Consider the following 72,089-nt stretch of genomic DNA (forward strand, 5'->3'; position numbering starts at 1 on the left):
TATTTCTTGCTAGGAGAAACATCGACACGGAAAGCTCCAGCCCAGCCCTTGAGACTACATCACATTTAAATGGCAGGGCATACGCAGCAACAGGTCAGGCTGGGACTGCACTGCACACAATGGCAGTGATCCAAGCCTGTCAAGCAGACCTGCTGAAAGACTTGGACCAGGGTCAGGGTCTTTTCCCTGATTCGGTTGCTGAGCTGCGGCGCACCACAGATTTGGCTCTGTGGGTGAGACATCTGTGGTGAACTTGGCGAGCATCGGGGAGAAAGAAAAGGTATTTCTTCTTGATGCCCCGGTTTCACCCTCTGAATTGTTCAGCACATCCGTCGAGGTGGTGGTCGGAAAATTGAGACAGGTGAAGGAGTGCTCCACTGCCTTTAAATCTTATATACCGTGCTGGACCGAGTCTGCGACCAGGGGGTCCTGGCCCGTCTCGGTTTGAGGACCGAAGACAAAAACTGCACACAAAGAAAAAGTGCTCACATCAGCTGTGGAATCAAAGAAAAGGAATGCCTGGAAATCTATTTGTAATTAAATCAATGCAAATGAACACACATCTACAAGAACAATACAACAACTTCAGGTAAGAACCTTCAGCTTTATTACCTTACTGTTTTGTGAAATCTTTGGGTTGTTACATTAAAGTAGTTATTCAATACATATGTTGTGGAAGAATATATATAAAAAAAATAAATAAAAAAAAATGCTGCTGACACTCGAAGAGAGCGGTTTAAGACTGGAGGAGGACCTGCAAATAAAGATACTAACCAGTTGGATGAATTACTGACAGGGATAATTGAGAGGCAGCAACTTTTGGAGAACATACAAGATATAATGACCATGATTTCCTGGAGGAAGACTAGAGCTACTCTAGGACTAAACTGAGGCTTAAATTAAACCTATAGGAGGCAGGTTTAACTTCGGATTAATGTTGTTTCAAAGAAGACACGTGTATATATAAAAATCATGGCATACACACACATATATGTATATTGACCTTCACTGGCATAGTCCAAGTAATCCATGTGTCTTCTTTGAAACACAACATTAATCTGAAGTTAAACCTGCCTCCTGGTAGGTTTATTGGTAACACTTTATTTTAAGGGTCCAGAATAATGCATTATTAAGCATCAATTAAAGATTAACTTGTTCACAATTAAGCATTAGTTAAGAATGAACACACTAGTAATTAATGATTAACTTTACATTTTAAGGGTCCTGAATTATGTATTAGTTAAACATAAATAAATTAGTAATTAATGATTTATTTGTTCACAATTATGCATTAGTTAAGCATGGACACAATGGTATTTATTGTTTAACTTAACATAGTAGGGTATATACATAGTAACATATTAGCATATTAGCCATTATTTAGAAATTATTAAACCACTGTTTCAGTGGTTTCACATGTATGCAGATATTTTTTGAGACGAGGAAAAAAAAGATCAGATAGGGAAAGCTTTGGCTTCGTGTGGATGTGGTCCCAATTCAGACGCTCCCTCCAGTGTACCAGAGTATGTCGATTTACCCTTATTAGCTAATAATTCTGATTATGTTCAAGATGGACACATTTCTAACATAGCTCTCCTCTGAGAAAACCTAGTGATCAGATGTTTTCAATCTCATCTGAAATGAGCAGTGTTGGGGGTAGCGCATTACAAGTAACATGCATAACTTAATCAGATTACTTTTTGATGTTACGAGTAAAGTAATGCATTACAAGTAACATGCATTACTTGATCAGTTTACTTTTTGATCTAACAAGTAATGCATTACAAGTAATGCGCATTACGTAATAAGATTACTTTTTAATGTTACGAGTAAAGTAATGGATTTAAAGTAATGTGCATTACGTAATCATATTACTTTTTGATGTAACGAGTAATGCATTACAAGTCACATACATTACATAATCACATTACTTTTTTGATAATGCAAATTACATTCTAATAACACAAATACATTTATTCACAGTCAAAAAAAGTTACTGCAGATGAAGTATTTTCAAAAACAACTGTCACAGTAATAGTATCTGTAGCAGTAATTGTAATTGTAGCAGAAAAATCGGTGCATGATGTCCACTACAGTGGACAGATGATTAATCAGAATTTTCTCCCAATCTAAAATCAATACTTGGAAAATTTAACTATAACATGACTCATTAGATATTGCTTTATGCTACGACAATTTTTTTTTTTTTTTTTTTTTTTACCTGCAAGAGTCTCCTAGGATAGAAGGAATGGATAGATATTCCAGAGCAACTTGGCATTTATGACTGGCCATCGGCCATCTTGGTTTGGAGGGGGAAAAATCGACAATACAATGGCTTGCCACTTGGTGGCAATGTATAGGATGATTCACTAGGGTCCACTGTAGAGGTTGATGTGCAACTATGGTTAAAGTTGCACAAATAACTGAAGAGAGTATGTTTTATGTCAGAGCAATAGCCTTGTGGGCAGCTTGATGACTCGTGCTGCAGTTTAGACAGCGCCGTCAGCGTTTTTTTACCTTTATAAATATCTTTATAAAATAAATGCTTTAAAGTGCCCCTATTATGGATTTTTGAAAATTACATTTCATGCAGTGTGTAAAGTAGCTGTATGTGAATGTAAACAGTCTGCAAAGTTGTAAAGTTAAAAAAAAGTTATTATCTCTCAAAAGAAAGAGTCAACTCTGAACCGCTTAAACAATTTGTTTGTAATTAAAATCCCATTTCCACAAAGTTCACATGTCACAGGTTAATACATTTGCATAACGCCGCCTACATTCTGCGTGGAAATCCCGCAAAAACTTCAACCTCTCTCAAACGTAGCTCATTAGTGTTGATAACATGTCAACAAGATGCTATGCTCTGCGCTGTGAAAGGAAATTCAGTTTATTTTCACTTCCAAAGGATGAGGCTGTGAAGAATCAGTGGTTAAAATGGGACAGTACCTGCTTAATTTGGACCAACTTGCTCCTCAGAATCACAACCTGTAAGTGTGATTAATTATTGATGTGTTTTATACAGAATGTTCAAAATACATAGTTTTGTGTATTAGCTATATTGTGTATGTCTCCGGAGCTGTAAGTGGTAGACCAGTTGCAACAGACTGGGCCATCTGGCCAATCAGAGCAGAAATTGTTTTTTGACCTTTGATGCATGTAAACCTGTTGTAGAAGACATCCTAAACAGGATCCTAAACCTTTCAAATAGCATAATAGGGGCACTATAAATGAAAAATTATCAATAGAGAATGATGGTAAAAACAAAGTGATACTTTTAAATATGAAACTAAAACTGCCAGTAGGTGGCGGTAAGTCACTGTCTTAATGAGTGATTCACCAAGTCATTCATTCATTCAGTAACGAAGCAAGTGGTGGTATTTACAAATGGGTCAATGAATAATTGACTGCCACAATTCATTCAAAGCCACAGATTCATTCATGAAACACCGCTGTGTGTTGCAGTTCTGCTGTGGCTTGTGTTGGCCCTTCTGGAGTGCAGGGCCAGAGCAGTAGGCACTTCAGTAAGTCTGGGTCATGCTCCAGATTCCATTACAAAAAAAAAACAAAAAAAAACTCCGCTCAACCTTCTAACATGGCTTTTCACAACGCTGCACCTCATAATGCAATGTCCACCTCCCCCAATGGTGGGCGCCGGCCTGTGTGAATGGCGACACGCATGCCAAGACACAGAGGACTACCCTCGCCCCACCAGTAAGACATCCACCTGACATCCCTGGGGTCCTCCTATCTTTCAGCCCTGTCAACAATACCTTCAATCGAAAAATGGACAGTAGTAGGATTGAGACAAGCACTGATTAATGCAGATATGCAGTTCTCGCTTAAGTTAAACAAGCCCAGCTGTACAACCTATACGTCTCCCTACAACAAACTATCCTCTCTCCTATTTCCACCTCTGACTCCAAAGCAGCTAAGAGAGCAAGCAAAGCCCACAAGGCCCCAAACTTTTATCTCTCAACATCACCACGGCGGAGCGGACGGGGCTGAAGTGTACAAGGCGTTGTTGAGGACCACCAACGGTCAGGGTTGGAGAGTAACGGAATACATGTAATGGCATTGCGTAATCAGGATACAAAAATCCAGTAACTGTAATTCGTTACAATTATGTAAAAAAAAAAACCGTAGTAATCAGATTACAGTTACTTTTTGAAAAAAGGGGGATACTATAGGGATTACAATCATTTCATTTAAAACTAAATAAATAATTATTTTTGCCATAATAACACATATTAAGCGCTGCTTGATTATACAGTATTTCCTGGTTCTGTTGCCAGTGATGACTCACGTGCATGCACAAATAACACCCATCTAGACATCTCCTCAGATGCAGATTGAATCACTGCTGCTAGTTGAAACGATGCTGTCCGCGGGGAAAAACACTTTCAATTCATGGAAATTTCGCTGCTATTTTGTTTTCAAAGAAGAAAATGCAAACGACATAGTTGTACAGTGCAAACTCTGCCTTCCAGCTAGGAAAACACTTTCTTTATCAAAGGACTAAAAGATAATCTGTAATACCATACTGTAGCCACTAGATATACAAGTAAGTCTGTATAGCCCTTTACATATATATATTCAGGGCTGTGTCAATGAGACATGATTGCTTAGTTTTAATAGGTTTTAAAAGTAACCAAAATGCTAAACATTAAAATTAAAGCGGAACAAACATAAACAGAAATGTTTGATTCAAGCTTGTTCAGTTTGTTTATGATCTGATGTGACTTTTATATTTTTAAGCTCTAAACAACAACAACAATAATAATATTGCAATGAGAAGAAATAATTAAAATTAAATTAAAAAATGCAATTTATTTAAAGTAAAGTTGACCCCCAAATTTCTCTTTCTTTCTTTCTTATATATATATATATATATATATATATATATATATATATATATATATATATATATGTGTGTGTGTGACTTTGAAGTAATCCAAAAGTAATCAGATTACATTACTTTCATATTGTGGTACTCGGATTATGTTACTGAATACTTTTTTTATGAAGTAATTTGTAACTGTAACGGAATACATTTTTAAAGTAACCCTCCCAAGCCTGCCAACGGTCCTCTCTGGAGTGGACTCGTGGACTGAGGTGGACTCTGGAGCGGACTCTTGGCTTGAAGTGGGCTCTGGAGCAAACTCATGGGCTGGAGAGGGCTCTGGAGTAGATTCATGGGCTGGATCTGGTTCTGGAGTGGACTCATGAACTGAAACGCAGTGAATGGCCCAAACACACCAAATGGCCATTGCCGTAACGATGACCAATTGTCAGGGGGACCACCTCTGGACCCCTTTGATGACACTGCAGAGATACCAGCTGCCCGCACCGACATCAGTGGTGTGTCTTCTAGACTTGAAGTCTAGAAGCACCAGTCTCAAACACCTAGGGGATGCCTTAATGGTTTCATGTGCAATGTTCATGATGACCAGGAACACTGACCTTGGCGTCCATGACGGCTGAAGGCTCTGGCGTAACACCTATGATGGCTGGAGACTTTGGCATATCATCCATGATGGCTGGAGGTTCTGGCATTGCGGCCATGTTGGCTGGAGGTTCTGGCGTGGCAGCCATGTTTGCTGGAGGTTCGGGTGTGGGGGACATGTTTAAGGGAAGCATCCTCCTCTACTTCCCCAACAGTGAAGGAGGACCCACTCCACAACAGTGCATAATCCAAAAATTAAATCAGCGACCCTCGAGGACCATCACGGATGAGCTTAGATTGATAATGTTAATTGAGTCCATAACAAAAGAAATCGATAAAAGCATAGTCTGGTTGGTTGGTTAAATATGCAATGTCCAGAAAATCTTGAATGTGGTCTTTGAGGGAGCGATTACCCTGGTGTAGATGAACTAAAGACACCGCTGGATCCATTGTGGCTTGGTATTCTGTAATCAACTGCAAAGGGACACGAAGGCTGAGGATCCAAATGCTGTGTTTAATGAAAGAGTAATCCACAAAAAAGGTCCAAAAACAGGCAAAGGTCAAATACCGCCAAGACAGTCCAAACAGCAAAAAGGTTTGCCTCCCAATCAAAGTCCTTTGATATCCAGCAGAGCACCCAGGTCCCTACATCCTCAGGTGCTAAGATACAAAAGAATGGCCAAAATGCCCCTGCTAGGGAGAGTAGGCAGTGTAAGGATAGAAGGGTGAGACAAAGGAAGGGCAGAAATCACCCCGAGAGCAACCACAAACAGGGTAAGCAAAATAGAACTAGAACATCTAGAAGAGAGGACAATGAAGATTTAGCAGAAATCTGAGACAGACTCCTTTGAAGCCTTCAAAGACTGCAAGTCAGAGGAGCACATCTCAACTGACACAGACCTCCTTAACATAACCAGGTCTGGCCCCTTCTTCTCCACCTAACATCTCAGAGGAGAACAGCCCAGGGAAAGGGGGGTATCCCATAACTGAACAGGGTCGTCAGAGTTAGCAGAAACTCAGTCCCTGTATTTTGTCAGGCTTCACCTTCATGCTGCTGATAATACAGCAGTCAGTTGACAATCTTGTCACCAAGTGAGCTGGTTTGGGACTCCTTTATTTGGTTTCCTGCAAAATTTGCTTTTGTTTCTGCTAAACATTTTCCAATGTTTACTCTGAACACTCTTTACAGAATCTAAACTAGCTTTTAGGCTATCTTTAGGACAATTTAATTTCCTTCCCCACATACACTATATTGCCAAAAGTTTTGGGACGCCTGCCTTTACGTGCACATGAACTTTAATGACATCCCATTCTTAATCTGTAGGGTTTAATATGGAGTTGGCCCACCCTTTGCAGCTATAACAGCCTAAACTCTTCTGGGAAGGCTTTCCACAAGGTTTAGTGTGTTTATGGGAATTTTTGACCATTCTTCTTGAAGCGCATTTGTGAAGTCAGGCACTGATGTTGGCGAGAAGGCCTGGCTCGCAGACTCTGCTCTGATTCATCCCAAATGTTTTCTATCAGGTTGAGGTCAGGACTCTGTGCAGGCCAGACAAGTTCCTCCACACCAAACTCGCTCATCCATGTCTTTATGGACCTTGCTTTGTGCATTGGTGCGCAGTCATGTTGGAACAGGAAGGGGCCATCCCCAAACTGTTCCCACAAAGTTGGGAGCATGAAATTGTCCAAAATGTCTTGGTATGCCGAAGCATTAAGAGTTCCTTTCACTCGAACTAAGGGGCCAAGCCCAACCCCTGAAAAACAACCCCACACCATAATCCCCCCTCCACCAAACTTTACACTTGGCACAATGCAGTCAGGCAAGTACCGTTCTCCTGGCAACCGCCAAACTCAGACTCGTCCATGGGATTGCAAGACAGAGAAGCATAATTCGTCACTCCAGAGAACATTGGAGGAACCCATTCTTTCACAAATGTTTGTAGAAGCAGTCTGCATGTCTAGGTGCTTGATTTTATACACCTGTGGCCATGGAAGTGATTGGAACACCTGAATTAAATGATTTGGAAGGGTGTCCCAATACGTTTGGAAATATAGTGTAGGTTCCTTCTCCAGATAGTTTCTAATCTGCTTAGAAATCATTCTAATAGTAGTTGAACATAGACCTACATAAACTATGTTCAGCCATATTTTACGTCCATGCCAATGGTCAAAAGGAGGGGGTGAGGTGTGTGTGTTTTCTTCCTGCTGTTTCTTCTAGTGCACTGTCCAGATCATCAATGTCCAGGTCTTTGATTTGCACAAGGAGGGGGGATGTAGTGATCAGCAGGCAGACATGAGGGCAGACTCCCCTCATCACATCAGTAGTCCCCTTTCATCTGCCATGATGGAAAGCACAGGACTCCAAAACTCATACCTCCAAAAGAAGTTACACAAACAAGGAACTAGGTGGACTAGGAGATAAGCCTGCAAAGACAATTGCCTTACCACTTGTGCAAGGGAAGAATGGTGACATTAGCATGTCATTGAACAGACTAATCCAATCACCATTTTCCTCATTGTTCACACCAGTCCCTCAGTCCTGAGACCTGAGGTGTTAACGGCCACTGACTCCACTCACCAGACAGGTTTTGCCATGTGGCTTGAAGCCACAAAAGATATATTTTTTATATAAATATGGAAAACAATGGACAAAATGGAGCAAATCTTGTATATACAGAACTGTATATACTTAAAGAGTGTTGTTTGTGTACATGCAAAATATACAAACTTACCTATTAAGGTACACATGAATGCATAGGTAAAAGTTCAACACAACCCAATGATGTTTGGACTTTTTTTTCAGCACAATGCCAAGGTTTGGAAAGTGAATTATGTATAGGAAAAACCTTAAAGACATTGTTCTAAACATGAACTTTAAACTATGCAAATGAACCTCATGCAAGAGAGGGGCCATCCAGTGGCCACCTCTGACAGCATCAGCCAGTCAAAACACTGGATCAAAAGAGTGTGAATTTGCCTTTCTCAAGATATTAAAAGGCTTGTCTCTGAGACAAAGAATGGTTCTAGTTTCTGGGTTGCTGCAGTTTCTCATTCTGGTTCCATGGTTCCTGCTCCAGTTCCGGTCCCAAGATGTGCTAAGCTAAGTCCAACTCTATGGAGTTGTGAAGTTGCTCTCTCAAGACTCTGAAGCTTTAAAGAGAGAAACAAGGAAGTTCTACAAGAAGTGAGTTTGGGAAGTTTGAAAACTGCAACGGAGACAACGACGACAAGCTTAGCCCCCATCTTCAAAATATCTTCTGCACCAACTTCAAAATCCTCTCATCAGATCCTCCATATCTGTGTGTTCCCCCGAAACTGCACTGACTTCAGTATCTAAAGATTGTTCTGTCTGCATGTCCCGAGAATAAGGCCGGTTTCACACTGCAAGCGTAAGCAGCACGTGAGCAGCGCATATTTTTTTCGGCGTGCATGCCAGTGTGATGCATTCACGGATGCATTCACACTGGCAGCAGGAGCAGCGTGTAAGCATCAAGCATGAGCGTCGCGTAAGCAGCAGTGAAGCGGGGGTTTCGGCTCAGAGTCTATTTTTGCTGCGCTGCTGACTCTCAATTAAAGTGAAAGCACACTTTTGATGGACAAAATAAATATAATTTCACACAAAAAGTGTTCAAAATGCACAGAATAAGCATGTCTAATGTGTTTTAACAAGAATTTGGGTATGACAGAAAAGAAAATTAAGAATCAAAAATATATAGAAGATTTACTCATTTAAACTTGTTTTTAATTATTCAGTTTGGGTTAAAGTAAAAAAACTAAAGTAAACTAGCCAGAAAATATGATATATAAACATTCTTTTAGTTATTACACAGACAGCTATATAGGCTCTAGCATACCCAAATCAAACCCGAGTTTGCTGGCTTTTTTCACCGAGTTTGCTGTCTTGTAAACATGTACGCGGCAGATGATGTAAAACACAAAGCTTACCTCATTCATGTGCAGCAATGGATGACACGGGGCTTTTATTTATTTATTTTTATTTATTTATTTACATTTATATGCGAATGTTGTACACCTCCCCATGTTAACAAACGTTCAAGACTATCAAGTTTATAAATGACCAGCTTATAAAAACAAATTTATAGCTGTCTTTGTAAAGAAATGCTCACTTTATATGTAGCTTCGAGCCGCTGCTGTGACGCTGTGCAAACGCTTCTAGTGTGAATACTCGCGCGATGTAGTTACGCTCACGCGCCGCTTAAGCTTGCAGTGTGAAACAGGCGTAAGGATCAGAGACATCAGAACCTTCAAATTCAAGGCTTCCTCATGTGCGTGTTCCAGGAAAAAGACCTTCTCTGTGCTTCAAGAGTTCAACGTTAAAGTACTTTGTGAAGTCTGTGAAACGGATTCCAACTCTTTTCTTCCCACTGGAATGCTGCCAGCACAACAAGTGGGAGACGTCGCCCTCGGATTCAACACAACCAGGCAGACGTAAATATCACTTACCAAACCTCTTTCCAGAGGCCGTGGCATTAGTGTATATTGTCAGTATATGATTATCTAATTTGCATTAGATTTTGCATAGCTGATATCAGTTAATAACAAATAATCTCTCGATTTATTTGTTAAATTCAGAATAAGATTGACCTTATTTCTTCTAGAGAAACTACAGTTTATCTTTCCACGAGATTAACTTGTAACTGCCATAGTAACATCCAACTCATTTACTTGCATTTATCACTCTTTTTGCACTTTATCCATTCAGTAGTTGTTAGTTACTCTTGTCTATCCTTTTGTTAATAAAATCCTTTTATTACACACGTGTCTTCCTTGTGTTGTTAATACAGTACGAGGCTCTAACAATATCTCACAAATCCTTCAGATTGGTCATATTATGAACTTCCTCCAATTGATATAATTCTAATTAAGTCCACAGTCTTCCATGATTGTTCTTTATTGTCAAGGTGAAATTCCTTGGCAGGTGCCCCGTAATATTGGAAGGAATCATCTGACACTCTCGCACTCACCTTAGGTGACGTGACCAAAAATTCAATATTAATATTAATACTAAATATTAATATTAATAACTGAGACCATAAATCACAACATTTGTGGTGCCTTCGTGTGAGGCTAATCCAAAATCATTTCATCAGAATTATTGGACTTAAGTACAAATCAAGAGAATGTCACCTCGTATGCATGGTTTATTTTACCCCATCTAGTTTCCTGATTTAATATAGGTTGACTTAATGCTCACTAAATCCACACTATCTCTAATACTGCTTTCAAGCGGTCTTTGTGGCTTAGCGTATACCATCATTCATCACTTTCAGGAACTTACTGTGCCCCAATTTCGCATCATGTCTAGGAAAAGTTACATTAATTAGATGTTATGTATAATTTCTTTGTAAAATGTGTTGCACATTTTATTGGTGCAGAGACTGCAAAATGAAGCACTACAATCATGCAGTGATTGAGTGTGTCCCATTGAGTAAACAAAAATCTTAAAACATTGCGGTCTTCACTCCCACTTGAACAGTCAAACTCCAGAAATATGTCATGTAAGTAGACAAGTGGTCAATTGCAAAAACCAGGCCCCATGTGTACTTGCAGTCTTGTGGACTTACAATGGCCGCAGCATGTGTGTTTCTATTAAGCTCACAGGGCCGTAGGACAGGTTTGCCCAATCCTGTTCCATCCTTTTAAGAACCCGTTTTTCCATAAAGGAATAGTTCACCTCAAAATGAAATTTCTTAAGACCCATATAACATTTAAAATGTCTTATTTATATACAAATACCCAGCAGAACTTAGGTGAGAGGCTTAAATGTTTGACCATTTTAGAATCGCAAACATTGTAATCATTTTAAATTAAATGTTTAAAGGTGGTCTCATGACTGAATCAGGTGTGCATTACCATTGGGTCAAAGAAGCTTGGTACATAAAAGATTGACAGCAGGAGTTGTAAATGCTATTGGTTTGTGTGCTTCCTTGTGAAAAGTTAAGGCCATCCCTTGATCACAGATTGTATATATATATGCATGCTGCTTGCTGTACCCACCATTTGTCTGTGTCAGTTATGGCACAACTGTATGCAGCTCTTCTCACATTTTGGCCTCTACTGTGTATTTGTGTGCAGAGCCAGTCTAATGGGAAAGATAAGTGCATCTATCAGGGAGATGAGGATACTTACAGCTTTTACCAGGGAGGAGATGTGGTTTTGGGAGGGATTTTTCCTTTACATTCCAGCACAATACCATTGGTTTCTTCTTTCACGACCAAACCTAAGCTAATCAAATATAAATTGTGCGTCATGGTTTCTTCTTCTGAAAGATGAGAATAATAGAACTGTTTAGATATCGTATTAACTGATGTATTTGGCCTCATTTTAAATAGGTTATCTAATGCATTTAATACAGTTATGTGTGAAATCTGTTGCAGCTTTACCCCTCGAGCACTGAGGTGGATGCAGACAATGATCTTTGCTGTGAGAGAAATAAACCAGCGGCAAGACCTTTTGCCAAACCTATCTCTGGGCTACCACATCAGGGACAGCGGTGATGACATACCTGTATCTGTAAAGAGGTCTCTTCTCTTGGTCAATGGACAGCCAGAGAGGGGCAGTGGACAAAGCTGTGAAGACACACAAAAGCAGCCGAGCCCTGTAATTGTGGGAGAGGCATCATCAGGAGTCTCCATGGCTGTTCTGAGAACTCTAGGCTCATTCAAAATACCTTTAGTAAAACAAAATCATTTAACATTATTTTATGTTTTCTCACTTTGTCTTGGTAATGCATTTCATGAACTTGATGCATGTTGTCTGATTATTTAGATTCACCTATAGTCAATATATATAGACAATTTTATTGAGTTTTATTAGAGTTAATATCAATTTTTAATTTTTTTAATGTTTACTAAAATGTTGTGTTTTTCCATATTTTAGGTGAGCTACTTTGCATCCTGTTCCTGTCTCAGTAACAAGAGAGAGTTTCCAGCATTCATGCGGACAATGCCAAGTGATCTATTTCAGATTAAAGCTTTAGTAAAACTTGTTCATTATTTTCAATGGACATGGGTCGGGGTGATTGGTGTGGATACAGACTATGCTCGATTTGCCATCCAGCTCTTCCTGAAAGAGTCAGAAAGATTTAATATTTGTCCTGCTTATGTTCGCATTTATCCTGTTGCATTGACGCAAGATGCAGCGGAGGAAATTGTGAACATTTTAAAATCTTCTTCTGCCACAGTCATAATTAACTTCTCTGTGGACTCATATCTGCATGGTATCCTGAAAGAGTGCAGACAGCAAAATCTCACACATCTTCAGTGGATTGCCAGTGAGGCCTGGGCCACATCAAAAGTCCTCTGGGAGGATTTTGATGATCTGTTAAAGGGAACATTGGGGTTTGCCATACGGAGAGCTGATATCCCACATCTTGGCAGTTACCTCAGAAGAGTAAATGTTTCTGTTGCGCAGATGTCCAATTTTCTTTCTGAGTTTTGGGAAGAGACTTTTCATTGTCGGCTGAATGGGTCCTTAAACACCCATGTACATGGAGAAGGTGTACAGAACTGGCCACCCTGCAATGGCAGTGAGAGTTTGGATGATGTGTACACTCTTTATTCTGATGTGTCACAACTAAGAGTGTCCTACAACGTTTATAAGGCTGTGTATCTAATTGCACATGCATTACATGACATGAGCATATGTGTCCCAGGAAAGGGCCCCTTTCAGAATGGGACATGTGGGAGTCTGTATCAAATTCTGCCATGGCAGGTGTATGTCTACTTTACATTCTCTGCCTATATATAATTATGTATTTAATGTGTGTATTTAATGTTTACTTTGCATAATCTTGTCTTCCTATCTTCATCTAAGCTCCTGCACTACATGAAACAAACAAATTTCACAACATTAGGGGAAGAGGTCAGATTTGATGACAACGGTGATCCAATTGCATCATACGATGAATATGATGAACTGGCAAAAAGGGTCTGATGGCTCCCTTCAACTAGTGAGGGTGGGATTCTATGATGCCTCCCTTGAAGATAACAAGGACCTATTGATAGATGAGCCAGCAATTATGTGGCACAGAGGTGAGAAGGTGTGTGCCATCCCACTCATCACCAGATATTGTTTACTTTTTCTCCAACTCTACTTAATGTTTATGGCTGAACTAAGAAGAATCCAGTTTTGTAATTTGAAATGGAAATGCACTTTCTATTTTATTTATTTATTTATTTCTTAAATGTATACACATTTGAATATATTATACATATGCAATTTTTGCTGTTTTATATAGATGATCTAGCAACATTTTAGGTTTTTATATTGGTCAGTTAATTAGATGAGTGATTATCTGTCTGTCTATTTCTCTGTGCAAGGAAAGTACTTAATGATACGCACTCTTACAGAGTTCAAACTATGTAGTGTTTTTCTACTGCTTGTTCTGTTGTGGTCATTAGGCACCAGAATCGTTGTGCAGTCAAAGCTGTCTGCCAGGCTCCAGGAAGGCCAGGCAAAAAGGAAAGCCAGTCTGCTGCTTTGACTGCATACCATGTGCCGAAGGAGAGATCAGTAATCAATCAGGTGTGAATTTCCTCACAGCTCCACAATTAATGATATTTCAAGAAGAAAGAATGTTGGTTTTATGCTCCCTTATTTCCCCAATTTTTCCACAGACTCACTTGATTGTCTAACATGTTCAAAGGAAACATGGCCAAACCAAGCCCAAGACCAGTGCATTCCCAAAACATTAGAGTTTTTGTCCTTTCAGGAGCCCTTGGGAATAATCCTATGGGCATTTTCAGCATTCGGGGCCTGTGCAGCATTAGCAGTGCTTGGTGTGTTTATAATGTACAGGAAAACACCAGTCATACGAGGAAACAATATGGAGTTAAGTTTCCTTCTCCTCCTGTTCCTCTGCGCATGCTTTCTGATTGGCCTGACATTCATAGGGAAGCCCACTGACTGGTTATGCCGGATTCGCTATCCAGCCTTTGGAATCAGCTGTACTCTCTGTATTTCATGTATTTTGGCAAAAACTGTGGTAGTTTTAATGGCTTTTAGGGCCACCATCCCTGGTAGTAATGTCATGAAGTGGTTTGGCCCTGCTAAACAAAGATCAAGTGTAATCTTGTGCACTTGTGTGCAAGCACTTATTTGCATCATATGGTTAACAACTAAGCCTCCTGTTGCTATATATAACACCAAGTTCATGAGTGCAACTATAATTGTTGAATGTGCTGTAGGATCTGAAATTGGATTTTGGTGTGTGTTAGGATATATCGGTTTCCTATCTTCTTTGTGTTTCTTATTAGCATTTTTGGCCAGAAAACTACCAGACAACTTTAATGAGGCTAAATTCATCACATTCAGCATGCTTATATTTTTTGCCGTGTGGATAACCTTCATTCCAGTTTATGTGAGCTCTCGTGGAAAGTATATGGTTGCTGTTCATGTCTTTGCTATTCTAGCTTCTGCCTTCGGTCTCTTGCTGTGTATATTTGCTCCTAAATGTTATATTGTACTTCTAAAACCAGAGAGAAATGACAAAAAGCGTATGATGAAATAGTACTCAAATAAAATCAGTTAGGCCAACACATCAAAAAAAATATACAATAAAAAGATTTCATGACTTGGATAAATTGCCTGGTTATTAAACCTTTTTAAATGTATTTTGTTGTTGCTATTGTTGTTATTACAAACCACAGAATTCACACTACTGTTCCAGAAAAATTCCAATCTGGGAAATTTACACAATATTAAGTTTTGTTTTTTTGTTTTTTTTTTCCCCACTTATTATTAGTGGTAGAAGAAAATGATTTTTTTTTTTTTTTTTTTTTTTTACAGTTCACCTAAATGTGTTCTTGAATACTTTGTATTTAGGATTAAGGGAGAAAGTTGTTTTAATGCTTAGAAATAAAATGATTTCAGCACAAGACATGGTAGTTGATGTGCAAGCTAACATTTCAAACTCAATCACCAGGCTATACTAAAACATATAACTTTTTACTATGACTTGTATGTTTCTACATACGTGATCATCATGTACAATAGACTACAACAGCATTTTGAGACGCAGATAATATAACATTTTTAATACAAACCCCATTTCCATTAAAGTTAAACCAAGATTATGTGATTTGTTAATTCTCTGGAACCTGACAAAAGTACAAAGAAAAGATTTCCAGTGTTTTCACTGAACAACTTTATTGTATTTTGTAAGAATAAACAAATTTTGATGGCTGCGACGCACTCCAAATAAGTTGGGACAGAGCCATGTTTACCACTGTGTCACATCACCTTTCCTTTTAATTACAATTTTTTTTAACATTTGGGAATTGAGGATACTAATTGTTGCCGTTTTGCAAGTGGAATTTTTACCCAGTCTCACCTGATACAAGACATCTGCACAACAGTCTGTGGTCATCGTTGTCTGATTTTCCTTTTCATGATGGGCCATACATTTTCAATAAGAGTAAGATCTGGACTGCAGGCAGGAAGTCAGGCACATCCACTCTGCGGTGTAGAGTGTCTAGAAACCACTCTGATGTATCACATGCAGAATGAGGCTTGGCATTGTCTTGCTACCCAGGAAAGATGTCATCTTGATGGCAGATTATGTCTGTACAATTCAAATATATGCCTCCATGTAAATGGTACCTTCACACAAACGCAAGTCACCCATGCCGTTTGCACTGATGCACCCCCATACCATGACAGATGTTTTCTTTTGCACCTGTCGCTGATGAAAGTCTGGATGGTCACTTTCGTCTTGGGACTGAGAACTTGATGTCCATTTTTTCCAAAAACAAGCTGAAACATTGACTCATCTGACCACAGCACACATTTCCACTGTCTTTTAGACCATCTGAGATGAGCTCGGGCCCAGAGAACTCTGCATAGAATCAATGTATAGCTTTCTCCTTGTGTAACAGAGATTCGAGTTGCATTTCTCGATGCAGCGTCAGACTGTTAAGTGACAACTGTTTTCCAAAGTACTCCCAAGTCCATGTGGCTATATTTAACCCTTAAATGCATGAATGTTTCGCCAATCATTGTTTCATATTCGGGTCTTTAGCGACCCGGATCTATATCTAACACGGATGGATCTCTACCTGTCGCGATAATATATAACTCCCCTAATATTAGAATAACCATTACAGAAGAATAAAATAAAACATATTTTGTTACCTTTTGGAACTTGGAAGGGTTCATTTTGAGCAGATATTTTATGCCATCATCACTGTCCTCGTCAGAGCTCATTTCCCAGTACATTCAGCAAATGATAGTTTTGATAATATGTTTGAGATCGCGAATATGAGCCCATTTGCAATCTCAAACATATTCTCAAAACTATAATTTTCAACATCTTCAAAATCAATATTTTTTGATCGCTGATAGCTTCAACAGATCCTCCATCAAGTGACAGTGACAGTCATATTTGATTGCATTCAGTACTTGCTCTGCAGTAAATTGCTGAGCCATTTCATGTTTTGCCTATTCTTTCGTTTTCCGTCAAAATGAAACGTCACTTCTTCATTGTGTATCAGACATTGCCACCTTGTGGAATAAAGGTGAACTGCACTTATTCCCGTATATTAATATAAGTACACTGATACACACCTCGGGTCGTTAGCGACCCTATACAATTTTTACAAAAAATGAATAGGAGAATAGGCATTCTTTTATAATTTTATGATTTTTTTCTTGTTATAATCTTTATAATGAATTGATTGAGGAATACTAAGAAGGTTGATGTCTAACTTTAAAAAATGAATGAGGAAAGGGGTAGCGAATGATGTCCCAGGTCAATAAAGACCAGTATGCATTTAAGGTTTAACACAGTAGCATGACTAAAGCAATGACATCTGAGGGCTCAAAGGTCATGCACAACTGAGGTGTTCTACCTTGCCCTATATGGACTGAGATTTCTCTGGATTTCCTGAATCTTTTTACAATATTTTGTATTGTAGATGGTGAAAGACATAAATTCTTTGCAATCTTGTATTGAGAAATGTGATTTTTGAATTGTTTGACAATTCTCTCGTGACATTTGGCACAAAGTGGTGAGCCATGACCCATCTTTTCTTGCAAAGACTGAGAAGCTCTTTTACACCCAAACACGATACCCTCACCTATTACCAATTCACCTGCTAGTTGTGGACTGTTTAAAAACAGTTTAACTTGGATATTATATAATATTTTCACTTTTATTTTGCCTCTGTTCAAACATTTTTGGAGTGTGTTGCAGCCAAAATTTGTTTATATTCACAAAATGCAATTATGATGGTCAGTGAAAACATTGGACAATTTTTCCCAACTTTTCTGGAAATGGGGTTTGTAAATAATAAAAACACATTTATTTGTAATGTTTGTTTATTTCCCATTTATGCTGTTAAACAACAACAGTACACTACACCTCCATCACCCACTGACAACAGCATAAAATAATATTGGTTAGCTTGCTAATACTTGTTGAGGTCTGGGCACTAAATAGCATTTATGATTAAATCACATCATTGTGATCTTAGCATGTATTTTCAAAATTTGAGAAACAATGTTTATTGAATTACAGACATTTTTTTTTACAACCTCTGGTATACTGAGGCATTTTATATAGATTGCATTAATAGCTGCCCTTTTCCACTCTCTTCTTGTCAATGCACAAATACATAGGCAGGTATTGGCAAATAATGACATAACATTAATATCCAACTGTTTTGGTTTTTACATCATGTAGCTACCTCAAAGGCTAGCCTTTTGAAATTTCCCCAACAAGTGCTTTTTAGTGTTTTTCTCTGGTTTTATGAGAATAATGTAACATTTCGGCACAAATATACAAAGCAATAAGCCAAAGGTAGATGACAAAATTGCAAAAATCTCTACTGCAACTGTGTACTTGCCAGGTGAACTAATATAAGCAGGTATAAATGTTACCCAGACAACACAAAATATAAGCATACTGAATGAGATGAATTTTGCCTCATTAAAATTGTCTGGTAGTTTTCTAGCTAAAAATGCCAAAATCAAACATATTGCTGAAAGAAGACCAATATATCCTAAAACTGCATAAAATGCAACATCTGAACCTGTGTTACATTCTAAAATTATCTTTTTATTGTAATACTTAAGAGCTTTTTCTGGAAATGGTGGGTTTATTATAAGCCATAGTACGCAGATGACTATTTGAATTGCAGTGCATGAGAACACAATAACTCTTTGTTGTACTGGCCCAAACTTTCCAGCCAATTTATTTCCTGGTAATGTGGCTCTAAAAGCAGTAACAACTACTATGGTTTTCCCCAAAACACAAGAAATGCAGAGAGCAAAAGTAACTCCAAATGCTGTATGACGTAGCATACATGACCACATTGTTGGCTCACCAATGAATGTAAGAGGACAAAGAAAGCAAAAGAACAGTGAAACAAGTAATAGTGAGCTCAGCTCTGAATTGTTAGCTTTCACTATAGGTGTTTCTCTAAAGTGTATGAAGACAGTCATAATCGCTACAGTAAGACTGGCTCCAAAGAGTGACAGAGCAGTCAGAATAATCCCCATTGTCTCTGTATATGATAGAAACTCTGTAATTTTCATGACACACTTGTCTCGTCTCTCATTTGACCAGTATTCTTCAGGACAAAGAGTGCAGTCTGCTGCTCCTATAAAATACATAACAAATATTATATTGAAGCATTTAATAATATTTAAAATATGTAAATGTAGTGCAGATGAATGGGAAACTGTACCTGTTGTATTTGATATTGAACCATCAGCACATGGGATGCAGTCAAAGCAGCAAACAGGCCGTCCTTTTATTTGTGCTTTTCTTGTGCCATTTGGGCAGGTGTCTGAGCATACTGCTTTGGGAATCTGTCAAATGAATATATTTTATATATATATATATATATATATATATATATCCATCAATAAGAGCATAAGAATAGAGAGAGAATGTTGAATTAGCAGAGCATTAGCACAACTGTACATAAAATATCCACACAACATATTGGGAGACATATCAGAGCTCAAAATAGGACAAACTGTTGGTGTGTGTCTTGCTAGCACATCAGTGACCAGGACAGCAAGTCTTTTTGGTCTTTAGCTGCCTAAACCACTGCAGAATTAAATATGCAAGTCGACTCTCCTGTTTCCACCAAAATTGTTTCTCGGGAGCTCCACAGGGTCAACATTCATGGTCACTCGTGCCAAACGTCGGTTTCAATGGTGCCAGTATTGGAAATCTTGGGCTGAGGATAATGTGAAACATGTATTGTTCTCTGATGAGTCCACCTTCACTGTCTTTCCTACATGTGGCAGAGTTACGGTGTGGAGAAGCCCCAAAGAAATGTACTACCCAGTCTGTTGTGTGCCCAGGGTAAGGAACAGGGATGGATCAGTGATGGCTTGGGCTGCAATATCATGCCATTCCCTAGGCCTACTACTTATGCTAAATGGTCACGGCACTGCCAAGGACTACCAAACCATTCTTGAGGACCATGTGCACCCTCAAAGTGGTGGTGTGTATTAAGATGATGCACAAATACACACAGCAAGACTAGTGGCAGAGGGGTTTGATGAACATGAAGTTGAAGTTGAACATCTCCATGGTCTGCACAGTGACCACATATGAATATTATTGAGCTACTTTGGGGTGTTTTGGATGAGCAAGTTATGAAACGTTTTCCTCCACCAGCATCACATAATGACCTGGCCACTGTTCTGCAAGAGGAATGGCTCAAAATCCCTCTGGCCATAGTGCAAGACTTGTATCTGTCATTCCCAAGATGAATTGATAAAAAAAGAAGGCACACTATTCTAATAAATTATTGTAGTCTAAAACCAGGTTTCATCAATTCCTATATATATGTTTTATGTACCGAATTTCCTGTGTTCCAGCGGATGTTGTCCTCTTTAACTGTAAGTTTATATGTTCCTTCTGTAGATGTACTGAAATAGCCCACAGTTACATGTTGTACCTCCCCCTCTCTTAGCTGCCAGTTTATGACCTCGTAGGATGCAGGTGGGTCTCCGTTCTCATCAAAGAACACATTTTCTCCATATCCATCTACAAAAGATACCCTCTGTAACTGATCGTTGACCTTGGAATGAAGTATAATATAGTTAAGTATAAGACTCTGTAGTTAAACTGTTGAATTATGACTTTTAAATGTTAAAATTAATTAAACCATTTTCTCACCAGTTTAGGAGTTATCTGGGATACATTTAGGCACTGTCTCAAAATATTATTTTCACCCTTTTGACAAAACAGCAATTTATGAATAGCATGTGCAATTGCATACACAGCTTGATACACATTATATGTTACTCTTACTTGTGTTACATCAAAGAATTTGTCTGTGTAATTTAGTTTTTCTTCTCCTGTGCACACTTGGCTGTTACGTGTAACATTTGCAGATGGCAGTGGCTCACAATTAAGACATGGCTTACAGCCAACCATTGTTTCCCAAAAGTCACTGACAAAAGAAGATTGTGAAGGAGAATAAGGACTGATGTTTTTCAGGTAAGGTCCTAGTTTGGGCATAGCCATCTTCCGTACCACAAATCCAACTGTACCTCCAAAAGACTTGAATATTTCAGGGGTAGAAGGCCTTGCTGCAGTTACCCAGGCTTCACTTGCAATCCACTGGATTCCTGTGATGTTTTGTTTCACAATTTCTTTCATTAGGGGATAGAGATCTCCCTCTGGTACAAAAGCCAGGATCACTTTTACCGTCGATTGTTTTATCATTTCAACAACTTCAATGATTTTACTTTGGGGATATGTTCTTAAAACTGTGCCTACAAATGCAATGCAAACTCCCATTTTATCCACCTCCTTTATGAAAGCTGAAATCCCATTTCTTCCATAATCATTGTCAGATTGCAAAGCTCCAATCCAAGTCCATCCATATCGTTTTACAAGGGAGGCTAAGGCTTTTGCTTGGTAGTAGTCACTTGGAATTGTACGAAAAAATGATGGATATTTTCTTCTGTCACTCAGACATGCACATGTTGAAAAGTAACTTACCTAGATTAAATTAAAACATTAAACATAGTATAAATTATACAGGTAATTGACTTTATTACATGATCAGGAACACTTAATTGCAATTACATTGCAGGATTGATTAATTTTAACATTACCATTGGCACATTGAATGGTCCAAGTGTTCCAGCAACAGCTAAGGACTGTGATGATCCTGATTCAGCTACAAGAGCTGTAAGAGGAAGGTGACACTGAGTTGTAGATTCCTCTTCTTTCTGCTCACTCATCAGTGTGAAAGACGCACGCAAAACATTAGTGGGAGAAGCACAAGAATCCATTATTTTATAGCCCAAAGAAATGTTAGGAAGCAAACCCTCATCTTGGTTTATTTCATCTATTGCAAACATCATTACTTGAGTCCAGCGAAAGGCACGTAGGTCAAATCTGTTCAATAAATTTGACAAGAAAAACAATGCATTGCCAATAATATCATATTTGAATCACAAACATGCCTTTGAACTTACCCTGTACAATTAATCCTTTGCATTTTTCTCTCAAAAGAGGCAATTACATTTTCTTGTTTATTAAAAATGGGAAAAATTCCTCCAATCATTATGTCCCCTGCTTTAAAAATACTAGGCATTTCAAATTTACCAAGCAGCTGGCATGCTGAGCCAGTGTATACGTATAGCAGAGAGCAAAATAGCAAAATATTAAAGCTTTCCATCGCTGATCATGGTTCAGAGAGCATAAGACTGAGTTGTGTCTCTGTTATATACAGTAGCTCTTCTACCCATAGTGAATATTGGCCCATTATCACTTGAAGGTTTTCCCTGGTGAGATGGTAGAGCACAAGGGTGCACAGTTCTCATTTTGTAAATGTGTAAATTCATTCATTCATTCATCTCAAACTGGTTTCTTGAACATGACAATGAGTTCACTAAAATTTAGGCATCACTGAACTTTAGGAGCATTAGAGACAGTCTGGGCGGGATGCTTTCTAGTGTGTGAAAGAGGGGTTTAAACATCAGAGTTATTTTTGGGAATAGAAATTATTATTATTATTATTATTATTATTATTATAAATAACACTCATTAGCATCCAGATGGACCACACATATTTTTATTAATATAATTGATGCATAAGCAACAATCAGGACGAAAAAAAGAGAAAAACATAGAGTCACACTGATAGAGCAAGCAATAATTTTGGACAGTTTGTGTAAGATTTTTTCAATGAGTAAAGGAACATATTGTAAAGCACCGCTCACTCGACACGTCTGTTTCAGAACTTCTACACGCAACCGCGCTCATGATAAGGTGCACGAGCGCCAGGCATGTTCTCTGTGAGACGTTCTAACAATAAATATAAATACCTTTGGATATAATAACGTACTGGTTCTATCACTGACGGACGCACATAATCTTCAGGAACATTAACATCTGTTCTTGCTCCACTTCACCTGCCAGTAAATGCCTCGCTTTTTAATAGCTCTGCTGCCGCCATGTTTCCAACACCTGGCCCCGCCTTGACGCAATGATTGACAGGGCGGGACGGGGACGTGATCATAGATATACATAATAAAGGCTAGACGTCTCGTCCGCGCTGCTGGCCAATGGAGGTCGACGTCCGCACCTGGCGGCCATCTTGTAACAGTCAGCTCGCTCACTCGTAACATTGTGTTTTAATGGTGCATGTACTTTTTAAATAACCAATTTTCCACCGATTTTCAAACTGTTTGGTTTGTTATAAACGTCAGAGATCTACTTATGACACTGCATACTTATGAATAATTATAACCATGGACTTCCATATGAAAATAACATTGAACAGGACAGATAGGTGCAATGAATACACATGCACAAGGTATTTATGTTAAATCAATATATAGGCTACTAAAACTCAGTGTACAGAATGGCAACATGAGATATATATATATATATATATATATATATATATACATACACACTTTTATAATATGAATATTACTATTATAATAAAATAATTTGAATTATTACATGTTTATTTTAACTTCTTCAGGGTTGCTCCATTTACTAGGCTTTTCCCCTCAACATTGCACTGTGCCTACACTGTTCCAAAAAAAAAAAAAAAAGAAAAAGAAAAGGTGTCCAAAAGAAACATTCTGCGATTGTCTAAACAAACTTGTAAAAAGCTTTGGGTCAACAACAATCTTTTAATACTATTATGTCATAGCCCCACTGTTCCTGTGTAACAGGACCTGTATTGTACATACATCCACTAAGTAACTAACGATTATCCCAAATATAATCATAATATTGTCATATCTTACAGGTGAAAGGTGATCCCACGGGCTCTCGTTTTGAGACTACGGCGATTGGAGCATCCATAGGCTGCACAAAAGTCTGGCATCTTCTCCTATAAAGCCAGCAATTTCCTGTATCATAATGTAAGATGTTTTTAAAAAACCAAACCGATTGGAAATCATGTGCGACTTAACTTATATTGAAAAGAAGAGCAATTCTGCCTCTCCCACTGATGTAAAATTGCTGGGTAGCAGCTAAACTGTAACTACTAGGTCTCACTCAAAGCTTCTTGTTATTAGCCAGCTAATAACTACAACCACATCCACAAAGATTGTAATTTAGACAAAAGATTAGTTGTCATAAAATCATTATTGGTGTCAGTAAAACCTATATAATTAAACAGCTCGATTGTGGTCTCAGCCTTGATAACTTGCGCAAGTAGCCGTGATACAGAACTATGCTGCACGATTAAGTCGTTTTTTGGAAAGAAAAGCTGCAATTTCAACATGTTCAAGCATCCAGAATTATAGCCACGTTAATAACGTTTGTAAGAAACCAAACCATTTGTAAATCCGTCAAGATTTCAGCGAGATAAGAGTATTTGTGTTCGTGCAGATCACTCACCTTACATCAGATACCACAGAGCCCGCCAGAAAGCTTGCCTGTGACAAGATGGCCGTCGGTGATGACGTTAGAGACTCCGCCGTAAGACATCTAGCCTTTATTATGTATATCTATGGACGTGATCAGCTCGGAATGCATTTTCATTTCCGCATTGAATTTCGCTACATATATTGCGGGACATTTAATGAAATGCAATCGCAAGTGTCTTAACTGTGAGTGTAAATGATATTAGGAAAAATTAAATATCAAAATGACCATTTTGCTACAATTTTTTGCTTGAACATGTTCAACATATAATCATTTCCATAATACATTTTAATTTTAATTTTGCAACTTTAAAAGTGTTAAAATATATGTTTAAATTATATGTTAAAACTAGTAAATAGCAAATGTAAATTATATTATTGAATAATTTTGCTTCAAACATTGCACATATGGTATGGAAAATGTAAATTTAATTACAGAAATGTATTGCCATTTTGCATATTACATTTCAAATTGAATATTGCTACCCATATGCTTCCATATTTATTATCATTTTTTTTTCTAAATTTATTTATTTATTTTTTTTTTATTAACATTAGGTTATGTTTATGTTGGAATAGCCCACTACATTTTTTCACAAATGAAAATGAATGGAAAATTTGCTCCAATCTATTCTCCTTCTTTCACCAAATTGAAGGATGCAATCTAGGCCTCAGATAAGGCTTCTGTACCTTTTCTGTGAGCTATGAATCTGTCCCAATATCAGGTTTACCAATGCAATACCAATGCAAATCTTCCTATATATACTAATCATTGTTAACATGTATTCATTACTGCAGTGAGCTCATTGTTTCGGCCTTAAATTAATACATTGTTTAAATTAATAGATTGCTAGCTAACTGCGTGATTTGTATATGTATATTTCTGAAATTACATAACTTGATATCTCTGATAACAGATCACTCCGAATTGTAATGTTGACATGCATTTTCTGCTTTGAAACGATATGTATTGTGAAAAGCGCTATACAAATAAATGTGAATTGAATTGAATTTTCCTTCATAATCATTACAGTTGTCACCCTGCCCACACTTCAAGGACTAATCACCTGCACCTGGCTTTCAATCAGCACACAATCAAGGACTGCTCACCCTGCACATCATGCTCACTCATTCATTTACTGTCTGGTTAGGATGTCTGACACATAATGTCAGATGTGTTAAGATTCAGAGTCTATGTTATTGCTAAGATTCAGAGTACTTTACATGACAACAATGTACTTTTCTTTGCCTTTTTTCGCGTATAGACGACAATGTTGTCGAAATGATCCCCGTTCACACGGATGCACAAAAACAGCTAAAAACGCTGTATTATCCATGGCAGGCCTGTAGTTGGTGATGTCACTTCGTAAAGAAACACTATGCGCCTATAGACTGAGCATGTAATACGCATGACGTCACAGTTTTCGCAAATTCACTTTTTTTGTAGTTTACAAGGAGGCGATAACGGTATCGTTTTTAAAAAAATACTTGCACTTTGAAAATTTTTCTCGAACGTTTGCATTTTCAGGCCCCCAAAACCCAGTTGTCATGTAAATGAATGGCCAAAACGCATAAAAAGTTTTCAGTTTTTAGTTGAAAAAAATAAAATAAAAAAATAATAATAATAATGACTTTATTCAACAATATCTTCTCTTCTGTATGTATGTATGTATGTATATATTTATTAATTTATTTATTACATTTGATAAGGGCATTTAAAGACAATCATAAGTATCCTCATTTTGGGAATGGATAGATAATTATTATTATTATTATTATTATTATTTTTAATTATTATTATTATTTTAATAACATATTAAATCACCCCATCATGAAAAGTAATAATTGGCATCGCCACTTTCTCCATTGGTCATATTTATATTATAAAATGAATTAATTATATTAAAAAAACAAAAAAAACAAACAAAAAAAAAAAACATGTTTTTAATACAACAACTGAGAAAGTGACAGAAAATCGGAAAATATAAAAATTATTTTGCTATTGGAGCAAATGGAAATACAAAAATTTGCTTTTGTCTCCCTTACATCACTATAGAAGTTTACTCAACTTTAACGATTTACACTTCTGAGAACCCCGGAAATGTGAAAAGGGTCTATCAAGCTCTTCAGGATCGATTGAAAATACACCGGCAGGTGTATTGAAGCAGGTTGGAAATAGACTTTTGCAGGACAGTGGGTCTCAAGTAGCAGGGTTGAAGACCACTGTTCTATATTATTTTTTTATTCATTTGATGAATTGGACTGTCTTTATTGTCTGACTTATGTTATTCCCTTATAAAACTGTCTATTGAATAGTACAAGAAACATATTACAGTTGTTAATATTAACTTACAGGAAATAATATGTCATATACACCTTGGGTCCAAGTTTGTAAAATGCAGAACTTTTTTTTTTCTTCACCTGTGTAGTTCCAAAATGCACGGCAATGTACAAGTATTGCTTCATTTTTAATAACACTCCTATGAAAAGCATGACATCAGTTGTTTAGAATGGCTTCTTTGAACAATTGTTGAGCACTTAACTTTGACACTCAAATTTAAACATTTAAATCTCAGAAATGAGCAAATGTTCATTTTTATTTTCATGTAAGTATAAACTTTTGTCTTCATATACATTTGTATTTGCATTCGACCTTCAACCAGGCCAGCTTTAACTTAATAATGCTCTGAGCGATATTCTTGTTGTCAAACCCATAATTGCATGGATGTTCAACACTGAGTAACAGGCAATAGTAAATGGCAGGTTACATACAAGAAAAGTCAGAATAAAGCTGAGCACCAAGTGATAAAAACTAAGACAGAAACCAACTGCAGAGGGTACATCACATTCTAGGATAATCTTTTCTTGGTAACAGTTCATACTCAGGTTAAATAAATATAACTGTACTGAAAACCAAAACACAAAGACAAGGGTCTGTGTCATAGTAAATGCAGGAACACTGAGTCTATGTGGCAATCGCCCAAACCATTTCATAACATTACTGCCTGGAATTGTAGCCTTGAAGGCCATTAACACCACTATTGTTTTCCCCAGAGCACAGGAGATACAGAGGACAAACGTGACCCCAAACGCTGTGTGGTGAAGTTTGCAGGAACAAACAGTTAATTGCCCAGTAAGTGGACTCAAAGAGCACCATGAGATTGTGAAAAGCAGCACAAAACTTAGATTTGAGTTCCTGACTCTGTGGGTAAAAACATATCTTTGTGTACAGCTCATATATGTCACAACTGCAGTCTGACCAATTAAAAACAGAGAAACTGTGATTAGCAGAACTCTCATAATCCACTGGTGAAACAAGCCTCTGCTGAGCAGTTGAGTGCAGATCTGCCATTGTAGTGGACTGATTTCTACAAGTACAAATGCAATAAAAAAAGCACATCAAGTTGGTTATAATGCTATATCAGATTAAATATGTGCTCTCTAAACAAAGTAACAGCTCATACACAAATCAAAAAGACACAATTAGAGTTCACCTTTATGCTTCCACATGTCTGTGCAGGTGAGCAAATTTGATCTGAAACAGCTTTTAACCATTTGGTTAAACTCTCTCTGTTTCTCCAGTAAACATCTCCAAATGAACTGCCAATAAAGATAAAACAATATTGATTTAGAAGTGCAATTATTTCCTAATCTTTAATCTATATTCTTATTCTTATTCTTATTGTTATTATTTTAGATTAAATGTAGGGACAACATTCATGGGACAGAAATCTGTACCTGGTATAGTTCAGCACAGCACAGATTGTAAGTGCAGCTTTCACAATTTCCTCTCATGAGGGAGATTATGTTCAAAGATCTGTGGAGTGACACTACAAGCTTGCAACGCATTATAGTACGCACACAGATCAAGGCAGGCATGGTCCAGTGATCTGTCTGCCTCAGAATGGAATCAATGAGAGCTTTCACTGCTGGCTCTGACAGTTTCACATCAGGAAAGAACATACGGAACCTCTGCGCATGGAATTCATTTGATTCATTGAAGTTAGCTGACATAAACCAGGCCCCAGTTATAATGCACAGTTTATCTGTTATATCCACCTGGTTCTCTGCAGCCATAAAAATGTGAACTTTGAAGCACACACAGTTCATTTCTCTTGTGTGATTTTTGACATTCAGTTCACACATTATGTGAAGAGCAATTGTCCAGGCACTGCCTGAAAATTTTCCATTTTTCAGATAAAAACTGTTCATAGAATGTAAAACCAGGATATACACATGGCTGTAGTTTAAACACGTGCTTGAAGACTGATTGAAAGCCTAGACAAAAAAGAAGAAAAATAAATAAATAGAAATAAATAAATAAAATTACATGTACTTTTTTTTTTTTTTTTCTTATTGCTTCACTTGCATTTACTCTAGTAATCTGTGTTTACAATGCTCACCTTATGTAAGCCCAGGTTGATCTGTTTGGGCTCCAGGCTGTGCTGCTCACCCAGGACCTGCTTATTTAGGATTTCACAAAGGCAGAGTATCGGGCATCTTGAAATAATAATCTGCACTGTGAACGCCTCCGTTTTTTCCACAGAAAAGATCAACAAGTGTGCAGACTGATATTTCTCTACAAGGCAGCTGAAATAAGAAAAATGGAAGATCTTAGACTGCCTCTAGAAGCAAACACACATTTTATTTAATCAAGGCACAATGGAATAACAATCACATTTTGTGTCATCTATTCTATTCTATTCTATTTTATTATAAATCACTTCTTAACCTCGTCATCATACAAATTTATACAACAGTATTAAAATGTGTTTTTCTAATAATGAATGTACAAACCTAATACATTTTTCACAGTGACAGCAAAAAATGAGTAGGCTAAGTTTAAATAAAAACATGCATTAATAAATTAACTTGATTCAAATCATACCCACCCTTCACATGTTATTGGTACATGTCTTGTATTAAATGTCAAGGTTCTGCTAACTTTGACAGCTCTGTCCTCTGAATGTTCACTTTTATCATTCTGTCTCTCAGCATCTCCTAGGCTAAGTGATGTACAGCAAGGGTTCAGTGCTCTAGTCAGAAGAGCAAGTAGAACCACAGTGGCTCCTCTCATCTCAGAGGCTGGGCTGGTATAGAGTTCCTGTTCAGGGTAGGGTCCTAGCTTTATACACTCATAAGTGACAAAGGAGGAAGGTACCCTTGGTACCACAAGGGCCAATACTCAGAGGTAAATGTTGCAGTGCACAAACACTTTTTCAGAAAATATTTGGTTTTATTTAAGCAACAATAACTACTGAAAAATATGTGAAATCTTACATTTATTTTTGTTGCATCTTCAGATAGCACTACATGTTACAATTTAATACATTTGATAATTGATTCATTAATATTATTCAAAATAAAATTACAAAAATATGTAACACAAAACAAAACATTTAAATTTGAATTATGGAGTTTAAAGACCTTAACTGGTACATTTAATTTCACACCACTGATGTATGTGGTAAGGGACATTTTATACATTGATGTTGATGTTTGATGGCCCACTTTAGACATTCTACTATCTGAAGTAACTTTGAAACTACATGTCAACTAACTCTCATTAGAGTATTAGTAGACTATAGTAGACTGTTAGGTTAGGGTTAGGTGTAAGGGTTAGGGTTAGTATGTAGTTGCAAAGTGACATAGTCAGTAGAATGTCTTTTGTGGGACTAATACTCTAATGATAGTTAGGTGACATGTAGTTGCAAAATTACTTATGAGTAGAATGTTTAAAGTGGACCACTAAAATAAAGTGTTACCTCTGTTTCAAACAAAAACATTTGAAACAATGTGTTTGAGCTGGCAGGTAGCACACTTGCTCTGACATTGCACAGTGGTGCTTATGTCCAGGTAACCCAAGGTGAAATGTTGTTTAACTCATTCCATGATTTACCACTGGGTATTAAATATTTGCTGTAATAAAAAAGAGAAAGGGAGAGAGAGATACTGCAGAGCAGAATGAGATCGACATGTTAATAGACACGTTAACTGGACAAGCCTACTCATCCAAAAGTGGCAAACGCAAAACTTATATCTGTCATGTCTTATTTTAATTAAAAAAGTGATTAGAAATTAAAATATTAATAGATTTTTCTCGTGGTCTGATGAAGAGTTGTGTGGCTCAAAATATTATCTATTTATTTATCTGGTCGAGCACCTACCTTTTTTTTTCTTTTTTGGCCAAATTATGTGCATTCATTTTGTTTGTTGAACCCCTTCCCATATTTTGTCCCACCTCCCCAAACCTAAACTTGATTAAGAAATTTGAAAATAAGACTGTACACCCTTATATAATTAGCCTAAAAACAAAAATTATGCTTAGAAAATGATTACTGGTCTTTTATATGTTTTAGGTCTTCAAGTGGAATGGAGGCATGCAGGAGATGCATAGTTGGTATACATTTTATTTGGTAAAGAGTAGTAAGAAATATAAGCATTACTGAATTACAGTATACATTAATTGAGAAGCTGACATGACGTTGTTACCAGTTTACAGTGGCAGTGTGGTAATCATTGAATGCAAGTTTTTATTAGTAATAATAATAATAATAATAATAATAATAACACTACCCATACTATTCTCATATTCACCCATAAACATCCAATAAAGACAGAGACTTAAAATATGAGAAATACAAGAGAGAATGAAGTTCATCAAGTCTTACATTAGTACTCCTACACCCTTTTTTTCCACTAGAGGGAGACCATATCTGTGGCATTCACTTGGATGACTGAAAGGGTTCAGGTCTTCACTGATCCATTTGATGTCTGATGTGACATTGGCAGTTTTTGTATTTTTCATATATTCATCAATTCTTGTAATTAAGCTAAATGTGCTCTCTCTTTATGATCAGGTTAATGTGACATTTTTCTTAATAAATGCTTTTTTTGTGTTTGCATCTGGTCTTAACAGGATGACATAACATTTTGGAATGAAAATACAGATCAGTAAACTATAACTGGAAGCTAAAATGGCAAATATCTCCACAGCTACTGTTAACTTTCCAGGTGTGCTCAGGTAAGCTGGGATAAAGGCAATCCAGACAGAACAGAAAATGAGCATACTGAATGTGATGAACTTGGCTTCATTGAAGTTATCAGGGAGCTTTCGAGCTAGAAAAGCCAAAATGAAGCACAAGACAGCCAATAGGCCAATATATGCCAGAACAGCCCAGAAACCGACAGCTGAGCCTAATCTGCATTCTAGGATGATTTTTTCTCTGTAGTAGTTCATGTTCATATATGGGAAAGGTGGTGATAATGTTAACCAAAGGATGCAGATAAGGACCTGTACAAGAGTAAAGCTAACAACACTGATTCTTTGTTGAAGAGGCCCAAACCATTTCATAACATTACTTCCTGGAAGTGTAGCCCTGAAAGCCATTAACACCACTATTGTTTTGCCCAGAACACAGGAAATACAGAGTACAAAAGTGATGCCAAATGCTGTGTGACGCAACATACAGGACCACTCAGTGGGTCGACCAATGAAAGTAAGTGAACAGAGGAAACACAGAGTCAATGAGAAGAGCAGAAGGAAGCTCAACTCTGAGTTGTTGGCTTTTACTATTGGTGTGTCTCTATGGTGAAAGAAAACTACAAATATGAACATAGTTAGAAATGCCCCAAGTAACCCAAACATCATCAAAATGATACCCATGATTTCGGTGAATGACAGGAATTCCACTGTCTTTATGATACACTCATCACCTCTGCTATTGGACCAGTATCCAAAAGGGCACTTCACACAGTCAGATGCATCTGGTGTGGATGAAAATGGAAGTGTAATAGTAATGAGCCTGCTATTTCAATGAAGTCTCTCCTAGCCTATATCTGATCATATACTACTCCTTTAGAAATAGACTTTTTAGTGTTTTTATATAACGTTTTAATGGCAGTGTATATCATTTAGATCATGATCATTTAGATTAAAATAACTGTAAAACTTTTCTGTTTGATCCTCTTTTGATGAACTGCAAGTGTTAAAAGAGCAATTAAACAAGCATTACCTGTTGTGTTGCTAATCTCTCCTGAAGGGCATGGAATACAGTCAAAACAACAGATGGGTCTTCCTTGCTGCACTGCTTTCCTAGTTCCTAGGGGACAACTCTCACTACACACAGATACGGGCACCTGCCACACATCAGGGAAAAGCTACTTGAACAACAATAGAAAAATAATATGCCATGTGACATGTTTGCACATGTTTACACATGTTTGATCTGAGCCGTTACAATGCATCACTGCATCTCATGTGCCTTGGGTATTTAGTTAACATTGGAAAGTTAATTTGAAAAGAGACACTTACAGTCTTCAGACCTCCTCCCCAGATGATGTTGACATTGTTCATAGTAAACTGTTGCCCACGAGGCTGAGTTGCATCATAGTAGCCAATTGTGGCTACCTCCATTGTGCCTTTTGTGACCTTTCGTAAGTTTACCAGTTCATATCTTGCAGGGGAGTTTCCTTCACTATCAAAAAACAGTGTTTCTCCCCTATTCATGCTGAAATTTACGGTTTGCAGATAATGTACAACCTGTAATGGCAGAATTTATTTATTTATTTATTTGCATCTCATTTTGGATTCAGGATAACCTTTTAGCAATACGGAAACCTGAAATTGTAAAGCGTATCATTTTAAAACTATATTTTAGTAACATCATATGGTGAAAAAATCTGTAACACTTTAAAATAATGGTCCGTCATTAATAAGTAACTATGTAGGAAGTAATGTAGGACTAATGAGTAGTACTACATTAACACTTAAGCTACTACTATTAACTAATATAGAAACAAGCTAAATACGCTTAATAACTAACTTAACTATATTAATAACTAACTGACAAATTATAAAGAACATTATCGTGTGTCTGAATCATAATTTTTACTCTGAATATAGTCATAAAATGCATCACTAGTTACTCAAGTGTTACTTAGTCACTATACAGTAACTACTAGTGATCTGAACCATTATTTTAAATTGAAAAAGATCTTTTTTTCACTTTAAAATAATGGTCCATATATCGAGTAGTTCATAGAGTAATTAGTGATACATTTTATGAACAGATTAAGAGTAAAAAAAAAAAACATCTCAGACACGTTAATGTTGTGATTAGTAATTAATTACTAATTCTTTATAATTTGTCAGTTACATATTAGTTCTTAATGATGCCAGTCTCATTCAGTAATTATTGATTACCTAATAAGGAACTATCTTAGTCCTAAATTTGATATTACTTACTGATTAGTTAAGCTTGTTTCTATATTAGTTAATAGTAGTAGCTGAAGTGCATTTGTAGTACTACTGAAATGTAGTACTACTCATTTGTCTTGCATTACTTCCTGCATAGTTACTTATTAATGACGGACCATTATTCTAAAGTGTTACCAAAAAATCTTGTTTAATAGTAAATTGTTAATTTGTCCTTTGTTTAAATCACACAATTTACTTGGATCTTTACATATATTATAGTTAGATTTTAAGATTTCAACATTTTAGAAGATATTTCACCTGCCAGGGTTGTATTGTTGTTGGTTGTGCACAGGTGCCATTAGTAAATTGGAGTTTTTGTTGCTTACATGACAATAGATTGTGCAGTGCATGAGCAATTGCATACACAGCAGTGTAGACATTATTGGTGAATCTCAGATCAGACACATCAGTAAAAGGATGTTTGACATATTTTAAGTGCTCTGAGCCGTTGCATGCCTTTAGCTTTGAATTTGGGCTCAATGAACACTGAAAAACATTTTCCCAGAATTCTTTGAGAAACATGCTTTTAGGAAATTGGGAGGGGTTGATGTCCTGTAGAAAAGGGCCTAGTCCAGGTATTTGAGCATTGCGTACACTGAATCCTATAGATCCAATCAGCAAACTGTGGCCTTGGCTATCTGCAAGAGAGTCATCTGTGATCCAGGCATCACTTCCGATCCACTGCAGTCCTGTGATATTTTGCATGTATAGCTCATCTACCAGTATCTTGATCTCTCTGTGCGACATGAAAGCCATTATTACCTTAGATGAGGAGGTTCTGATAATGTCTACAATATTTGTTAAAGAAGTTTTTGATCCTGTGCTCTCAAAAGCCTCTGAGTATTCAATACAGACTCCCTCTTCTTGAGCAGCCTTAATAAATGTGGCAATGCCAGTTTTACCATAATCATTGTCATTGCTTAAGGCTCCCACCCATGTCCAGCCAAAATGTTTCACAAGCTGGGCCAGTGCTCTGCTCTGGTAGTAATCACTTGGAATAGTTCTGAAGAAAGAAGGAAACTCTTTTCTGTTGCTCAGGCAAGCACAGGTAGCAAAATGACTGATCTGCATGAACACAAATGTGAAACAGCATGAATGAAACTGGGTGAATTTCATTCTTCAGTGCCCCTATTTTTTTTATTTTTTTATTTTTTTTTCTGCATGTCAACAGATTATAGGTTATGAAAATGAAAAATACTTCATCTTTATAATATATATATCTTTTGGATTATAATATTTAAATAAATACAAAATAATTTTAAGAACATATATATATATATATATATATATATATATATATATATATATATATATATATATATATATATATGTTCTCTCTCTCTAAAGGAGAAAAAAAAAAAAAATATATATATATATATATATGTGTGTGTGTGTGTGTGTGTTCTTAAAATTATTTTGTATTTATTTAAATATTATAATCCAAAAGCTGTATATAATGGAATGACATCTTACCACGGGTATGTGGAATCGGCCAGTTATTCTGGCAAACCCAATGGTTGGAGTGGATCCTGAATGACCTATTATAGCCTGCACAGTATCGGCCTTGGTGCAGTTTATTTCATCAGTGACATCATCTTGTCCATTGGACAGTGAAAGTGCAGACTGAAGAATATTAGAGAATCCACAGGCATTAAAGATTTCATAACCCAGAGTGTGGTTTGGGAGTATATTTGGGTTTTTATTTATTTCTTCTATTGTGAAGATCATAGTGCAAGCAAATTTAAACTCCCTGTAATTGATGCTAAAGATATATATATATATATATATATATATATATATATATATATATATTTAGTTAAAGAGAAAAGAAAGTAGGACAGACAAGTAAGTACCACTTCTGCAAAGCAAAAAGATAAAACAATACATTATGTAATTCCACAAATTACAATACACTTAATACAACAATTTGCATTTAAAACATACTTACTCCTTGCACTTTGGTTGAGGAGGTAATCGATTAAATTTTGGAATAACCCCAGTATAGCCTGTGTAAAATGTGAAGATTCCACCAATCTTTAGTGCTCCATCTTTGACGAACTCAGGCATCTGTGCTTTACCCTGTCGCTTACAAACAGTCTGTTCTGCCCTGATCAACACTGACTTGAGCAGTAGTAGCTCTAGAATCAACATTGTGTGTCGGATGCTTTCAAACATTCGGTGACCAAACACATTCACCCTTTTTATAGACCAAGCTTTTGTTTACACCCTTAACAGATGATGTACTATAACTGCCATACATCATATTATTTGGATATTTACATCATATAAATAAATTTCTTTGAAAATTCATTGGGCATTATATAATAATTTTGTTTTTAATGAAATTAATGCAATATTTTGTTCTATGAAGAAATTCATAGAACACAAAACTTTTTCAGAGATAATATGAAATGTCTTTATTCATTTTAAAGCACTCATAAAACATATTTTATATATTACTAAATCTATTTATACTATATAAAATCAAACATTATTTACAGTATGTTGAATATACAGTATATTGGAGTAAATGATTCTCTCAAACATTATTTGTTGCATGGTACAGAGATTGGACATATATTTAATAATTAGTACATGACTTCATAATATTGGCAATTTGAAAGTTGGTGTCACATCAGGAATAAATTCTAAAATAAACACTTTTAGATGATTGTTTTGATGAGGTGACATTTGTAGTGAAGGTAAGCTAACATTCATAATTATTTTAGTTTAGCGTTTCCAATATATATTTCACTGTTTATTTATTCAGTAAAATATATAATATTCTGGATGAATAATACAGATCATTCCCATGTTTGTGAATTTTTTTTATTTATTTATTTATTTTATGATTTACCCATCATGTGTTTCTTTGTGTTTTGTTCTGGCTTGAGTAAAATAATGTAACATTTTGGAGCAAATATGCAAAACAGCAAACCAAAACTTGAAGCTAAAATAGCAAATATCTCCACAGCTACAGTAAATTTTCCAGGAGAACTGACATAAGCTGGGATAAATGTGAGCCAGACAGCACAGAATATGAGCATGCTGAATGTGATGAATTTGGCTTCATTGAAGTTATCTGGCAATTTTCGAGCCAGAAAAGCCAGAATGAAGCACAAGACAGCCAGTAGGCCAATATAACCCAGAACAGCCCAGAAACCAAAATCTGAACCTAAATTGCATTCTAGAATTATTCTCTCTTGATAATAATTCATGTTCATATATGGGAAAGGAGGGGATATTGTTAACCAAAGCACACAAATTATAATCTGTAATAGAGTGAATGTAATGACACTGAGTCTTTGCTGCAAGGGTCCAAACCATCTCATGACATTGCTTCCTGGAATTGTAGCCCTGAAGGCCATTAACACCACTATTGTTTTGCCTAGAACACAGGAGATACAGAGAACAAAAGTTATCCCAAATGCTGTGTGACGCAACATACAGGACCACTCGGTAGGCCGACCAATGAAAGTAAGTGAACAGAGAAAACAGAGAGTCAATGAAAAGAGCAGCAGGAAACTCAGCTCTGAGTTATTGGCTTTTACTATGGGGGTGTCCTTGTGTACAAAGAAAACTACAGCAATACATAATGTAAAAGAAACGCCCAGTAAAGAAAACACTACTAGAATAATTCCCATCACATCTTCAAATGATAAGAATTCCACAAGTTTTGGGACACATGCATCTCTCCATTTGTTCGACCAAAATTCAGCAGGGCACTTGAGACACATCACTGAATCTAAGAAAAATATAAAAATGATTTTAGTTTGTACACTACTGCTTGTTGTTGTGCATTTGTAATCTTGTACCATACCTGTCTCATTACTTATTTCTCCTTCTGCACACTGAATACAGTCATAACAGCAGACAGGTTTTCCTTTTTTCACAGCCTTCCTAGTGCCCATGGGACAGCTCTCACTGCACACAGACACAGGTACCTGTAAAACACGACAATGTGTACCACAACAAAACTTGCTTCTTGTTTATAGCAATGCAAGATGTACTTCAAATCTATAGGCCTGCTTACAAAAATTACCTGGTGTTGATTTTTGGCCCACACTATGCTGATGTTGTTAAATGAAAGCTGAAATCCTGGTTGTAAAGAGGCATCATAGAAACCCACTTTAACAAACTCTGTTGTTCCATCCTCCCCCTGCTGCCAGTTCAAGAGATCATACCTTGCTGCCGGATCTCCATTTTTATCAAAGAACACCTTTTCACCGGTTTCTATGTAGAAACTCACTTCTCTCAGGGCATTAAGTACCTGTAAAAGCAAGCAAACAAACAAACAAACAAAAAATTACTTGAGTGAATAAATGAGTGCAACTGACATGACTGTTTCCATGCAACTCATGCTACCTGCCATGTATTGTTGACTTTCTCCAGGCATTTGCTTTGGTTTGTGTCTAATTTTGAACAACTGATTATGCTATTCATAGCATGAGCAACAGCATACACAGCCTTGTAAACATTATTAGCAATTTGTAATTCTGTAACATCTGTGTACTGGTTCTGCACATTGTCCAAACTTTCATTGCCTGTGCACATGCTTCTACTTCCCACAGTTTGTTGTGAGGGAAGTTTACAATCGAATACTGTTTCCCACAACTCTTTATACAGATCTATGCCAGAAGACGGGTTAAGTTTAGTCAAAAATTCCTTTAAACCTCTTATTTCAGCTTTTGGGATGGCAAAGCCCATGGACCCTCTAAGAATTTGTTGCCATTTACCAGAAGCAATGTTCATATCAGAGATCCATGATTCACTACCAATCCACTGTAGACCAGTAATATTCTGTTGAGCTATTTCCCCTAGAAGAACTTCCATGTCTGAGTAGGATACAAAGGCAACAATCACTTTAGAGCTTGATTTCTTTACAATGTCCACGATTCTCAAAATTTCCTCCCTGGGATCAGTCCTGAAGAATGCTTCTGAAAATTCCACACAGACTCCAAATTCTGTGGCTGCTTTGATAAAAGTGTTCATGCCATTGTTTCCATAATCATTATCACTGCAAAGAGCCCCCACCCAGGTCCAGCCGAAATACTTGACCAGTCTGGCCAGTGCTCGGCTTTGGTAATAATCACTGGGAATAGTCCTGAAGAAGGAGGGGTGTTTCTTTCTGTCACTAAGGCAAGCGCATGTTGCAAAATGACTAATCTGCAGGATTAGTGAAAAATGAGTTAGCTAGTCTAGCTAGTCTTTTTTTTTTTTTTTTTTTTACATTATTACAGTATTTTTGTCAGAAATGTTTTGTTAAAGATTTAAAGAACTTACCACAGGTAAATGCAGAGGTCCAACTGTGGAAGAGGTGGCAATAGTTGGAGTAGAGGAGGTTTCTGCAATGATAGCTTGGACTGTGTTAGGTCTTTGACAGGACAACTGAGAGGCATTTTCACCATTAACTAATGACAGAGATGCTCTGAGAGCCATTTCTATAGAGCCACATGAATCATAGATTTTGTAACCCAAACTGACACCAGGAAGAATATCAGCTCTGTTGTTGATTTCCTCAATGGCAAATACCATTGTCTGTGCATTTTGAAATTCTCTGAGGCTCAAACTACAGAAAGAAAATAAATCAAATAATTAAATAAATGACAATGAAAATGCATTAGGTTAAGACAGGTATATGTCTATAAATACCTATACAAGCACACAGGTGTAGGTATATAAATACAAATACAAGCACACAAGACAGGTATCCTATCAGTCATTCACTCATTGTTCTTTTTTTTTAACATCTGTCAAAATGTGTCCTTATCCACTCACCTCTTGCATTTTGGCTGCTCTGGTTTTGATGTGAATGTGGGCATCATTTCCTCCCAGCTGTTGTGGAAGGAAAAGATGCCCCCAATTGTCACATCCCCATCTTTTCTAAGCTGAGGAATGTCAGGAGTCCCCCATAACTTGCATGGAGGGTCAGCTGCTCTCACTAGTGTGAACAGAAGCCATGTGTGTAAGAACCCCATTCTAAACCCTTAACAGGCAGCTAAACCTCTGGCTTTGTCTTATATAACAGCTGTTGGGTCTCCATCCACTGAATACCATGTTGTGGGTGTTGCTTACTGAATTGCATATTTTCTGGATATAATTTATTTTAGCCAATGAGAAAACAATTGCTTAAACATGTAAAAAGGTTACAGTATATTTTCATACAAACAAATAAAATGGAGCTCATCTTCTCTACAGTAATGGCCTTAAATCTATTGTAAGAATTGTGAAACGTGGTTTACAGTTTTGTAGTCATCATAAAATGTAGCCTTATCCTAATCATAAACAAAGTCATACTAATAAAATCACACTTAACAAGCAGCAAACATCAGATTTATATGGGCAGAAGTGTAATACAAAAATGTGTAAACCAATCAAATTTCTTAGTAGTAGTTCTTAACTTTTAAGTTTTTGATCTTTTGTAAAATAATAATAATAATAATGATAATAAAGAAAAATAATAATCAGTTTATGGTATAATATTTTTGCAAATTCAGTATTGCAAGAATAAAAAACTCAATGGGCCTATACAACTTAGTACAATGTGCTGTACTGTTTGCTGTTTACTATGACGCAATGTGCTCAACCTGACTTACGCTTACAGTGTAATGATCAGAATTGGACTGGAAATGGTATTGGCTTCTATGTTTAACATTTCTTTTCTGATAAATTATTTGATTGCAATGCCACAACTATTGACAAGGTGGATTCAACATGAATTTAACACATGACATGGTAAACTCACGTAACGCCAAGGTAGAATAATACAGTTTAAAATGCTTATTGGCACATAATGTATTCTGTTTCCATAGCCTAATATTTACAATATAATAATAATAGTAATAATAATAATCCAGCCTGCTTCACACTGTATCCAGGGTTGGATCAACTATTTCAGCAAATGGGCACATGCCTAATGGCACAACGTCCTTTGTGATTATGATGTGTCTCTAGTATTTATATGTTGTTGGGTTGCCATATAAAATAAACTTTGCATTAAAGTATAATAGTAGTAGTAGTAGTAATAACAGTAATTTGGGCAAATTGCACAAGGCTGGTCATGTGAGTGCAACATTGGCAGCCTCCATCAGGGGGCGACCTGCTCTATGTAAAATTAAAAGCTTGTTTCTCAAATGCAGGGATCTTCAACGTTTTTCAGGGCAAGGATCCCTTAGGTGATAGAGACATGGAGCAGGGACCCCTGATACAAAATGTGTCAGACAGAGCTACAAATGAAGCATATAGCTTTCAATATTAATAGAAACCAACCATAGTATGATATTACATTAAGACAGTAGATTATTCACGTTATTGTTGTTGCACATGCATCATTGTCTGTTTGTTTGTTTTTTTCATTGTTAAAATTGACATATATGCATCATAAGCATACATGTTGTGATAAAAGTCACAATTCATTAGTTGTTCACAGCTGTTGTAAATAATTTTAATGAATTTTCAGTCATAAATTTTAATTTTGCTAGTTGGATGGGAAATTAAACATTTACTAGCTTCAAGTTTTCTAAAACATTTTAATTTTACTGTGTGATGGACAATTAAGAATCAAATAACTTAAATTTGTAACGGTTCTCTAGTAAAGTGCAGATGTAATGTATAAGCAACGGCTCCACCATAACAAAAATGGCCAGTGAGACTTTTAAGAATATTTACAAGTCATTACTTTTACAAATAATTAGAATGGAATATGAAAAATACACTGATACAAATATTTTTCTATTAAAGACATTCATTTTAATATTTTTCCATTACAGTTTTTTACAGACGCTAGGACACATTTCTCAATACTTAGGTCACTTTTGCAAAACTCTTCACACAGTGAGCACAACAGAAGTCTATGTGGGCTAAACTGAGGATCAATTATCATTGCTTTGGCACAAAATGCATTCAATGACTACATCTCAAATTTCATGAATTCTTTTCTCACTCAGACACAACAACTGCCAAAACTCTTTGTACGTTCAGGCCAATTTGCACATGCTTACATACTGTTTTCAAAACTGTTAAACTTAAGTTCAAAACAATAACATAATACAAAACTGAATAAGACAGAAATTTGCTACATTTCTACAGTAATATAGTTATGAAATACAAACCCGATTTCAAAAAAGTTGGGACACTGTACAAATTGTGAATAAAAAAGGAATGCAATGATGTGGAAGTTTCAAATTTCAATATTTTATTCAGAATACAACATAGATGACATATCAAATGTTTAAACTGAGAAAATGTATCATTTTAAGGGAAAAATAAGTTGATTTTAAATTTCATGGCATCAACACATCTCAAAAAAGTTGGGACAAGGCCATGTTTACCACTGTGTGACATCCCCTCTTCTTTTTATAACAGTCTGCAAACATCTGGGGACTGAGTAGACAAGTTGCTCAAGTTTAGGAATAGGAATGTTGTCTATTCTTGTCTAATACAGGCTTCTAGTTGCTCAACTGTCTTAGGTCTTCTTTGTTGCATCTTCCTCTTTATGATGCACCAAATGTTTTCTATGGGTGAAAGATCTGGACTGCAGCCTGGCCATTTCAGTACCTGGATCCTTCTTCTACGCAGCCATGATGTTGAAATTGATGCAGTATGTGGTCTGGCATTGTCATGTTGGAAAATGCAAGGTCTTCCCTGAAAGAGACGACGTCTGGATGGGAGCATATGTTGTTCTAAAACTTGGATATACCTTTCAGTATTGTTGGTGCCTTTCCAGATGTGTAAGCTGCCCATGCCACACGCACTCATGCAACCCCATACCATCAGAGATGCAGGCTTCTGAACTGAGCGCTGATAACAACTTGGGTTGTCCTTGTCCTCTTTAGTCCGGATGACATGGCGTCCCAGTTTTCCAAAAAGAACTTCACATTTTGATTCGTCTGACCACAGAACAGTTTTCCACTTTGCCACAGTCCATTTTAAATGAGCCTTGGCCCAGAGAAAACGGCTGCGCTTCTGGATCATGTTTAGATATGGCTTCTTATTTGACCTATAGAGTTTTAGCCGGCAACGGCGAATGGCACGGTGGATTGTGTTCACCGACAATGTTTTCTGGAAGTATTCCTGAGCCCATGTTGTGATTTCCATTACAGTAGCATTCCTGTATGTGATGCAGTGCCGTCTAAGGGCCCGAAGATCACGGGCATCCAGTATGGTTTTCTGGCCTTGACCCTTACGCACAGAGATTGTTCCAGATTCTCTGAATCTTTGGATGATATTATGCACTGTAGATGATGATAACTTCAAACTCTTTGCAATTTTTCTCTGAGAAGCTCCTTTCTGATATTGCTCCACTATTTTTCGCCGCAGCATTGGGGGAATTGGTGATCCTCTGCCCATCTTGACTTCTGAGAGACACTGCCACTCTGAGAGGCTCTTTTTATACCCAATCATGTTGCCAATTGACCTAATAAGTTGCAAATTGGTCCTCCAGCTGTTCCTTATATGTACATTTACCTTTTCCGGCCTCTTATTGCTACCTGTCCCAACTTTTTTGGAATGTGTAGCTCTCATGAAATCCAAAATGAGCCAATATTTGGCATGACATTTCAAAATGTCTCACTTTCAACATTTGATATGTTATCTATATTCTATTGTGAATAAAATATAAGTTTATGAGATTTGTAAATTATTGCATTCCTTTTTTATTCACAATTTGTACAGTGTCCCGACTTTTTTGGAATCGGGTTTGTATATTCTGAATCTAGAAAATCAAATACTATCAAAACAATTAGATGAAACTGAACACCTACACAAGCCTTAGTCTTTCAATTTCATTACCATCAATTCAAAAGGGGAAACTTAGGAATAATTTTGTTCTGTAATGTAAACTGCAGTGAATTATAAGCAGTAGAGAGTGTCATTCTTGTTTTGTAAAGAAATTTAAAAAAAGAAAACATTGTATAATGCTAACTGATGTTAGTGTTTTTAGGTCGATGTTTTATGAGTGACAAAGTGTGTTTGCTCAGTGAAAACCTTTGCTAGTGTTCTGGAAGAATGAGTTGATTTGAGACATGTATGAAGTGTTTTGGTAGATTTGGTGCATTTTGAATGTGAAGTTAACCTCTGTGCCAAGATGAAAGTTGGTTAGGAGAACTGTGTGAAGAGTTTTGAAAAAGTGACCTAAGTATTGAGAAATGTGTCCTAGCGATTGTACAAAACTGTAAAATACGCAAAACCACTAGCACAGTGTTATATATTTTGATGACCTGTGTGCTTACATTATCCCAAATGTTTACAACAATATTTAAATACAGAGAAATCAACCATTTTAATCTATGTAATGTCCCTCCTCATAATATTGCCTGTCAATGACATCATATACGCATTACCCTTGATTTCCAGACGCTTTAATATATTGTTTTTTATTTGACAGGTGAGCAACTTTGAATACCTTCATCGACAGAAAACATCTCGGGTTACGACTGTAACCCTGGTTCCCTGAGAACAGGGAGCGAGACGCTACTGGGGAACGCCTCTGCGTTAGGGTGGCCCTTATTGGGGGGTAATTTTGGGGGGGGGAGATGTTAACCTCTCACCCCCTCGTTTGTTTCTCCACTAGAAGTAAGTAATGTATGGAAAATTCCATCCAGATAATTTGTCATTTAGGGTATGCTCAAAGAATGCATCTTTTTATCAACAGGTACTTGATATCTGATTGGTGATATTAGCGAAGGTTTCATTCACTGATAAACTTTTGACTGTTTCGGATATCAGATGGCCACTTTGTGTAACCAGGATGAAGTATACTTGCTTGAAAGCAAGAAGGAGTCTTTATCACCAGTTTTCCATGGGGGCAGTCATGGCCTAATGGTTAGCGAGTTTGACGGGTAACCCAAAAGTTGCTGGTTGAATTTCCGGCAGGAAATAACTGAGGTGCCCTTGAACTTGGATGGGTTAAATACAGAGGACAAATTCCGACAATGGATTACCATACTTGGCCTTCACATATCACTTTCCCCTTTGCCAATTTTCTTCGAGTATATCTGCACTGAATGGGAAAAAAAGGGTATAGTGAGGCATGAAGCATCAGTGCAGACCATGAAGGAGGTCCAAGACTTTTGGGACAAGGCCCGCTTTCCTATAAGGCCTTTTCAGCATGCTGTGAAGAAGTTTGAAGACCTTGTAAGAAAATGGGAGACCTTGAAGAAGAACATGGGGCGAAGGAGTGAAACACACCAGAAAAACAAAGAAGAATGTCGAATCGTCATAAATATCTAGATCAGATCTCAATTTTGTTCTAAGTTCACTTTCGTCTTCAAGAACTTATATGTCGATATGTTGGACTGTCATCATGATCTAGATCAAATCGCAATTTTTCAAAGATCAGTTCTCATCAGCAGCATTGCAATTTAACATTTTAAGACTAACAACACTGTTCCGTGTTCTCGTTTTTAACCTAATTCACCATTTATTAATGGTCTTGTACAATTATTAATTACGTGCTGTTATGGTCATTAAGACAGAATTTCAATTTTGTCGAACACACCCTAAACATACTCTAATCTCAGATGATTTTTTTTCTTTTTTTTTTTTTGAGCAGAAGATTTCGAAAGTCCAAAAATAAGGGCCACCCTACTTAGTGTTACTGAAACGACTGTCAAATCACAGCAATCGTATTGGCCGGCGACAACCTATGACATGCTACTAGTGCCACCAGGAAGCATATAAGGGGTGTCTAGAGAACATGTCATCCACTTATCATCTGAAGGGACTGTGCAGGCAGCCCGGAGGCATGGCAAGGAAACGCAGTGTCTCATTCCTTGTTCTCAGGGTTCCAGGGTTACAGTCGTAACCTGAGGCGTTCCCTTTTGAAAGGGAACTCGCACTGCATCCTGAGATGCTACTGGGGAACAAAATACCCACGCTGCCATGCTGAGGGGAGTGCATGCCAAGAAATGGCTGTGACTAAACACACATAACGGCAGTTTCAACAGTAATGCCAAAACAAAACCACTCACCCCTTCTGGTCACACACTAGGCTGTCAGTGACAGTACTCCCTATGGCCACTGCCCGAGCTGTCACGCTTCAATCAGGAAGTACCTTTGTAGTAACCAAAAGACTTGTCAAAAGGCAGCTGAAAGACTTGGTACCAGCATCTTCACTGGGAAGGAATTCCTTTAAGGAAGTATGGCCAAGGGGCCAAAAGGAGTCCTGGCCAGTCACTTTTTAGGGAGAAATTGTGTCAACCCCTAGAGCCACCAGGGAGGCTGACCAGGTCTAAGCCAACAACCTGTCTGTTTCCTAAACAGAGTCTCTTACATTATTAACCTTAGGAGAGGTAACCAAATGAGAGGGACTTCAGAAGAGGCAGTAACCAGCTCACACTGGACAAAGAGACGGGAATCCTGGGAAGCAGGACTCAGCATAGGGCTTTCCAAACACTTACAAATGAGGGGAGTTACTCCGCTCGACCATGGACCTATAGAGTGCTTCTTTTTCAAAGCACTATGAAGACTGGGTACTCCACATACATCCAGCTCCATTAGCAGCTAATCTATCAAAAGGGTTCACCAGAATCTCTCGACTTTTTAGACCAAGCTCAGGGAGCGAAGCTCTCTATAGGATGATCCTCTCAACGAGGGAGTACCTACAGCTCTATAATGCTGATCTACCAGGCAGGTCTCACAAGAGACCTTCGACCTTCTGACCAGACTCAGGGAGCGAGGTGCTCTACAGAACAACCCTCCAACACAAGGGGAGTACTACCTATCAACCAAGCTCTGGGGCTAGAATCAGGGAGGCTCTCGTGGAGCCTGAAATGTGAACTCAATATGTGTACTCTGGGGAGCCAGGACACTCAAACTAGCTAGAAGTGCTAGGAATTTAGCTCGATCAGAGGATCACCATCAAGGTCAGCCTGCTTTAGGGGGGACAACTACTTGGAAACAAGTCTAACAGAGATAGCCACCAGGGGTGTGCAGGCTTCGAATACTTAAACCACATTGCCACACAAGCAATGCACTTAGCATATCACTTTATACCCCTAAACAAGGGAAGTACAGATCTCATGCAACCAGACTGTCGAGGAGGCCTCTATATAGGGCCTACTGCTCCAGAATAACATGGGCATGGGCTCAGGGCTAATGTTTGAGCTCTAAGGGAGCGTACTCAAAAACCGTGCAGAATAGGAGGGAGTACTTAGTCGGCTTAACCTGAGCATCATTGGTGTTAGACACAAGGGGCTTCAGAGCTCTGGGAGCAAAGCACTCTTAGAGGACCCTGAACAAGGGGAGTTAAATATCAACTTGACCTTAGACAAATGTAGGATTATCCAACGAACTATTGGCGAGCCATAAAAAATTAACCCATAGTGCTAAATTGCTGAAGGAGACTGCTCTCCCATTGCTGCTTAATCTCAAACCAGGGTGTGTGTGAACAGAGCTGATCAATAAAGGAGACCTTCCTTTGTTCCACAAACCTTAAGAACAAATGGCTAATTAACACCTTAGTGACCTCAGTGCGTAAATCCTCAACCTTATCCGGAAACGGAGGCTTGCAGAGATGTCCCAAAGCCCGAATAACCAGAACTCTAGAGAGTGGACAAGTGCTTTTGACTCTCTAAATGAGAGGAAGCCTAACAACGCTCAAGGGACAACCACAGGGGAGGCTTTCTGAGATAGCCTGCAACGCTATTTGTCTGTGCCTAGCTCATCATATCACTTTTTACTCTAGTAACAATAGGAGTCCAGCTCAACCTAAGGAGATTGAGGAGGCTACAGGGCTTGTAACTCATATTATTAGCCTAATGCAGAAGGCTCAGGGGAAAGACCCTGGCCCTGGTCCAAGTCTTTCAGCAAATCAGCCTGGTATGCTTGAAGCACTGCCATGGTGTGCAGTGAAGCCCCAGCCTGACCTGCTGCCACGTATGCCCTGTCATTCAAGTGCGAGGTGATTTTAAGCGGCTTTGTATGCAGGGCTGGAGCTTTAAGGGTAGATGCCCCTCCACCTGCGAAATAGTTCACAAACTTCTCATCGATGGGAGGCATCGCCACATGTCCATGCTCGCACATCCCCTTGACATTTGCATAGTTTACATGGCTATGTCAGTGAATGTGGGCTGAATATGGATTCTTCCATGCCTTGGAAGAATCCATATTGGAAGGCTCATGGTAGCTCATGGTAGCTGGAGGGTTATGGCCAGAAAAAAAAAAAAAACGTTTGTCTAATCTCCCACAAGCAGTTTCTTCCCAAACGTGCTCCCGCGACAGTTTAAACCTGTCTGAAGCACGTTCCATAATGCCTAACAGCTCATCATAAGCGGGGCAGGGTGGCCGCCTTCTTCAACCCTCAATAGCCATCTGTTTCATGTTAGCTCACAGTGCATTAACAAATGTTAACAAGATTTTAATAATTCATTAGTAAATTTTGAAATGAACAAATATTAATAAATGCTGTATGAGTGCAGTTCATTATTAGTTCATATTAACTAATGTAGTTAACTAATGTTAACTAATGAACCTTATTGTAGCAAAAGCAGATAACTCTAACAGTTATTTTTGGCACTCCACATTTCATGTTTCAGAGTTAAACAAAACCATTTTTGCTTTGTAATTTAAAACACACACACACGTGTGCATACGCACACTCACTCACTAACCGATGGGCACACACACACACACACACACACAGTGAGAAGCACACACGCATGCACGCACGCACACACACACACACACACACATACAAATGCAAAAGGACAAACAAGGTTTCAGGGTAACACTTTAGAATACTGATCCTTCATTCATGAATAACTACGCAGGAACAAATGAGTAATGTATTATTAACACTCTAGTAACTACTATTAACTAACAAGAAACTCTGATTAATGAATTAGTAAGTAATTGTCAGACACAGACGGGAACAAGAGGGTAAGTCAACAACAGGTAGTTTATTAGAACAGAGGCACGAACACAGGATAGGCACTGGCAGGTAAGTAGCAGTTATGAGCACGTTGATAAAGTCACTTAGCTGAGGAGTTAACACAGTTCTCTTTTGCAGGTGTGGATTGGACGAAGGAGCACAGGACACTGATGAAGGGTAAGGTGTCCAAGTAAGTGAAAACAAGACCAGACACTGAAGTGCAGGGAGTGTGAGTCTATATAGTGCTGGTGTGATGAGGTGCAGGTGCAGATGATCAGTATTCCGATGATTGTGAACGAGTGGGCGGAGCATGGAGATCCGGTGACGATGTGTTGTTATTAGTCGCTGGAACTGACTCCGTGACAGTACCCCATCCTCCACGGGCGGCTCCTGATGACCAGATGGGGCGACAACGACGGGGTCTACCTCGACCCCGAGGAGCAGGACGGTCTGGATGGTCGGTATGGAACTGGGTTAGGAGTGAGGGGTCGAAGATGTCGTGACGGTTGACCCAGGAACGTTCCTCTGGGCCGTAGTCCTCCCAGTCGACGAGATATTCCAGCATTGGACCCCATCATCGAGAGTCGAGAATCGCCCACACCTCAGCGGTGTTAGAAGGAGGAGGTACCGCATCGTCACCAGGATCTGTGGAGGGAGGAGACAAGGGTTCAGTGTGAGGCTTTAAAAGTGAGACATGAAATGAAGGTGAGATGTGATACTGAGGAGGTAAATTTAGCCGGTAGGTTACTTCATTGAGCTTCCTCTGGATGGTGAATGGACCTATGTACCGGGGACTCAGCTTGCGGCAAGGCAGTCGGAGACGGATGCCCCGCGTCGAGAGCCACACCTTCTGGCCAGGTTGGTATTGTGGAGTAGGGCCTCTTCTGGCATCTGCTTGCCACTTGTGTCTCCGAACTGCCTGCTGGAGGTGTACATGAGCCGAGTCCCACACTCTCTTGCTCTGCTGGAACCAGTGGTTGACAGCTGGAACCTCGGAGGGCTCACCCGACCAGGGGAAGAGAGGAGGTTGGAAACCCAGGACGCACTGAAACGGGGTGAGCCCTGTGGTGGTCTGCCGGAGGAAATTCTGGGCATACTCCGCCCAGGGTAGGAACTGGCTCCAGCTGTCCTGGTTCCGGTGGCAATACAACTGCAGGTACCTCCCGATCTCCTGAATCTTCCGCTCAGTCTGGCCGTTGGTCTGTGGATGCTATCCAGAGAACAGGCTGACAGACACTCCTAGGAGCTTGAAGAAGGCTTGCCAGACTCGGGATATAAACTGAGGACCACGATCCAAGACGATGTCTTCTGGAATGCAAAAATGGCGAAACACGTTATGGAACAAAGCTTCTGCTACCTCTAGAGCTGTGGGTAGACCCTTGAGGGGAATTAGCTTACATGTCTTGGAGAACCGATCCACAATCACAAAGACACAAGTGTTGTTGTTTGAAGGTGGGAGGTCGGTCATAAAGTCGATTCCGAGTCCATGGTCTCTGTGGTATGGGCAGTGGGAGGAGTTTACCCTCTGGGAGCCTCCTAGGAGTGTCGGCAAAGTCACAGACTGAGCATCCTTTGATGTGTTGGGAGACATCCTGGGTCATGGGTGGCCACCAGTATTGTTGCCGCAGAAGCAAGAGGGTACGTGTACTGCCTGGGTGTCCAGAGCCCGGAGAAGAGTGAGCTAAGTCCATGAGGGGCTAACGATGGGCCGGTGGAACGTAGAGGAGCCCCTCAAGACCTCCAGGTGGAGTGGGCTCGGAGGAATTAGCCTCAGAGATTTGTTGGTTGATGGTCCATTGAATGGGACTCACGATCATGGCTGGAGGGAGGATGATCTTGGGGTCTGAGTTCTCGGGTTCAGGCTGGAACAGATGAGAGAGAGCATCAGCTTTGCAGTTCTTACTTCCTGGACGGTAGGTGACTGAGAAATTAAACCTTGTGAAGAATAAGGCCCAGCGAGCTTGACGAGGATTGAGTGTCCTTGCTTCTCTGAGGTATTCTAGGTTACGATGGTCTTTGATGACTTCAAAAGGATGATGTGCTCCCTCCAGCCAGTGTCTCCATTCCTCCAAGGCTAACTTAATGGCTAGAAGCTCTCTGTTCCCAATGGGAATAGCTTCTTAGAGTAAAAGGCACATGGATGGAGTCATGGTGGATCACCCTGCCGCTGGGACAACACCGGAGTGGTGAGGAAAGCTTCCTGGAGCTGGTGGAAGGTTTCTCGGGCAGATGGAGTCCAGGACAGAGACTTGGGCCAGCCTTTGAGAAGTGAAGTGAGGGGTGCACTGAGGAGGCTGTAGTTGTGGATAAAACGTCTGTAGAAGTTGGCAAATCCTAGGAAGCACTGTAACTCCTTGACTGTAGACGTAGAAGGGGCCAGTTGCAGATGGTGTCCACCTTCCTCTGGTCCATTTGGATGCCATGTCGATCTATGATGTAACCAAGGAAGTGAATGGAGGTGGTATGGAACTCGTACTTCTCCAGCTTAAGGTACAGGTGGTGTTGACGTAGCTTCTCTAGGACCTGGGAGACGTGTTGGTGATGGTCAGCCAGGTTCCGGGAGTAGATGAGGAAATCATCGATGTAGACAATCACGAACTGATGGAGGAACTCCCTGAACACCTCATTCATATAATTCTGGAACACGGAGGGAGAGTTGGACAGGCCGTACGGCATTACCCGGTACTCGTAGTGGGCTGATGGTGTTACTAAGGCAGTCTTCCACTCATCCCCCCGGCGAATACGAATGAGGTTGTACGCACTCCGCAGGTCCAGCTTGGAGAAGATGCGAGCTCCCCGTACCTGTTCCAGAGCAGCTGGGACCAGAGGAAGGGGATAGCTGAACTTTATAGTCTGGGAGTTAAGGTGACGGTAGTCAATGCATGTCCTCAGGCCTCCGTCCTTCTTGGTCATGAAGAAGCAGCTTGAAGCGGCCGGGGATGTCGATGGACGGATGAATCGTTGGTTTAAAGCCTCCTTGACGTACTCCTCCATGGCCTTTTGCTCTGGGATGGACAATGGGTAAACTCTACCCTTGGGTAGAGTAGCCCCAGGCAGCAGGTCGATAGCGCAGTCCCATGGCCGGTGAGGTGGTAGTTGTGTGGCCAACCGTTTACTGAAGACATCCTGGAACGCCCGGTATTCTGGAGGAATTTCCACTTTCAGATCCGTCTCAGGACTCTCGATGGAGGTGGAGAGAAGAGGATTAAGCTTGGAGTGGGTAGAGGAAGATTGGAGCTTCAAAAGAGGTGTAAGGACTGAGGACGAACCAGACAAATGAATCATTCAGATGATTCTTTCAGAACATAATTCCAGAAACCCCAGGTCCAGAAAATCTAATTTTCGTCTCCAGTCCGTCTACAAAACAACCCCCTGCTAAGTACTTCTATGACACGTCTGCTTCCTGACTGAAGGAAAGGTGGCAAACCCTTAAGCCAGTGGTGACAAACCAAATGGTCGAAAAGAAGATAAAGAGTCTTTGATCTCCAGATCAAAAGAGACAGAGACAATGCAGGCCTGTGTTTCTGAGTGACCTAACTTTACAGAAAAGCTCACAGAGACTCTATCTACAACTAAAACTGCATCGAATTGTTCCAAACAATTTGAAACGGACTTATCAAACATCTTTCAACTGCATAAATTTTATATCATGTCCACACATACTACCTGTAACCAGTTATGCTTTAGAACACCCACAATTCATGTAAATGTGATAACTTTTCAATGATTGATTGAAAGTATGCCTTATTTGGAATGAAATTTAATCTCTTTACCTCCTTTAAATCATGGCTTGAATGAAATCTGTGTAAAATGTATCATATTCCATTTAATAGAAATTATGTCTAAAACGGTACTCTCTGCCGAAGCCAGCAATTCCAGAGACCGGAGATAACACTTATTTTATGATTGGGGGCGGAGAACTTGGGTGCTGATGAAGTTTCCCGCTGAACCGGAGTCTAGGAGGGCTTGCGCTGAAACACAGACGTGAGAGTTTAACAGTTGGACAGTAGTTCTTGTAAGAACATGAATGGTACTCACCGCTGGGCGTGGTGGTCAGATGGGACAGACTGCGATGACATGGCCTTCTCCCCCACAGTAAATACAGAGCCGATGTTGAATTCTTCTTTGACGCACCGCTCGGGTGAGGTGGAAGGAATCCACCTGCATCTGTTCAGGTGCTGGAAGGGCGACAGATGGTGAGGTAGGCAGAGGACTGGCAGCGGGTGGAAGCACCGAACATGCTGAGAAGCGCTGAGCCACACAGATAGTCTTCTGGATGAGATTTTCCAATCCCATAGCATCATCGTACATGACCATGAACTGTTTAACACGAGGATTGAGTCCCTGGCAGAACGTTGTGATAAGCGCTGTCTCATTCCATCCACTTGTAGCCGCCAAAGTGCAGAAGCGGAGAGCATACATACTCATGGTCTCATCGCACTGGTGCAGATTGAACAGTTGGTCGTGCATGGAAAGGTCAGCGGTATTCTGTCCGAAAACTTCTTTGAAATGGCTGAAGAAATCATTAATGGTGGCTGTTACCGGAGCGTTGGATTCCCAAAGTGGTTGAGCCCATTGTAATGCTCGTCCCAATAGCAGAGAGATGATAAACTCTACCCTTGCAAGTTCTGTTGCGAATAGATGAGATTGTGCTTCCAAATACAGTGAACACTGGAGGAGAAACCCGCTGCAATTCTCTGCCGTACCTGAGAATGTCGCTGGTCGGGCCATGGGACTGACAGAGGCAGCTGAAGAAGTCGTTGCAGCGGGTGCTGGTTGGAGGAGTGCCTGACGAACAGCGTGCATGAGGTCGGGAGTGACAGCGGGTGGATGGCGGTGTGAGGGAGGATCGTACAGCATCTACCAATGCGGCAAACAGGATCCGGTGTACGATCCTCGCCTGTGTTTGTGGAGCTCTGCATAAGGGTCTGGTCTTCTGTCAGACACAGACGAGAACAAGAGGGTAAGTCAACAATAGGTAGTTTATTAGGCACAAACACAGGATAGGCACTGGCAGGTAAGTAGCAGTTATGAGCATGTTGATAAAGTCACTTAGCTGAGGAGTTAACACAGTTCTCTTTTGCAGGTGTGGATTGGACGAAGGACCACAGTACACTGACGAAGAAGTGGAAACACGGGAACATCAGGTAAGCAAACGGGTAAGGAGTCCAGGTAAGTGAAAACAAGACCAGACACTGAAGTGCAGGGAGTGTGAGTCTATATAGTGCTGGTGTGATGAGGTGCAGGTGCAGGTGCAGATGATCAGTATTCCGGTGATTGTGAACGAGTGGGCGGAGCGTGGAGATCCGGTGACGATGTGTTGTTATTAGTCGTTGGAACTGACTCCGTGACAGTAATAGTGCTCAGTTGAATGTGGTAGTTCACTATTAGCTAATCAGTAACAACTGTTTTTTCATACCTTCCAGAGAACTACTACGAACTACTATATACAGGTTCATAATTAACATGAATGATGCATAATGTATAATTAATTCTAAAGTAAAGGTCATGGTAACCCACTATTAATGACTGAAGTATTACCAAATACGTTTTGTACAGTAATTCCTTCTGATGTATTTGGTAACACTTAAGTAATTACTAGTGGGTTACCATGATCTTCACTTTAGAATACTGATCCAAATAATTAGTAATTCCTTCTGAAGGATTTGGTAATACTTCAGAGTCATTACTAGTGGGTTACCATGATCTTCACTTTAGAATTAATTATACATTATGCATTATTCACATTTATTGTGAACCTGTATATAGTAGTTCTTAGTAGTTCTCTGGGAGGTATGAAAAACATAGTAGTTATACTGGTTATACATCTACACATCTCTCACATGCTGTGAGGACCTGCCCATTGTGTTCAGGCCACCAGCTCCATCCAGCACAAAGGATCCCCTGGACCCGCCTACTGCCTCCATGTCCATCGCTCCACCTCGGCCTGTCGAAACATCTGCTCCGCCTTTGGCTCCTCCCTCCCTCGACTCCACCAGAAACCATCGGCCATATAGATCCACTGGGCTCGTTTGTCCCTCCGGTATCGCCTTGGTCAGACATTGTCCTGCCTGTACCTTCAGCTCCGTCTGGCTCTGCCCTCCCCATGGCTCTGCCTTTGTCTTCTATCCCACCATCTCCACCTCTGTCCTCTAGTTATCCGACTCCACCTCAGACGCTCGTTGCCACGGCTCCACCTCCAGCCATCGGTCTTGCATGGGCTTATTGGCTCCACTTGGGTCTCCATCTTCATCTTCATCTCTGTCGGTCATGCCCAGGGTGTCGTCTTCCATCGAGTCGTTGTCACCATGGCATGACTCTGCCCTGGGGCCCCGTCCTGGCTGGCCTCTGGTTCAACATCTGGCTCCACCTGCTCCTGGCTTCCGCCTGGCTCCTTCCACCCACCACTCCCCTATGGACTGTATTAGGTTCCCCTAGACTTTTGTTCTTTTACTCCACACCCTCCTCCAGAGCCCCCACCCTCTCTTCTCAGTTGGACTATTTATGACGCGCCTTTTTTAGAGGAGGCGTACTGTAATGTGTATGCTGTGTTTCCCTGTGACCTAGTTTCATTAGTGATTTCATTCACCTGTGCCTTGTTAATTTATTCATTAGTTCCCTTTGTTTTTCTCCATGTATTTTAGTCCCTGTATTCTCCTTCAGTCTTCATCTGTTGTCATTAATGTATAGGTGTATTTCTTTTATCTAGTTTATCTTGTTTCCCGAGTATTTTTTATAAATGTCTCCTGGAAGTACAAACCCGATTCCAAAAAAGCTGGGACACTGTACAAATTGTGAATAAAAAAGGAATGCAATGATGTGGAAGTTTCAAATTTCAATATTTTATTCAGAATACAACATAGACATATCAAATGTTTAAACTGAGAAAATGTATCATTTTAAGGGAAAAATAAGTTGATTTTAAATGTCATGGCATCAACACATCTCAAAAAAGTTGGGACAAGGTCATGTTTACCACTGTGTGGCATCCCCTCTTCTTTTTATAACAGCCTGCAAACGTCTGGGGACTGAGGAGACAAGTTGCTCAAGTTTAGGAATAGGAATGTTGTCCCATTCTTGTCTAATACAGGCTTCTAGTTGCTCAACTGTCTTAGGTCTTCTTTGTCGCATCTTCCTCTTTATGATGCACCAAATGTTTTCTATGGGTGAAAGATCTGGACTGCAGGCTGGCCATTTCAGTACCTGGATCCTTCTTCTACGCAGCCATGATGTTGAAATTGATGCAGTATGTGGTCTGGCATTGTCATGTTGGAAAATGCAAGGTCTTCCCTGAAAGAGACGACATCTGGATGGGAGCATATGTTGTTCTAGAACTTGGATATACCTTTCAGTATTGATGGTGCCTTTCCAGATGTGTAAGCTGCCCATGCCACACGCACTCATGCAACCCCATACCATCAGAGATGCAGGCTTCTGAACTGAGCGCTGATAACAACTTGGGTTGTCCTTGTCCTCTTTAGTCCGGATGACATGGCGTCCCAGTTTTCCAAAAAGAACTTCAAATTTTGATTAGTCTGACCACAGAACAGTTTTCCACTTTGCCACAGTTCATTTTAAATGAGCCCTGGCCTAGAGTAAATGCCTGCGCTTCTGGATCATGTTTAGATATGGCTTCTTTTTTGACCTATAGAGTTTTAGCCGGCAACGACGAATGACACGGTGGATTGTGTTCACCGACAATGTTTTCTGGAAGTATTCCTGAGCCCATGTTGTGATTTCCATTACAGTAGCATTCCTGTATGTGATGCAGTGCCGTCTAAGGGCCCGAAGATCATGGGCATCCAGTATGGTTTTCCGGCCTTGACCCTTACACACAGAGATTGTTCCAGATTCTCTGAATCTTTGGATGATATTATGCACTGTAGATGATGATAACTTCAAACTCTTTGCAATTTTTCTGAGAAGCTCTTTTCTGATTTTGCTCCACTATTTTTCGCCGCAGCATTGGGGGAATTGGTGATCCTCTGCCCATCTTGACTTCTGAGAGACACTGCCACCCTGAGAGGCTCTTTTTATACCCAATCATGTTGCCAATTGACCTAATAAGTTGCAAATTGGTCCTCCAGCTGTTCCTTATATGTACATTTAACTTTTCCGGCCTCTTATTGCTACCTGTCCCAACTTTTTTGGAATGTGTAGCTCTCATGAAATCCAAAATGAGCCAATATTTGGCATGACATTTCAAAATGTCTCACTTTCAACATTTGATATGTTATCTATATTCTATTGTGAATACAATATAAGTTTATGAGATTTGTAAATTATTGCAATCCTTTTTTATTCACTTTTTCTACAGTGTCCCAACTTTTTTGGAATCAGGTTTGTATTCCTTGTTGTGTGATTTTCTATTACACCACACTATGTTCCACATTCAATATATTTCATATATTTCAATATGATATTCTAATATTGATCTAGATTATGCAATGTTCAACAAGTGTCTCATACCAACCACCGAGCGAACACACAGAGTAATGTCATAACATTCAACACACAGATGTATTTGTAGTATAGTTACACTGGTCAAAAAAAAATAAAGGAACACTTTAAAAACACATCAGATCTCAATGGGGAAAAATATCATGCTGGATATCTATACTGATATGGACTGGGTAATGTGTTAGGAACAAAAGGATGCTACATTGTTTGATGGAAATTAAAATTATTAACCTACAGAAGACTGAATTCAAAGACACCCCAAATATCAAAGTAAAAAAAATAACGCAGCAGGCTAGTCCATTTTGCTGAAATTTCATTGCAGCAACTCAAAATGGTACTCAGTAGTTTGTATGCCCTCCACGTGCTTGTATGCATGACTGACAACATCGGGGCATGCTCCTAATGAGACGACGGATGGTGTCCTGTGGTATTTCCTCCCAGATCTGGACCAGGACCAGGGCTCCTGGACAGTCTGAGGTGCAACCTAGCAGCGTCAGATGGACTGAAACATAATATCCCAGAGGTGTTCTATTGGATTTAGATCAGGTGAGCATGGGGGCCATTCAATGGTATCAATTCATTCATCCTCCCGGAACTGTCTGCATACTCTCGACACATGAGGCCGGGCATTGTCGTGCACCAGGAGGAACCCAGGACCAACTGCACCAGCGCAGGGTCTGACAATGGGTCCAAGGATTTCATCCCGATACCTAATGGCAGTCAGGGTGCCATTGTCTAGCCTGTAGAGGTCTGTGCGTTCCTCCATGGATATGCCTCCCCAGACCATCACTGACCCACCACCAAACCGGTCATGCTGAATGTTACAGGCAGCATAACTTTCTCCACAGCTTCTCCAGACCCTTTCACGTCTGTCACATGTACTCAGGGTGAACCTGCTCTCATCTGAAAAGCACAGGGCGCCAGTGGTGGACCTGCTAATTCTGGTGTTCAATGGCAAATGCCTATCGAGCTCCACGGTGCCGGGCAGTGAGCACAGGGCCCACTAGAGGATGTCAGACCCTCAGGCCACCCTCATGAAGTCTGTTTCTGATTGTTTGGTCAGAGACATTCACACCAGTGGCCTGCTGGAGTTCACTTTGTAGGGCTCTGGCAGTGTTCATCCTGTTCCTCCTTACACAAAGGAGCAGATACCGGTCCTGCTGATGGGTTAAGGACCTTCTACGGCCCTATCCAGCTCTCCTAGAGTAACTGCCTGTCTCCTGGAATCTCCTCCATGCTCTTGAGACTGTGCTGGGAGACACAGCAAACCTTCTGGCAATGGCATGCATTAATGTGCCATCCTGGAGGAGTTGGACTGCCTGTGCAACCTCTGTAGGGTCCAGATATTGCCTCATGCTACCAGTAGTGACACTGACCCTAGCCAAATGCAAAACTAGAGAAAAACAGTCAGAAAAGATGAGTAGGGAAAAAAATGTCAGTGGCCTCCACCTGTAAAACCATTTTAGTTTTGGGGGTCGCCTTATTGTTGCCCATCTAGTGCACCTGTTGTTAATTTCATTAACACAAAAGCAGCTTTTAATTCGTCAGGTAAAGTGACTTGTATGAGTAGCAATTCAGCAGTCACGGCTGTTTTATTAGAATGAAATAGAATAATGTGATCAAACGTAACTGTAACAAAATTCAAGTTCAGGGAGGAAGGAGACGGGAATCGGCAAACGTTAAATATAACTTTAATCATAACAGACATAAACAAAAAAAACTGCGGCATATAAGCTTAATTAAAACAGCAAAAGAAAAAGTTCAAGGCCTGATCGTCTCTCACCCTTCACTGTCGTCATTCCATGGGACTCGAGACTGGTGTATTGTGCAGGTGTCTCTCATTAGCATTCGCTTCACTAGCCTCATTTCGCTCCCAAGGCTCTCGTCCTCGCCCTGCTTCATACCACAGTAACATTAATAAAACTTTAAAACATTAGCTTATCCATGAACATGACTTCTGCCTGAGTCCTGTCGGATTGCTTTCCATCGGCTGTGGAGGTGAAGATGACAACTCCTATGATTCCATACTCATTCACTGCATCAACAAGCTACCCCTTTGTTATTGTTTTGAATAATCATCATCTAGTGGTGAAACTTACATACTGTGCCTTTAATCTATTATTCTGCATTTACATTGCACATATCAATTTTGATATGCCACTTTTTTTGTCCAGTGCTATAGTTATCACTGTCAACTGCAATTTTGATAGTGAATCCCACATTTATATGTAGATGTCACTTCCCGAAATTTTCAACGTGCAAATGGCTGTCGGTCCTCTTAGCAGCATGAAAAACTTTTGTTCAATGGATTATATTTATAGCCTCGAAAGCACGCAAAAACCGCTCCCTTTACAATCATCAAAAAGCTGTCAGTCACTTACACATCTTACAAATCAATAAAAATCAATAAAGTTGTCTAAACTGCATAATGAATCTCTTACTTGCATTGTGTCTTTGTTTGTTTGTAATGTGTTCAAGAGATCAACAAACATGACTGTGGGCTACATTTCTCATCGCAGCAAAAACACGTTGTAAATAGAAACATTTGACATTCTCCACAGCATAAACACAAAAACACACTGGAGAGTTTTCCAGTATGATATGATTACAGTATCAACTGAGGGTGCTCTTGCTCTCGTTTGAGGGTGCTTATGTTTAAATTTGACTGTGATGTTTTTTACCCATGTTTTAATTTGTTAACAAAAATAATCAACCCCTGGTTAAAGACCCTTTCTCAGACTTATTTAATTTAAACCAATTCTTAATTCTGAATATTTCAGGGATTTTTTTTTCTTCTTCTCATGCTCTGTTAAAATCTGGTAATAACTATTAATGGATATCATTGGACATCTTTGCCATTACATGCTTTTTAGTGTTCATTTCAGGTTTCAGTAAAATTATATAGCACTTTGGCAAGAAAATACAGAACAGTAAACCAAAGCTAGAGACCAAAATGGCAAATATTTCCACAGCTACAATGAATTTTCCAGGAGAACTGACATAAGCTGGGATAAACGTGATCCACACAGCACAGAATATGAGCATGCTGAATGTGATGAATTTAGCTTCATTGAAGTTGTCAGGCAGTTTCCGTGCCAGAAAAGCCAAAATGAAGCAAAAGACAGCCAGGAGACCAATATAACCCAACACAGTCCAGAAACCAATAGCAGAACCTAAATGACATTCTAAAATGATCTTTTCTTGGTAATGATTCATGTTCATATATGGAAATGGTGGAGCTAATATTAACCAGAGTGCACAAATAAGCACCTGTATAAGTGCAAAGGAAATTACACAGAGTTTTTGCTGCAAGGACCCAAACCATTTCATAACATTACTTCCTGGAAGTGTAGCCTTGAAGGCCATTAACACCACTATTGTTTTCCCCAGAACACATGAGATACAGAGGACAAAAGTGATGCCAAATGCTGTGTGACGCAGCATACAGGACCACTCAGTGGGCCGACCAATGAAAGTAACTGAACAGAGGAAACACAGAGTCAATGAGAAGAGCAGCAGGAAGCTCAGCTCTGAGTTGTTGGCTCTTACTATAGGGGTGCTTCTGTAAATATAGAAAATAAGCGTGATTGCTATAGTGAAAAAGACCCCAACTAAAGAAAAAAATGCCAAAAAAATCCCCATTATTTCAGCAAATGACAAGAATTCAATTTCTTTTGGGATGCAGGAATCTCCTCTTGTATTTGACCACTGTGCAATAGGGCATTTGAGGCAATCAACTGAATCTAGAAAAAAACAAGAAAAAAAAAAAAAAAGAAGAAAGAAAATCAAATGCAAATTAATTCTATGTTAAACATTAATCAAACATTGGCTCCAATTTTGGGAAAAAAAACACATCTTGAAAGATTTTTTGTTACATGCAACTAACCCTAAACCCAAACCTAAACATAATCCTAACCTTATAATAAGAACATTTAGTTAATTAATATTACTCAGTACTACAATGTATAATTACAATTTATTAATTAATTTATTCATTTTTTATATATAATTTAAAAGGAATTTCATTAAATTCGTATGTACCTGTTGTGTTGCTAATCTCTCCTGGTGGGCATAGTATACAGTCATAACAGCAGACAGGTCTTCCTTTCTGCACTGCTTTCCTAGTGCCTGGGGGACAGCTCTCACTACACAGAGACACAGGCACCTGCAAAATACGAATACAAGGCCACAAACATTATAATATTTACTTTCTCAGCTGCAAATAAAATAAAAACTTAATTTATGTTAAAAGCGCTACCTGATTTTTTCCTTCACTCCAGACTACCTGAACATTATTCATGGAGAACCGTTGACTTTTAGGCAAAGAGGCATCATAGTAGCCAATAGTTTCCAACACTATTTTGCCTTTATTAACACTTTGTAGATTGATCAGCTCATATCTCGCTGGTGAGTCTCCGTTTTTATCAAAAAAGACATTTTCACCCCCAGGTGTGGTGAAATTTATGGATTGCAAAGAGTTTAAGACCTTGAAATGAAAAGGAAAACATTACTGATTTTGTGTGTGTGTGTGTGTACATTATATATATATATATATATATATATATATAAGATCTGAAAGAATTATCTGGTCTTACCTGCCAAGGCTTTATTTCAGTAAGTTTTAGACAAGTGGCATTAAGAATGGAGGTTTTGTTTTGCTCACATGAGAGAATATTATTAATTGCATGGGCTACTGCATAAACAGCTTTATATATATTGTTCGAGAACCTTAAATCAGTCAAGTCAGTGAAAGAGTTTTGCACATCTCTCAAGTTCTCAGAGCCATTACACCTCTTTTTTATTTCACTTGGAGACAAAGAACAGTCAAAAACATGTTCCCAAAAGTCTTTAAAAAATATGCTGTTAGGAAATTGAGAGGGGTTGACATCCTGTAGAAAAGAACCTAGTCCAGGTATCTGAGCATTGCGGACAGCGAATCCTATAGATCCAATCAGCAAAGTATGACCATGGATATCTGCAAGAGAGTCATCTGTGATCCAGGCATCACTTCCAATCCACTGCAGTCCTGTAATGTTCTGTCTGTATAGCTCATCCACCAGAATCTTTATCTCTCTGTGTGACATGAAGGCCATAATTACCTTAGATGTGGAGATTCTGATAATATTCACGATTCTCAATATTTCATGGTATGGGCTGGTACTTTCAAATGCTTCTGAGTATTCAATGCACACTCCTTCCTCATTAGCAGCGCTAATAAAGGTGGTTATCCCGTTTATTCCATAATCATTTTTATTGCTTATCACCCCAACCCACATCCAGCCAAAATGTCTGACCAGCTGGGCCAGTGCTCTGCTTTGATAGTAATCGCTGGGAATAGTTCTGAAAAAGGAGGGATACTCCTTTCTGTTGCTCAAGCAAGCACATGTAGCAAAATGACTGATCTGTAAAGAAAAAGAGAGTGAAAAAAGCAGTTTATTTAACTTTTGATATACATCTGCTCAAATATTTGTTGAAAGATGGATGAAAATACTTTAAAATGTATTACAATAGTGCCTGCATTTAAAATTGTAACAAGAAAACTTATAGTTGACTATACATGAAAACTAATAAAGATAAAATATAGCTTACCACTGGTATATGGAATCTTCCAACAATCTTTGCAAAGCTCATAGTTGGTGTTGATCCAGAATGTCCAATAATGGCCTGGACTGTTTTATTGCAGTTTGATCCTGTTTTTGACTGCTCTAGACCATTTACTAATGTCATCGCAGCTCTTAGTATGTCTGTGGATCCACAGTCATTGTAAATTTTGTATCCCAGTTTAATTCCAGGGAGAATATCCATGTCTCTGTTTATTTCATCTATTGCAAACATCATTGTGTGAGCAAACTTGAATTCCCTGAAACTGAAACTTAAGAGAATTTCCAGTCAGTCATGCTGTATTTTTACTGAAGAAGATTTTTGAAATAACATGTTTTGTTTAGAAGGTTTAGGTATACACAAATTTATCACAATAAATCTTAGAAAAATTAAACCATGGTACAAACACAAACATACTCTTTGCATGGACGTATTTCCGGCATTTTTGTAAAGTAATCTGTGTAGCCATCTTGTCCGGTGCGGAAGGAGAATATACCCCCAATTATCAGGTCTCCAGCTTTCTCCAGTTCAGGCAGCACCCTGTGACCCTGTGGCGTGCAGTCAGGCTTTTCTGCCTGGGTTAACAGGACCATCAAAAGCAGTTTAAGTATCAGCATGGCAGTTCTGATTCCTCCCTGTTGTCTACCACAGCATTTATACAGTGTGAGAAGCCCAAACAACTCCATCATAGCATCATTTCTCTCAGAGGACTGATAGTGCCAATCATAGTTTATCCCCCTCTAAGCAAGATTGTATTTTGCTTTTGCAGACACTTGTATTTCCTTATAAAAATTAAAATAAGAAGTTGTTTTCTATTATCTGATTATTTGCAATTGCTCACTTTATGATCACCAAATTTGCAATGCAGTGATAGAACTACAACCCCAATTTTTATATGTCTCAACTTTTCTGGAATTGGGGTTGTACCTAAGATATAATTGTAATTTGTAGGCAATGGAGGAAGTGTGTCAGGCCTTAGCAGGAAAGATGTACCTGTGTGATGTTTTTAATGCATATAAAACTGTTGATTAACTGAGTCCTAATATTAGGAATTAAACTGCAATCAAATATCAGAATGAGTACCCCGATGTAATCTAAGATAAGATCCTTTCAGTTGCGGACCATGAGGAAATTTTCCTGGGTTGCTGATGTGTGTCACATTTGATTTAAGTTTTATTTATTTCGTTCCTATTTCCTTTGTTCCCTTGGTTTCCATTGCTAAACTTATGAAAAGTCCCTTTTTCAGTATACTGTTTTAAATATAATTTTGTAAAATGCAAATAAGCTTTACAGATCTTTATTGGAAAGAGTTTAAACAATGTTCTTAATGCTTTTTCAATAAATCATAATTCATGCACCTGTGGAACAGTCCTTAAAGGGTTAGTTCACCAAAAAATGAATTCTGTCAGATTCTGTCATTAATTACACACCCTCATGTTGTTCCAAACTCGTAAGACCTTTGTTCATCTTCAGAACACAAATTAAGATATTTCTGATGAAATCAGAGAGATATCTGACTCGACCATGGATAGCAATATAACCACCACTTTCAAGGTCCAGAAAGGTACCAAAAACATAATTAAAACAGTTGACGTGACTACAGTGGCTCAACCTTAATGTTATGAAGCGACGTGAATACTTTTTGTGTGCAAAAACAAAACAAAAATAACCACTTTATTCAACAATATCCTCTATTCTGTGTCATTCTCATACGTTGTTTACGTCCAGTGCTTCCAGGTTCTACATCCAAACTCCGACTCATTATTGGCCGGCTCCTGTGTCAGCATTACACGCATGGGTCGTGCTGCTCACGTGACCAGGCTTCAGCTGAGCCGGCATTCTGATGTAGAACCTGGAAGCACTAAACGTAAACAGTGTAGGAGAATGACACAGAAAAGAATATATTGTTGAGTCGTTAATTTTGTTTTGTTTTTGCGCACAAAAAGTATTCTCATCGCTTCATAAAATTAAGGTTAAACCACTCATGTTGACTGTTTTAACGATGTCTTTAGTACCTTTCTGGACCTTGAAAGTGGTGATTATATTTCTGTCTATGGAAGAGTCATATGCCTCTCGGATTTCATCAAAAATATCTTAATTTGTGTTCCGAAGATGAATGAAGGTCTTACTTGTTTGGAACGACATGAGACTTGTAAATGCCTTGGTGGAAGAGTGGGGTAAATATCTCACAGCAGGAATTGGCAAATCTGGTGCAGTCCACGAGGATTAAATGCACTGTAGTACCTAAAGCACATTATTCCATTTCTGTTCATCAAATATCTGTGAAATTTGTTCACTTATTGTCTCAATTTTATGTTTATACAAAGATTTAAATATATTAAGAAATTTGCTGGAAATAAAAGCTGTTGAAAGTGAGAGAATGTTTCTATTTTTTTTTTTTTTTTCTTTCAGTTTGTTTCCATAGTCATCATCATCTGTGTCTTGTTGAATTCTTCATTTACCTATGTTTTTAATGCTTCCTGTTCCTTAGTTCATGGTTGAGTATTTATTTTATGTTTGTGTGTAAAGCTGTTGTGTGTTTCTGTGTTTTGTCTGGTAATAGTTTGAAAATATTTGTTAAATAAAGAAATAACCTGCATATAGATCCACATCTCCTCTCCTTGCCTGACACTGCTGTGTCAGAATAGTTGACCTAGAAAAGATGGATGTAGCAGCCATCCATCTCCTCCTCCTCACCTCAGGGTGATCACTCCCTCGAGGACCACACCAGTGATTTTTTTTTTTGGAACGAGCCTATCAGACCCACCCCTGTGGTCTATTTTTCCTTGCCCATCCCACCTGGCTTATTATACTCACTGGTTCCCACCAGTCCCCTGGCCCTTCCTCCTCCGCTGGTTCCGCCCAGCCTTCAAGCTCCTTCATCTCTGCTGGTTCTACCCAGCCTCCAAGATCCTTCCTCTCTGCTGGTTCCGTCCAGCCTCCAAGCTCCTTTGTCTCTGCTGGCTCCACCCAGCCTCCTAGCTCCTTCGTCTTCACTGCTTCTGCCCAGCACCCTGACTCCACCACCTTCGTAGGTTCCACCTGGCTACGCCTCCTTCATCAGTTCCACCTCCTCCACTGGTTCTGCCCTGCTTCCTGGCTCCACTCCCTCCAATAGCTCTGTCCAGTTCCCTGGCTCCACCCTCTTCATTGGCTCCTCCTCATCCTCCTATTCCACTCCTATTCGGCTTGACAACGGTCTCCTGGTCAGCCCATCCAAACATGTTCAAAGGACTCCCACCCTAGTAAAAAAAAAAAAAAAAAAAAAAAAAAACCTATACCAAAATCTATTTAAAATACATTTATTTCATACTAAGTATACTTCAAATCCATTAACATATTTATTGACATATCACTTAAGACTTACTGATATAGAAATGTAATTTCGTGTGAAAAAATTCTTCATGCCTTAATATAGCTTGAATGTAATTCCACACCCTTGGCTCATTTAATATATGCAGAGCAATGAATATGCAAATTAGCCCCGCCTACACTCGCTCAGGCCAGCTCAGAGATCCAGCGATCTGATGTTGCTATAGTACGGAGCCCTGCACATGACATGCAAGAAAAAAAATAAATTGTGTGCACAATTTACTAATTCGTTCCCTCGATTTACTAAATCGTTGGCCACTTTTTAGTAAATCGAGGGAATGAAATAGTAAATCATGCGCACGTTTTAGTAAATCGAGGGAACGAAATAATAAATCGTGTGTACGATTTAACCTACTATTTGTGTCATGTCCGGGGCTCCGTATTATTGTAACGGGGGTCTACTGTTGCTGTAGTGATGAACAATTTGTTGATTGTGTTGTGGATATTTAAGAAAAAAGTTTGCTTTGCTTTGTATATTCAGTTTAACAGCTTTGTAACTGAACTACTCACATATTTTTTTGACGTTTAAATTGTGTTCCAAATGATGAATTCTTAAAACGCGTTCGCAAAACGGTCTGAATCCACTTGCATTCATTTGGACTGCTCTCTCACTGAATCACCTGAAGCGATTTCTCAGTCAGTAAAACATAAAGTGTATCGAGAGAACAATCAGTGCTGTTTTTAGTTGTTTTCCTCTGTGAATATGTGCTAAATGGATGTCTGATAATTTCGTTGCTTTTTGGAGTTTTCAGATTTAAAAAACATCTAAAGATAGTGTAAGACTTGATTTTCCTGCTAAGACAAAAACTGAGATCAAGCACCCTGCAATAAAGCAATAAAGCTTATCTGGAGAGAAGATCACAAAGAAATAGCATAGGACAACGCCTTGCCCTCACACATCTACAGGATGCAATAGCCCTCCCCCCAAAACACACACACCCTCCTTCCTTTCCCCCTGACTCAAGTCACTGAAAGTTCTCCAAGAAGTATAATGTATCTGGTGTATCTATTGTTTATTCCTTTCATGTTTGGTATCATTTTAAATGTCTCAGTGCGATTGGTAAAATGGTCTCAATTTCACAGCAGTCACTGGTATTATGAAGAAGACTGAAAACTAAGGAGAATTCTGTCCTCCTTTTGGGTGGTGTCACTTCTGAAAACCCACTCCTCTCCCCCCAAAACAGGTGTTGGTGTAATAAAAATTTACAATCCTTTTGTTCTGGTCTTGGTATATAAGGTAAAGTGCAAAGCAGTCAGGGGGGATTTTCTGTAGCCAGAAGCCCCCACACAGTGTCTTCAAACACTAATCCACCACTGTGTGCATGTGCATTTCAGTTGATGTCATGCATTTATTATTTCTGAATTGGCTTCTAATTGTCCAACTATGAAATTGACATGATACATTTTTACTTGACAAATAAAATGTTATATTTGATTTACTCTGGATTCTTCTGAAATCATTATGACCAGTAGATTATGGAGTCCGTCATTTCCGTAAATCTGCGTCAGGACAGGCCAAGCCAGAGAGCCCCATGAAAGGAGCATATTGGCACATCATGGGACTTTTTGAGTTTGTCTGTTATTGAATTAGCAAGTTGCAGTATCGTGACTAAGAAAACTGTATTTTTGTATGAACAAGCATGTGGCGGTTCGACTCAAATGCATTAGTTAACTCTGCATCCTCTGACTAGATCATAAACTGGCGAATTTATGTCCGTGAGAACGCAGTCGGCCGATGTGAATTTCTCTAAGCGATGATGAGACCGTAATGAACGAATAATTGAAATTATGAGATACCCAGAATAATCAAAAATCAAGATTAATACATAACAAATGATTAATTTCCAATTGGGAACAAAACCTAAGAGTAATAATCATTTAAAATTGGAGTCAGATTAAACGAGTGAAATTAAGTGAACTTCACAGATGCGCTGAAAAGGCATACACGCGTTAACCTTCGCCCAGGCCGTCGGATTCCGTTTTTGGGCCGATGCGGGGTTCCTTACAATAGAGTAGTCTACACTCATTCTGCGGCACCGTTGCTCTCACCGATGGTCCGAAAGGTGCATAATACATGGGCTATATTTGCTTATTTAACTTTTTAGTGTTACATAAAAAACCCTTTGTGCATACTGTCAGATGAAATCCTACAGGCTCCTGTGCTTTCTCCGTCCATGCAGTAAATGCACATCCTTGAATGAGCGTGGCTTTCTAACATATTTACTTGAACTTATCAGGTAATATCTATGGTTTGACCCATTCCAGAGGTGGCCAACGGACTGAATAAAGCTCTCTCCGAAGTCCGAACTTGATGTGCGATGCCACACTGACTGACATATGCACATGAATCACTGTCACATGCACATGATCAGAGCAATATTGTAAGTTACTGCATTTGCACATAAATATGTAAATGTATTTGTGGTGTACTTAGCACAAAATAAAAGTATTTCAAATTCATTTTAGTATATATATTTTTTTTCACTTGGGCAACCACAGCTCAGACCTCATGACCAAAAGGCTCCACTGTGGTCTTCCGTGCCCATAGCTCCACCGTGGTCCATCATCTTTCTGGCTATGCCTTGGTCTTCATTCATTCATTTATAATAAATATAAGCAAAATAAAAGGCTCAAGGAAGGAGGAGCCCTTTTTCTTCACCCTAGGATATAAAGATATCATTAAACATCCTCTGTGTTTCCAATAATTTTTTATTTGTTACATATCTGTCTTTTCATGTTGCTTTTTTTTTTTTTTTTTACTTATATCTTACGATATTTACAATGTTGGTCCTCCATTCTTCCAGCCCTGCCTTGGTCCTCCAAGCCTGTGGTGTCACCCTGGTTCTCCATCCCTCAGTCTCCACCTTGGTATCCAGCCTTTTGACTCTGTCTTCCATGTTTAGTTTCTGTTTTCTTTGTTCCCTTGGTTTCCTTTGCTAGTTTGTTTCCATAGTTACTGATATTATCAATATTATTATAATATTAACATTACTAATATTAACATTTCTATTTGTTATATATTAGACATGTTGCATTTTGTTTACTTATATGCTACAAAATACAAAGTTGCATTAAAGGGTGCTTTTATTAGATCAGTTCACAGACCATGTCAGTCAGTCAGTTTGATTCCATTTTGCCCATCATATGCTTTTTGGAATTCTTCTCTGGTTTGAATAAAATCAGATAGCATTTTGGTAGAAAAATGCAGAACAGTAAAGCAAAACTTGAAGCTAAAATAGCAAATATCTCTACTGCCACAGTAAATTTTCCAGGGGAGCTTACATAAGCTGGAATAAAAGCAATCCATACAGCACAGAATATGAGCATACTGAATGTGATGAATTTGGCTTCATTGAACTTATCAGGCAATTTGCGGGCCAAAAAAGCCAAAATGAAACACAAAAGCGCAAGAAATCCTATATAACCTAGAACAGCCCAGAAACCTATAGATGAACCTACATCACACTCTAAAATTATCTTTTCCTTGAAATAATTTAGATTTTTAAAAGGAAAGGGTGGAGATATTGTTAACCAAAGCACACAAATAAGTACTTGTATGAGTGTGAAACCAAGAACACTGAGCCTCTGTTGAGGAGGCCCAAACCATTTCATGATATTACTTCCTGGAAGTGTAGCCCTGAAAGCCATTAGCACCACTATTGTTTTACCCAGAACACAGGAGATACAGAGGACAAAAGTGATCCCAAATGCTGTGTGACGCAACATACAGGACCACTCAGTGGGCCGACCAATGAAAGTAAGTGAACAGAGAAAACACAGCATCAGTGCAAACAGGAGCAGGAAGCTCAATTCTGAGTTGTTGGCTTTCACAATTGGGGTATTTTTATATCTGAAGAATATGAACGCAATTATCATTGTTATAAATGCACCAGCAATAGAAATTGTTGTAAGTAAGATTCCCATGATCTCCTCAAAAGACAAAAATTCTGTCTCCTTTTCAACACATCCATCCTTTTGCAGATTTGACCAGAAGTCTTGATGGCACCGCAGACATGTTATAGAATCTATATTAGGTGTGATAAATAAAATAATAATAATAATAATAATAATAAAAAATAATAATAATATTTAAAAAAAAAAAATTTACCATAAATAAATATTAGATAGATTCAGCAAACTTCTAAAATTATTACATTAAACATATAGATAGCTTTGCTTAGTTAAAGTTATATTTACTTTTTTAAATATAATTTTTATTAATTTATATTTTACCTGTAGTGTTACTGATTTCTCCCTCTGTGCATGGTATGCAGTCATAACAACATATAGGTTTTCCTTTCTTCACAGCTTTCCTAGTGCCAGGGGGACAACTCTGACTGCACACAGACTCCGGGACCTGTAACAGGGATTTCAACTTTACACACTTTTGCACATATTACTGTATATATACAAATATAAGATTCATCATCTCCACCTCAAAGAATAAACTTAATTTTAATTTTAAATTTCACATTTTAACCTCACCTTTGTTACATTATTTGCCCATAATATTGAAGCCATATTTACTGCCAAACGATCTTTCATGGGAAGAGAGGCATCATAAAGGCCAACAGTGACAAATTCATCATGTTTTTTTTTACTTGGTTGCCAATTTATTACCTCATATTTTGCCACTGCCTCACCATTTTCATCAAAGTAAATTTCTTCACCATCTTTGGTTTTGAAACGCACCTTCCGTAGGTGCTTCAGAAACTAAAAAAAAAAAAAAAGTATTTAAAAATTTTTAACCAGTCGTTGGCTGAAATGTTTAAATTCAAGAAATTATTTGAGCTCCTTCTTAGTATATTCATTAAAATTATACAACAATCCATCAGATTTTATAAAGTTCTTCACAAAATATTTTTGTGCACATGCTTATATTAACTTAGTGTTAACCCACTGTTAAAGGATCAAGCTGTTTCTTTGAGGCACATTTTTCCTTGCAGCCCAGAAGGTCATGAAGTGTGTGAGCAACAGCATATACTCCTTTGTACACATTGCTGAAGATCGGCATGAGTGACATGTCTGTGAAAGTGTTTTGCATCTGTGACAGTTCCTCCTTTCCTGTACATGCAGTTGTGAACACTGAATCATTTTTGGTGGAGTATTTACACTGAAATAGGGCTTCCCAGAGCTCAGTAAAAATGGCACTTCCTGAAGACTTCAGTGGCTTAATGTCTAGAATAAATTCTTTTAGACCTGTCACCTGTGTTTTGGGTATTGCCAGACCAACAGCCCCTTGTAGAACATGATGTTTATCCATACTGGCAATGACAGAATCAGAGATCCAGCCCTCTGTACCTACCCACTGGTATCCAGTAATATTGTATTCAACAAATTTATGCAGCAGGACTTCTAAGTCCCAGTGCACAAGAAATCCCAAAATTACTCGCGAAGTAGAGCTTTTAATCTGCTCAATTATCCTTATTACTTTATCTTCAGGGTAGGTTCTAAAAAACGGGACAGAATATTCCAAACAGATACCCATCTTTTCAGCCACCTTTGTGAAAGTCGCCATCCCATTATTACCATAATCATCATCCGTTCTTATGGCTCCCACCCAGGTCCAGCCAAAGTGTTTAACCAGTTCTGCCAGTGCTCTGCTCTGGTAGTAATCGCTTGTAATAGTTCGAAGAAATGAAGGATATTTGGTTTTGTCACTGAGACACTCACAGGTGGCATAATGACTGATCTAAGAAACAATTAAATAGTGTGACATGTTATTTAAAGCAATCATGAGTGGCTTACATATTCTGAATGAAAATGTTTCTTTTTTTGTAATTTTACCTGCTATTATTATTATTATTATTATTATTATTATTATTGGTGGTGGTGGTGGTTGTTCTATAAATCAACAATACTTTAATACTTTACTAATGATTTGGGGAAAAATGGATAGTGGTTGAGACAGCTTTGTGGTAAGCCAGTGTGGTTAAGAGATTTCTTTGATAAAAACAAAATTGAAACCGCATATTGAGAGAAGTTGGTTTGAGTGAACCTGAGGTCGATGACCAAATTAACTGAGTGTGGACCGGAGGCTCAGTCCTAGATCTCTTCCTGGCTGATTTTAGGTGGAAAAAATCTATTGGAGACGTCCAACAAATTATTTAGGCACCGAGAGAAAACCACAGAAAAAGTCAGCCAATATGGGGAAGAGACAAATTAAAAAATACATAGAGCAAATATTCCGACTCTGCTTTTCT

General features: G+C 38.8%; 6 protein-coding genes and 1 pseudogene across 6 annotated transcripts; 2 read left to right on the forward strand and 5 right to left on the reverse strand.

Moving 5' to 3' along the window:
* The first annotated feature begins 11,765 nt into the window (after window positions 1-11,765).
* Window positions 11,766-13,236, forward strand: LOC127500327 (extracellular calcium-sensing receptor-like). Its single transcript, XM_051871432.1, has 2 exons — window positions 11,766-12,136; window positions 12,341-13,236. Exons 1-2 carry the CDS (start codon window positions 11,819-11,821, stop codon window positions 13,208-13,210), a joined length of 1,188 nt encoding a protein of 395 aa, XP_051727392.1. The 5' UTR covers window positions 11,766-11,818; the 3' UTR covers window positions 13,211-13,236.
* Window positions 13,236-15,873, forward strand: LOC127500326 (extracellular calcium-sensing receptor-like; annotated as a pseudogene).
* A 2,275-nt stretch (window positions 15,874-18,148) lies between these two features.
* Window positions 18,149-19,279, reverse strand: LOC127499602 (vomeronasal type-2 receptor 26-like; the record flags this gene model as incomplete). Its single annotated transcript, XM_051869993.1, is given in 2 exon segments — window positions 18,149-19,062; window positions 19,150-19,279. Coding segments are annotated over 2 exon segments (1,044 nt in total), but the record flags the coding sequence as incomplete, so codon positions are not given.
* An 11,902-nt stretch (window positions 19,280-31,181) lies between these two features.
* On the reverse strand, window positions 31,182-35,312 carry LOC127499603 (extracellular calcium-sensing receptor-like). Its single transcript, XM_051869994.1, has 5 exons — window positions 35,061-35,312; window positions 34,080-34,649; window positions 32,757-32,867; window positions 32,341-32,464; window positions 31,182-32,092 (listed from the first exon to the last, which is right to left on the reverse strand). The coding sequence occupies exons 1-5, from the start codon at window positions 35,310-35,312 to the stop codon at window positions 31,182-31,184; spliced, it is 1,968 nt and encodes a 655-aa protein (XP_051725954.1).
* A 1,118-nt stretch (window positions 35,313-36,430) lies between these two features.
* Window positions 36,431-39,419, reverse strand: LOC127500320 (extracellular calcium-sensing receptor-like). Its single transcript, XM_051871423.1, has 4 exons — window positions 38,868-39,419; window positions 37,627-37,854; window positions 37,405-37,528; window positions 36,431-37,329 (listed from the first exon to the last, which is right to left on the reverse strand). Exons 1-4 carry the CDS (start codon window positions 39,117-39,119, stop codon window positions 36,431-36,433), a joined length of 1,503 nt encoding a protein of 500 aa, XP_051727383.1. The 5' UTR covers window positions 39,120-39,419.
* A 21,083-nt stretch (window positions 39,420-60,502) lies between these two features.
* Window positions 60,503-62,751, reverse strand: LOC127500321 (extracellular calcium-sensing receptor-like). Its single transcript, XM_051871424.1, has 4 exons — window positions 62,503-62,751; window positions 61,509-62,315; window positions 61,172-61,399; window positions 60,503-61,078 (listed from the first exon to the last, which is right to left on the reverse strand). Exons 1-4 carry the CDS (start codon window positions 62,749-62,751, stop codon window positions 60,902-60,904), a joined length of 1,461 nt encoding a protein of 486 aa, XP_051727384.1. The 3' UTR covers window positions 60,503-60,901.
* Window positions 62,752-69,003: 6,252 nt separating this feature from the next.
* On the reverse strand, window positions 69,004-70,475 carry LOC127499605 (extracellular calcium-sensing receptor-like). Its single transcript, XM_051869995.1, has one exon. It carries the CDS (start codon window positions 69,808-69,810, stop codon window positions 69,004-69,006), a length of 807 nt encoding a protein of 268 aa, XP_051725955.1. The 5' UTR covers window positions 69,811-70,475.
* Window positions 70,476-72,089: the final 1,614 nt, after the last annotated feature.

This window comes from Ctenopharyngodon idella, chromosome 18 (genome assembly GCF_019924925.1).
Source record: "Ctenopharyngodon idella isolate HZGC_01 chromosome 18, HZGC01, whole genome shotgun sequence".
Taxonomy (NCBI): Eukaryota; Metazoa; Chordata; class Actinopteri; order Cypriniformes; family Xenocyprididae; genus Ctenopharyngodon; species Ctenopharyngodon idella.

What these genes read in the sequence shown, in the direction of transcription:
- LOC127500320 (XM_051871423.1), bottom strand. Translation starts at nt 39,119, where the DNA reads ATGGTATTTGCCATTGAGGAAATCAACAACAGAGCTGATATTCTTCCT. An exon ending in GACCTCTGCATTTACCTGTG is followed by an intron (nt 37,855 to 38,867) that starts GTAAGTTCTTTA and finishes TTGCTTTTACAG; the next exon opens with GTACTTAATGCCCTGAGAGA. An exon ending in AGAAATAAGTAATGAGACAG is followed by an intron (nt 37,330 to 37,404) that starts GTATGGTACAAG and finishes TATTTTTCTTAG; the next exon opens with ATTCAGTGATGTGTCTCAAG.
- LOC127500321 (XM_051871424.1), bottom strand. Translation starts at nt 62,751, where the DNA reads ATGATGTTTGCAATAGATGAAATAAACAGAGACATGGATATTCTCCCT. An exon ending in CTGAAATAAAGCCTTGGCAG is followed by an intron (nt 61,400 to 61,508) that starts GTAAGACCAGAT and finishes TTTCATTTCAAG; the next exon opens with GTCTTAAACTCTTTGCAATC. An exon ending in GGAGTGAAGGAAAAAATCAG is followed by an intron (nt 61,079 to 61,171) that starts GTAGCGCTTTTA and finishes CGTATTTTGCAG; the next exon opens with GTGCCTGTGTCTCTGTGTAG.
- LOC127500327 (XM_051871432.1), top strand. Translation starts at nt 11,819, where the DNA reads ATGTGTGAAATCTGTTGCAGCTTTACCCCTCGAGCACTGAGGTGGATG. An exon ending in GCTCATTCAAAATACCTTTA is followed by an intron (nt 12,137 to 12,340) that starts GTAAAACAAAAT and finishes TCCATATTTTAG; the next exon opens with GTGAGCTACTTTGCATCCTG.
- LOC127499605 (XM_051869995.1), bottom strand. Translation starts at nt 69,810, where the DNA reads ATGGGAATCTTACTTACAACAATTTCTATTGCTGGTGCATTTATAACA.
- LOC127499603 (XM_051869994.1), bottom strand. Translation starts at nt 35,312, where the DNA reads ATGATCTTCACAATAGAAGAAATAAATAAAAACCCAAATATACTCCCA. An exon ending in CTGGCCGATTCCACATACCC is followed by an intron (nt 34,650 to 35,060) that starts GTGGTAAGATGT and finishes GTGTTCATGCAG; the next exon opens with ATCAGTCATTTTGCTACCTG. An exon ending in AACTGGTAAACTTACGAAAG is followed by an intron (nt 32,465 to 32,756) that starts GTCACAAAAGGC and finishes GATGTGTGGCAG; the next exon opens with GTGCCCGTATCTGTGTGTAG.